Genomic DNA, 72,089 nt, shown 5'->3' on the forward strand with positions numbered 1-72,089 from the left:
AACGCAAGTGTGGTACATATGTAGACACACGGATACTTTAGTGTGACGCACAGACAGTTGCCAGTCAGGCTGACAGAATGCAAGGTGATTCAGGAGCCAGCTACTGGACAAGTTACATAATCAGTGGTCTGACTGAGACTGTTTGGAGGACAAACTAGACAGTTGACAAGTCAATCTGTGTACGTCCTGTGTTTTTGAAGGTGACAAATGAACCCAAGGGCTGTGTTACACGGCTTAATTAGTATCAATGGTTGACGGTGTATTTGACATAATGGCAACTCCTATGCTGTTCCAGGCATCATCAGGGGCAGTGCTTTTTGAAATGGGTGGTGTGCATGGAGGTGATCACAGGTGTGGGCTGCATCTGTTTCTCACCAGTCCTGTAGGTGAGACTTGCATTCTAAGGGCCAACAGACATTTTCACAAGGGGAAGCAATCTACATGTGCTAAAAGGGCTTTGAAACTAGAAGACAGTGTATAAATTGACCTGACGTCCATGAAGTCAGATGTTCTATGACAATGGCATACCTTAGGAAAGGGTGTAGCACACTGGTTTGCTAATGTTGGTCTGTGTGTGTAGAGGAGGGAATATCAGGGTACACATCTTAGTATTCCAGGGACCTCTTCCGACAGGTGGGTTGTGACCAGGTGCATGGGTGTGTCAGGAGTTAGGAAATGGGCTGACATGTGCATGGAATGTCATGTGCGCAATGCATGTCATATGTGTGGCACTTGTGCTGTCTATGTTCTGCTTCTATTGAACTCTAGTCACAGATATTCCTTGCAAATATTGGATGCAGTTGGACTAACTGCTGTCAAGGGTCTTGTCAGACATTCCTGTTACTGATGCAAAAGCACATCGACTGCCTCATGTATGAGGCTTGTTTTCCCCTTATTGAGTGATGGTGTCATAGTTGTGTGCCATATGCTGCGTTGGACCTTGCTTTCAACATGTATGTGTGAAATAGTTGTGGTCCTCTGCTATTGGCCTTCAAAGGAGAAAAGTACATGATATATGTCATTAAGAGTGTGTGTGTATGTGACCATTGTATGTTAGGCATCACATAAGCTCTGGGATGTTCTGTGTCCTACTCAGTATCTCAGCAATGCTCCATGAGGCAACACTCTTATTCTGATAAGTAGAGATGAAGGTGTGTAAAAAGGAATAGCCAGACCATGATATGGTGATTATAATAGGTGTTTATTTAAATTTGTTAACTAAAGTGGTGAAGGTGATCACATTCAGAAGAAATTATTTACAATCTGTTGCCGCCTGCATATACCAGCAGCTGTGTTCTGTAGTTCCCCCTCCTGTTGCAGGCCAGCATCCTCCTCTTCCTCCTCTTCAGGCATGTGTGGCTCTGATTCCAGGAGGGGAAAGTTTCTTCTGATGCAAATGTTGTGCAATATTGACATGTGAGGATGATCCTACAGACCATCTTGGGGGAATATAGGAGGCTACCACCAGTGATGTCGAGGCACCTGAACCTTGACTTGAGGATGCCGAAGGTCCTCTCGACAATGCTGCGTGTCCTCCTATGTGCGTCGTTGTAGGCACACTCTGCAGCAGTACTTGGGTTGCCAAATGGTGTCATAATCCATGGCTGGATGCCATACTCCTGATCAGCTGCAAGAGAAAATGAATGGGATCATGTTGATGTAGCTGGCACTATTGAAATGACCTTTCATGGCAGTAGTTGTCTTGTGTTGTCTGTGACTCTTTTGTGTACTAATGTGACATCCTATGCTTGTAGGCTATACCATCTGCATTGTGTTGTTTCCTTGGCTGAACGAGAGTTTGTCTGCTAACCGTTTGTCAGCAGTATGTTTTGGGATTTGCAGTACAGTGTGCCCTCCCTAGCATTGTCACTTGTGATACAGGTGTCCATGTGTCTTCACTGGGGGTGAGATGATAGTTCCATGCACAGTTAAAATTGAAAGTGTTGTTAACAAGTTCATATCCAAGTACCCTGGACATCCCATACCTTTAGACTTATGCAATGTATTAATGTAAAGGTCATTGGGACACTTACAATTTGCAAGGTGACATTTCGGCAACCACACTCATTGACGTCTTCACATTAGGCTGTACAGTAAATTCCGATGTGTGACAGGTTCAATGGTGACTTAATAAACATGGTTAGTGAAGTCACGACCTCAGTGTGTTCCTGTTGACATGTTGCTGTTGTGGTGTATGTGTTGTGTGTCCTAGAGGGTTGCTGTGCAGTGTATATATAAGTAGGTTTTTGTACTTACCAACAAGTAGTCCATTGCCATACCGTCCATCCTGGAAGTGTTCATTGATGGTGCAGTGACGGAAGATGTATGAGTCCTATACACTCCCAGGATATTTTGCCACGATGTTGGTGATCAATCACGGGTGATCGACAATGGCCTGCAAGTTGATGGAATGTGTGTGCTTCCTGTTGCGGTAGAGGTGTTCAGTTGCAGCAGGTGGCACAAGGCTTACATGTGTGCAGTCGATTGCACCAAGGACGTGTGGGAAGCCACTGAATGCGTAGAACCCCTGTTTAGTTTCCTGCTGCTTCTGCAGTGTGTTAGGGAAGCAGATGTGGCGGGGTGTCAGTCGAATGATGGCATCCAGTACTTTGGGCAAAAAGGCAGAGAATGATGGTTGTGATATTCCGCCAACCAGGGCACCAGTTGTTTGGAAAGAGCCAAGTGCCAGCATGTGAAGTACGGCAAGCAGCTTGGTTTCTGTTGGGATGGTGCGGGGTGTCACCAAAGTGGGGGCCAACTGCTGTTCAGTGTTTTGCAGCAGCTGCTGAATGGCCTGCCAGTTCAACCGGTACCTCTGTATGATGTCGTGTTCCCTGAGGCACTGAAGGGTTGTTCTTGGGCGGAATATCCTCTCCTGCCTTCTGCGCTGCCTTTGGGGACCCTGCTGGTGTTGTTGTAGCTGCTGTTGTTGCTGCTGGGCTCTGCGTCTGCGTGCACGCTGGATTAGAATCACCTCCATGGCTCCCTGTTGCTGCTCTGCTGCTCTTTCTGTATGTTCTGATTAAATACAGGTGTGTTTGCCCCATTTTAACGCCTGCCCTGACCCAGGCGTTAATTTTTGACGCAAATCGGGCTGTGCGTAATTTTCGGGCTCCGCCTCCCAGCCGTACGTCATTTTTGCCCGAAAGCATAAATACGACGCACGGCCCTTTAAGCCATTTTTTGGACGGGAACGCCTACCTTGCATATAATTAACGCAAGGCGGGTTGCCGCATCCAAAAAATGACGCACACGGCGGAATTTTGACGTCCGCGGGCTCGGGCGTCAAAGTTTAAATACGGGGCAACATTTGCGCTGATTGTGCGTCAAAATATTTGACGCACAATCGCCGCAGACGGAGTATAAATATGCCCCTTAAAGCTTTGTGCTGAATGTACATCATTGAGCAAGGTGCGGCGTTGGGAGTACAGTGCACAGCCTAAACCTATGACATTATGAATTATGCATTGACAAATGTGTATGCCAAACAGAGCAATAGATTTGCATTTGGGGTGAGATTGAGTCACAGCTACCACAGTCCAATATGACGGATCAGAAGTCAGAAAAAAATCACAAAAGAATTAGAAGGCCAATCATCTAAGAACATGACATTCTAAATCTATCGTTACCAGAGTTCTTGTGAATTATCTTGAACAGAAATCGTTCTCTTTCTTTTCAGAAAATGCATCTTTCATCATTTACTCCACTGAAGCGGTGCAGCTATCACTGGGGCAGCAGGTGCAGTGGTACGAGAGTACATTCCTTTCAAAATAGAGCTGTGTTTACTGCGGAAATAAGGCGGCAGAGGCATATTCCTTCCCTTCCATGCAGTAGAGCCATGGCACCTGTCCAACGCCACCTGTGTGTAGTTTATTGCTTTTCACTCCTGTCACCCCAAGAAGAGAGGAGAGGCTCTAGTGGCTTTAATGCATCTGTCCGAGCTTAAGACCTGGTGCTGGAGATTGCAGTGATTGGTCTCCTACTCCTAGTGCCTAGGCCTCTTCCCTGGGATAGAAATCTCAGTCTAATGTGATAACTACAAGGGTCCCATCGGCCCAGCCTGACTATCTCACTGATTGAGGCATTGTATGCCCCCTCACGCCATCTGAATATTGGCGTTTCACGTAAGACCGCAGCACAGTCAGAATAATGAAAATGAGGCTGCTTGTCTCCATACATGGGGTTTGTGTGATGCGTAAAGCAACTATCCAACAGCAGACCAAAGTGGACTGAAGAACCCCATTTTCATTAAGACGTCACTGCATACAGTGCGACCTTCTAACCACATAGGGACGGGAAAGAGCAACAACATGTAATGAGACACTGTAACTGTCCACAACGACAGAGTGTACTCACATGCACTATATCACAACTCACTGTCAAACATAATATGCTAAATGCACAGGAAAGTGTCAGCAAAGCATTACATGTATTAAGACATTAAACAACCCACCATTCAAGGGTCTAGCTTTACCTTTTGCTGCATCTCTAATAACCATGAAGAATAGGGGTTCTAGACTAGAATGTTTCATTGTTGATGATTTCTTTTTGAAGTTGGCTCCAACAGCATGTCTCCTTTTGAAGGGAAGAGACAAATCAGCCTACTGTGCTTCGCTGTCACTTAAATAGTCTAACTGCACAGTGAGGGGGGCAGAACTGTATTGGGTGCATTATCACATCATATAATCAAACATTCTAACGGCATTTGGCAAGGAGTAAAGGAACCTCAAGTGCCTTATGATGTCTCTCAGTGAAAGGCACTTTATACACAAGTATTAGGAGAGGAGGACTTCATTTAGAGAAAGTTGGGAAACGATTTCCATCAAATAAACAGTTTGTACAGAGCGATTCTGATGACTGCTTTGAGTTCAGACAATTTTTTGTACAGTATGACAGCTGACATGATGATATTGGAGCATGCCTTGTTGGTGTTTGTGTTGTAGGAACTATTGAGGAAAATTCTGAATGTGGGGATAGGTGAATGAATGAATAAACGAAGAATCTTCTGTGGCACAGCACCGCAGACCCAAAGAACTCTGAATTATTGTCCATTGAGATAGAAATTTAACTTCGAATCGTATAGATATCTAGCAAAGCAGGAGTCCTGAAGGAGTACCAAGGGGAAGAGGACCTCTAACGGGGGAACTCCCCCTTTGCATACATTATGCCTAGCGCAGGCATAATGTAGCACAAAGGATTACAAAGTGGCGCAATGCATGAATTGTACCACCTTGTAAATTTGGAGTGGCAATTTTGGCCTCGATGAGCCACATTAGCATTAAAAAAATTACGCTAATGTGGCACAAGGAGGCGTAGGGGCTCTTAAATCTGCCCACTAATTCTCTATTGCATTGTAACAATTTCAGCTCTAAAACCAGCAAATGATCATTTTGCTAGTGGTGTATTCTGCTGACAATGACAATAAACCTATACATTAAGTATAGTAAGAGTTTCAATGCAGCTACTTGCTTCTAGTTCAACTCCACTTCACTTATGGACAAAGCAAGATGTAAAGGCATGGAGTCAGCAGATATGTAAGGAGGGGAGGATTATCAGTACTAGGACACGCAATGCAGGTTAAAGTGTTCTGATTAATCATTCTAAATATCTGCATCCAAAAGTACCAATACCTCCGGGATCAGTAATTCCAGGAGATAGGAATACGGGGACATTACGGGCCGTATTTATACTCCGTTTGCGCCGAATTTGCGTCGTTTTTTTCGACGCAAATTCGACGCTAAACTAACGCCAACTAACGCCATATTTATACTATGGCGTTAGAGGCGTATAGCGCCAAAGTTCCCGGAATGTGCGTCATTTTTTAGCGTGAACCCCTTCCTTGCGTTAATGATATGCAAGGGAGGCGTTCCCGTCTTAAAAAATGACTCCCAGGCCTTTACGTGGTATTTATACTCCCGGGCAAAAGAGACGCCCGGGAGTGGGCGTGGCTAAAAACGGCGCATTTGCGCCGCTTTTTAACGCCTGGGTCAGGCATGGCGTTAAGGGACAAGTGGGCTCAAAATGAGCCCAGAGTGCCCTCCCCTGCCCCCAGGGACCCCCCCTGCCACCCTTGCCCACCCCAGGAGGACACCCAAGGCTGGAGGGACCCACCCCAGGGACATTCAGGTAAGTTCAGGTAAGTATTTTTTTTTTTTTTTTAATAATTTTTTTGGGCATAGGGGGGCCTGATTTGTGCCCCCCTACATGCCACTATGCCCAATGACCATGCCCAGGGGACAGAAGTCCCCTGGGCATGGCCATTGGGCAAGGGGGCATGACTCCTATCTTTACAATGATAGGAGTCATGTTGATGGGGGATGGGCGTCGTTAAAAAATGGCGCAAGTCGGGTTAAGACGATTTTTTTGCCTCAACCTGACTTGCCCCATTTTAAGACGCCCTAACGTCATTTTTGCCCAACGCCGGCGCTGCCTGGTCTACGTGGTTTTTTTCCACGCACACCAGGCAGCGCCGGTCTGCTTGCGCCGGCTAACGCCATTCCATAAATACGGCGCCCGCATGGCGCTTCAGAATGGCGTTAGACGGCGCAAAATTTATTGACGCTAAACTGCGTTAGCGCAGTTTAGCGTCAAAAAGTATAAATATGGGCCTACATGTTTTGCACTTTGTAGAGGAGGAATAAACTTGCCAATCGGTGCTTCGACACACATTCACATAAGTTTTTCCTCATTAACTGATCTTTTTTTCACCTGCATGTTTAGAAAGGTTTTATTGGTGAAATATATGGATAAAAAAACGGAAAATTAATATTTTCCATGACACTTATTTTTCCTGATTTGGCTGGAACTTCATTATCATTTGAATCCGAAATTACTTAACACTTAGAATGAGGGACTAATTGAGCTACGGCACAGAGATCCGCAGGAATCAGATCTAATGGAGGATTTCTGACCACATTCGAAAGGCTGTCACATATCCTTCAGAAAATAGTCCCTCAACACTGCAGGCAGATCTTTCATCCTTCTAACCTTCCCTACCTGCTTTTGTCCATCATTGTCTAGTTCCTGTCGGGGTTCTCTTTCTTGATCCATGGGTCAGGCAGGCTGAGAGCTACAGCTAGATGTTACCACAGACGATGGTGGCTACATGTGACCAATGATCTTGTATCACTTGAATAGTTAACTGACAGAGCGTGTTCATCCTCATGAGGTGAGTAGTAATTCGCAACGAGGAGTGATATCTTTATTTCTTCTCTTTTGTCCATATTTCTATGTGTGCTGCAATCTGAAGGAGAAAAATGAATCCCAGGATAGTTTTTTTGTTTTTTGTAGGAAGATGTCCCTTCCGGCACAATAACAATCCTGCCTACAGCGCAGATATCCATGGTGCAAGGGAGTCTGTGTTGGTGCTAGGCAGTCTAAATGGCACCAGTGCAGTGAAAAAGGACAGGACTGTGCTGTATTGCATAGATATGGTGATTTCCTGCCCTTTCCCTTTGATACAGGGCAGAGTAGCAAGGTGACTTTCTGTGCTGCACTGTGTCAAAAGCCGATAAATCTGGGCCCAATCATGCCTCGCTCATGAATGAGGAGGTTTGCAGTGTAATTTGGAGAAACAGAGTAATGAGTGACCACTTACATGTGTTTTCCCATGCAGTGAGTGCATTAGAGAGATGTACTCCACTGTGCATTGTGGAGGCTCCTTGCAGAAGATAATAATGAGTCAAGCGAGCTGCTGAAGTGGCGTTAAAGGAGTAGATCACATATTCACACTTTCTATCTACGCTCTAGTAGTAAGTGAAGCAGAGTCTGTCCAAGGGTAATGGAAGGAATGGCAACAAGACCTTATGGACTGTGTCTGAAGGACATGTAGCTATGGACATCGCAAGAATTTTCAGGGCCCTGGGCCAAAATTATTTAGGGGGCCCCTGCTCAGAACAGCTTTAAATATATGATCCAATTTCAGCTCTTCCATGCCCTCCTCAGCCAGTTTACTGAACGTGCACAGGCATATTCTAAATGTTTTCACATCTAATATTCAGGTTTAGTGACTTGTGTTTTCAATATTGTAGCACAGCAGCAGCTCACTAATATTACTACAAATAATCTTGCTGCAAATAATCTCTGTGACACCCCCCCAAGCCCCCATTTCTCATAGGTGAGGTCCCGGTATTGACCTAAAAGATACTTTTTATGGATGTTGCATGAGACATGACCACAACACTTTTCTGCAAAATGTCTGGAAAAGACTCTCACATCACCCACACTAAAAATAAATGAAACGTCTCTGCGGGGAGCAGCAAGGAGACATAACAAGGGGTTCAGCATGCTCAGGATGAGTCCTTGAATTTTAAGTGGGTAAATGCCGGCATGCCTTACTTTATCAACATGAGTGCTGTGTAAGATTTATGAGGAGGCTCCATAGGATTGTTCCTTGCCAGATTTGTGGGGTAAGGCCATTTCCAGGTAACTATTGTAGAAGCCTATGATGTTACCCTATTAGATAAATTAATGTGAAGTTTATTGCTTTTTGTGTTGGTTGTAGCGACTGCAGTATGTGCAGCAACCTTTGTTCTTGTCAGAAGGAGAGCCACTGTTCCCTGAAATGGCGCAATGACTCCTATTTAATTCCCATGGGTGGGTAGAAAGTCAAGCCTCTACGAAAACAGTTGCATCTTGTATGATGGAGGCATAAAAATGTACAAAAGCGTTCCGGAAATTACTGTGGTGTAGGATGAGCCGGATGCCAGGAAAATCTTTGATATGTCTTCGAGAGTGTTGGAGCATGACTTTGCACTTTCACAAAGGATGAGTCACAGGGTTTGCGTGAGAGTGCAAGGGAAAAGTTAGAATATGGATCTACTAGGATTAGGGCTAGGAATCAACTTAATACCTGTGATTTTGGGGAGTTTACAGAATATCTCATAAAATACACATTGGAAAGGTGCACTCAAAATCACAGAATTTAGGCAAAGCTTCTCAAGAAAATCAGTTTTGAAAGACGTAATAAATATATTGTGTGTCTGTGGTTCTGATTGCCTGTGCCTATGTGTGTGCATAGATCAGTTTGTAGGCAATAGAAGTGAGTTTTTTTAAGACGAGACCAAAAACGGATGTATGCTGACCTCCACTCCTTCCAACACTTCAAAGGTAATTTCCATTCGCTACCCATTAGACTGTTCATCTGTTTATCTATTCTTTCATTCACCCTTGTCTGTGTATTGTTTATCATAAACCTGTGGCGTGTAAAAGTGTTAGTGGTCACAAACTTTGGGATTAAAAAAAACACAGGGATTGCGACTGCAAAACACTCTTTTTTTAAAAAAATGGCGTATCAACTGCAAAACAACTTTTTCAATTTCATCAAGTCCCTTTTGAAATTTTGATAAATGTAAATGAATACTAGGGCTTTGGCAGTCTCTTGCGAATCTTAAATAAGAGCATGAAACATGTGTCTCCCTATTCTTTGGAATTTGAAACGGAATGTAGCATTGGGTTGTGATCACAACCTTAGTTGCAAATCATTGATCAGTTCCTAGTCCCCATGTTGGGGTGGTAACTGGTTCGCAAGGGAGAAGCTGTCCACTCTGGTAATCATGTCAGTTGCTTCAGGGGAAGCAGACAGAGGTCCAGGGGGCCGAAACAGTCCCATACTAGAAATATGTATATACTTAAATAACAGGGCTTATCCCTTTAATGGACACGGGCTGCTTTTTAAAAAAATGTTTCCTGTTTGGGACTGCAACTGCATGGGTGGATGTCTGCTGTGTCTTGCATGCTTTCACCCCTGCATTTACAGCCAAAGACAGTGGGCAAGTCTTTTCGAAACTACTCATAAATGAACAATTTGTGCTGTGACCTATTTGTACATAGGTTGCATTCACATTTGCACACCAGTTGGTGTGCAAATTTCACATCACTGGTTTTCAAGTGTGAAATCTTACATCAGGCTCATAGTAACAATAGCAGATAACCCACAGAGCCACCTTGTTACATGGGGGATACAAACAAGGCAGTTCTCACATGACAATTGACAATCACACAGGGGGATATTTATCAAGGTTTTTGTGTTAATCTTGAGAATCCCAAAGAGGAGTTCCAGTTCATCCACCCATGGATTCTGACACATTCCCAGGTTTACCAACATTGGTAGACCTGGAAATGCGTCAGAACTATATTCCTCTCCACCATAGGTGCAACAAGGAGAAATATCTTAATTTCTCCTCATTCTTTCTTCTTTCTATGTGTGCTGCATTCTTAACACACTTAGAAAGAGGAAAATGCCTCTGAGGATTGGTATTGTGCAGAAAGGTGTCCCTTCCTGCACAAAACAATCCTGCCTGCAATGCATGCACCCTTGCAACATGATGCAAGCGTCCCTGCTTTAGCTCTAGCAGCCAAAACTGCACCAGCGCTTCGAAAGGACGGGAATGCGCTGCATAATTGTAAAGATGGGGCATTCCTGCCCTGTCATGCAGCTCAGCAAGGTGGCTTGCTGCGTTGCATAACGTTTTGATAAGTAGTTCACATTTTTAATGTCTGATGTTACAAATAAGGCCAGATTAATCTTAAAAGTACCTAAAGAAAAAATATCCGATGATAAAACACATCTGCAACGGTTAGGGAATATAAAAATGACAATTCTGTCACGGCTTCTATAGACATTAGAAAATTTGGCAACACAGTGGCTTGCCACGTTTTGAAGAGCTTGTGTCCTATTGTGCTATTCTTGATTCTGAGTCTATGATGAAAATGCATTGTATTACTTGATCCCCCGAATAGAAGAGATTTGGGATACAGGAAGTACATGCTACTGTTCTACCAAGATTAATGTGGGACAACACAAACCGGAAAACATTTCCTTAGGAGGTGTGGCATAAGCGCACAACCTTCCTTTGAAAGAGCCAATGCTGCGGACAACCAATGCTGCGGGAGGGTCACCAAACGTACACTAATAAGAAGCAACAAGGATCCAATGTTTGTATCTCAATGTTTATAAAAAACACTTGAAGTAACTTGGCCAGCTTGGATCGAAAAGTGGCTATTGTACTTTAACTTAAATACGAGTGTTCCTTGCATCAAGCAAAAGAAGAGTCTGCCTTACTGTGAACTATGGAGGTGCGGTGGTCAGATACTTGTTATGTCAGCATTTGTGAACACAGGTAAGTCCTGAAGCCAAGCTCCAGGGCTATCTTAGATAAACCCAACAGCAAATGGTGAACCATCGCCAATCAGTGATCGACATTCTAGTGAGGCATTGAATAAAAGCATCGAAAAAAATATTTTCTCTTCAAAAGCTCAAGGCCAGACAAGCAACTTCATTTATTGCAACTAACTTAAAATCTTTTTTCAGAGCCTCTTGTACTACCCTAAAAAAATATCCAATCTTGGATTAAAATAAGTAGTTTTCGCTTTAGTAGCCAGCTACCATGTATGATCATGGATTCATCAATTGTACCCTCTCACCTCACTGGTGGAAGAATGTCTTAAATGGAAGAAACATTCCAAGTATGGCTGCATTTCCATACTTGAATAAGCTTTTATTAGTTATGGATGTTGGCCTTTTGAAACCACCTTGTCTGTGAAAGGTTTGTAAACGTCACAGATTGTAAAACTAGATTAACTAAGGAAGCATATTTGGAATATATTATACTGTTTTAAAATAATCTAATCAACGTTTCAAAAAATCTACAGAAAGTATCCCGAACCTTTTGATTAGTCTGCATTTTACTTGTACCTATGATAACCCCTGGTAATCAGTGATTTTGCTTTTGTTGTATCCAAGTTTATGCATTTCAGCCTGGGTTGTCTGGTCCAAACCTGCTTTGCCTGCTGCTGATTTCCTTTTGTCGTCAGTTGCACTTGTTCTTGCACTGGTTATTGAGCTCGTACCATGATGTAATGTATTATTAATCTATTGTTGCTGCAGTTATGTGGGGAACGTTGTGCTATGCATTTGTATTCCTCTATAGTGTAGTAAAAATGAATAAATGTATTAATGGATGCCGGTCGCTTGTTTCAATAGTATGTATCATTTCCTTCAAATCTCAGGTAATGAGGTCTGTTAGATATTTCGCATGCACCCTATATCACATTCAAAGTGGAATACCTTTGCTTACCTCTTTACAATTAAAAAACACGTAGAAAAAAACAGGTTGATGGAAATATGTTCAGGTGATTCGGAGCCAGGTAGGTAATTACATAGAAACACAAATGCAAGAAATGGACCAACACTGACCCAACGTGTGGGAAAGGATGTTTCTTTAAATACTCTCTCGTCTGCAGCACTTAGCACTCATCTCATTATCTTAACAGCAGCCCAGTCCTAAGGGGAGGGGACACGCTAGCCCCGGGGGAGGGGGGGGGGGGGGTTCATGTAGATTGCAAATCTAAGTCATCTCTTTACTTTAATTAATCCTCTGTGCTTTTCTCGAATCCCAAAGCTTTGATCCATGATAAATGAGTGATGATGTATCTTTCTGATGAGATTGGACCAGTTAACTCTGCAGCTGAGTTAAGTTAAGCAGTTCAGTCAGTGCCACAACAAAGAGCAACTTATAGGAGAATGGGTCTTGGTTTGAGGAATCTTGGTTACAATTTGGGTTTTCCTGTACATCGCCTTGTTATAGTTATCAGCCTTAAACGGGCTGAGTCTTTCTTGCCCAACGCCCCACTCTTACAGTGGTCTCCAGCATCAGCAGGAATCTGCTGTTATATGATGTGCTGTTTCCACTCATGTGGCTTACTGTGTATCATCCGTTCACTGAATCCCTGTGTTGGCCTGCAGGGATCACGAGGAAGACATTGGATTGAATGAATGTATCTTCTATTGCCGTTTCAATGTTGGTCCTATGTACGAATCACATTAGTGAACTGTTACATGCTTCTTTATACCCTAACTCTAGGCCCTTTGACACAGTTATTACACATACGTGTTCATTGCGTTTGTGTATGAGCAGAGTTTATAAACGTTTAGTATTCTATGAAATATGTCTTCCGTATCATAGCACAGCACGTCAGAAGGAGCGTACCTGCTGTTAGTACATTGACATAATAGTGTGTATCAATGCCTTTAGTCTAGTGCATGTTTTTGCAGGCATTTTCTCACCATCTTTGTGAGTGGAGAAGCGCTTTGGAGCCCCATATCCGTCAGCAAAAATGCTCAATTTGCTTTCTCAACAGATAAAAAAAAAAAATCACTAATGGCAATGAATGCTAATGTAGCTTCCTTCCTGTGTGGCCATAAGCAGCAGCTGACAGAAAAAAACTCCATATATGTTTGTTGATGAGCTTATTTTTTATATCGGCATCAGTGTTCCACATTCATAAAAGAAACACAACCTCATACAGCAAATAGGCGTCTACAAGTGTTGTTTTCTCCAGTGTTGAGCTCCCTGTAGAATAATCATTCACACATAAACAGTTCCTTTATTAGCAATGTCTGTGCCATACAATTACAAAAAGCAATTGATTCCCTGCAGGACTTTCAGTACCATACTATTAACTAGAATGTACTGGTGTTCTAATTCCAGTAAGAGGTATCTCGATGCATAAGCACCACACATATTCATCGTATATAAAAATAAAAAGACTAATGCCGAAGATGTGTTTCGATGCAAAATTAAATCCGATTCATTGAAGGCAATGAATTCCTGACGGATGTTGATTGTTCCCCACATTCTCATTAATCTCCTAACCAGTTGCACTCCCTTTCTCTGTCTTCTTCCACCAAGTTTCTCTCCAACACTCCGTTCTCAGACCTATGGGCATGTTTATACTCGGTTTGCGCTGAATTAACGTCAAAATAAATGCCGTTAATTCAGCACAAACTTAACTCCATACTTATACTTTTGCGCTAGACCCGTCTAGCGCCGAAGTTATGGAGTTAACGTAATTTTCTGGGCGTGGAAACCTACCTTGTGTCAATGAGATGCAAGGTAGGCGTTCCCATGCAGAAAATGACGATATGGCCTTAACGCCATATTTATCCCCGTGCTAAAATCAAGCACAGGGGGATTTGGGCCTTAAATAATGGCTCTAAGCTTGCTTAGAGCCATTATTTAATGGCTGATTATGGGCAGGCTTTGGGGGATCTGTGGGCATGTTTCCATGGTCAGAGACCATGGAAAGAGCCAGAGGTGCCCTTCCCTGGGCCTATGGACACCCTGATCCACACTAGAGAGACATCACAGGATGGGGGACCCATCCCAGGTAAGTCCCAGTGAGTATTTTATCTTTTTTTCCCCCTCTTGGGGGCCCTAACTCAGGGCCTGCTGCTTGGCCCCAATGGCCATGACTCCTGTCTTTACTAAGACAGGAGCCATGCCATGTCCATGGGGGTTGTGCACCAGAAAATGGCGTTACTCTGCTTAAAGGCATTTTTAGCCTCTAAACAGTGTTGTGCCATAATTCGGTGCAAACCTTCAGTTCCCCCTACTCCTCCCCCAGCCGATTAGCATAATTTCCAATAACGCTAACTGGGCATAACTGCCACCACCATTCCATTAATATGACACCCGGCCGGTGTCCAGGAATGACGCTAGCCGGCGGTATACTTTTACACGCAAAACTGCACTAATGCCGTTTTGCGTGTAAAAGTATATATCAGGGCCCAAATTTCTACCCCACTTCAAAAATCACCACCATGTACCTCTCTACCATCTTCCCATTGTGCCAAACTACATTCTCCATCATCATCATATAATCATTGTAAGATAACATCTTGCACTCTCGTCCACATCTCATTAATACTTCCCTAACAAAACATATGAAGCAAATCTGGTCAAATGTCATATCTTACCCATTGTAATCGAGCCTGTAGAAATCGGTGGACCTGCCTTTGAGTTTGGCGGACAGAGGTAAGTTATTCGGGATGGTACAGGACTTTAACTCCACCATCCTAAGGAACTCCCACCTGCCAAATTATGATATGTCTGCTGGCCCTGCGGACAACTCTATATATTAACAGGAATCACTGTCATGTCAGGACCTGTTGATGCAGAAAACGTTAGATGGACTGCACCAACAAGTATGATACCATCTGTTAAACTTTTCCTATGTTTTTTATTTTTCAAAAACAAACTCCCAAAGCAGGAGTTTGTTTTTGTTAAAAAACAACTGATGGCAACCACACCATGGGAGTTTTCTAATACTACTTCCTCAGGTCTCAAGAAGAAGGTTTTGCAGACAGAGTAAGGCCCAAATTTAAGAAAAGTGGCGCTGCATTGCATGCAGCGTCACTTTTTGTTCACCCCTTGGCGCCACCATGTGTGTGCCATATTTAAAATACAGCGCACCATGGCGCAGGTTAGGGACAATAGCGCCAACATGTTTTACACTATTGTAGTACGTTACAAGATTAGCACCAAAAATCTTGTTGCTAATCCTGCAATGTACATAGGGGCCCATTAAAAATAACGGTGTGCCCTCTTTTAACACTTGCTCTGATCTAGAAAACGTTAGATGGACTGCACCATCAAGTATGATACCATCTGTTAAACTTTTCCTATGTTTTTTATTTTTCAAAAACAAACTCCCAAAGCAGGAGTTTGTTTTTGTTAAAAACCACTGATGGCAACCACACCATGGGAGTTTTCTAATACTACTTCCTCAGGTCTCAAGAAGAAGGTTTTTGCAGACAGAGTAAGGCCCAAATTAAAAAAAAGTGGCGCTGCATTGCATGCAGCGTCACTTTTTGTGCACCCCTTGGCGCCACCATGTGTGTGCCATATTTAAAATACAGCGCACCATGGCGCAGGTTAGGGACAATAGCACCAACATGTTTTACACTATTGTAGTACGTTACAAGATTAGCACCAAAAATCTTGTTGCTAATCCTGCAATGTACATAGGGGCCCATTAAAAATAATGGTGTGCCCTCTTTTAACACTTGCTCTGAGCAGACGTTAAAAATGGCCGCTAAAAATGACACAGTGGAATCGCATAGACCAATCTGTAAATCACGATCATCTGTTTGCTAACGCGTCCCAATCTAGATAATTTTTTCACTCTGGGACTCGTTTTAGGCCGATTAATCTTTTGACCCTGATTGAAGTCTCCTTAAGACGAGATAACTAGTCAACATGTCAATTAATGATCAATAATCCCGTCAATAATCACATTAGCAATTCAATCAAATTAATCAATGACATTAATAATACTCGAACACCACCATGACCTTTCAGTCATGAATAACCACACAAGATTTTAGCAAGTTTGTGATGTTTATTCCCTATTGATCACACTCTACTAGCAAGTTTATTAGTCTCAAAACCAAGAAGCACATCAACATTGTCATAATATGGCAACTCGAATAAGATTTCATCAAAGCAAAGATTATGAATATTAGAACATAGCACAACGTCAACATGGATTAACTTTAACAGAGTATCATTAGCGCATTGTTCAACAAAGCATTGATTCAGTCATTTGTCTATTTGCGTCCGTCTAGTGAACCCCCTTAACTAACCTCGAATTAGCATTGGCAAGTTGGGCTTCATGCAAAACAATTTTAGTAACACAAATTTAGAAAACATCTAACTAAGGTCTCTGTCAAAAGAAGCAGTTGGTACCTAGAAAGGAAAGGCAAACAGACAATTACAGTTTAATCATCATATAGTTACCCTCCGTAATGGGTCACCATACAGAGTCAGTCTCCGTCCTCAGGACATCAGTTGATTCGCCATCAACCAGGAAACACAGCAAAGTTCAGCAAGACAAGGTAAGAAGGGACACTTCACTCATAATGAGGAGAAGTATAGAACGGGCAAGGTAAGGGTGAGAATGGGTTGAAGAGTCAAACAACAAAGTCTTTAGGCAGAGTGACAAAATGGCCGGGTAACAGCAAGAATAGTTTGCAACGGCATCTCTAATGACTCCTCGTGTCAAAGGGTTTTATCCCTTTTCTGTTGTACAGTCCCCTAATTTCCAATTGGGCAGGTTTGGCACACCACTATCTCTGTCCAATAGTTTACTGATCGTCCCATCAAAATTGTCTCCTCATAACAGTTCTCACGTAGTTTATTGGCTCCTGTGATTGACGTCTCCAACGGGTAGAATGTCCGGTATGATTTCATATTCTCGTGGTCCTCTCACATCCCCAGTCAGTAGTTCCATTGTCTATACTGGTTTAGGCGACCTTGTACCTGTTGCAAGTTTACACTGTTGCAGTCAGCAAGAATGTTTCCTTGAGCAAGTTGAGTTTCATGAGAACGGATCTACTACAGTTACACTCATCTTCTAGCTTCTGGAAAAATACGACTACATGTCCTTCAGCAAGTCAGCACACTGCACGTTAGAAAATCACATTTAAGATGCAACCGGGCAGCTAGGCCTCGACTCATGCTAACTACGGCCTAGTGATTAATTAGCAAAGCCTTAACATATAATTCTTAATACTCAATGCAAAATCATACATTAGTACTTCAATGATTTATTATTAGTCAATTTTATTAGTCACCGTATATATTGGCGGCCACTCCACGTGGGCACATTTTGAACGCACGTTTAATAAAACACAGCAATATCTTTCTATGCAGCATTAATATGCATTAACTCACAAACATTTTTATGTTAATTTTGATTATAAGAGCTACGCTCCAACATGTTCAATTCTTGAAATCATTGCCATTAAGTATAATGCTAAGGGTGGTGCTAGCCAAGATTGTGGTGCTTCCTAAGATGCTTTATTATTACACTAATATACCATATAAATTACGCCTGAGCCATTTCAGAGGGCAAAATACATTGGTCATCTTTTTAATACGGAATGATAGCAAGTGTAGAGAGTCACTTAAAACGTTGAACTTGCCACAAGAGAAAGGAGCACTGGGAGTCCCAAATTCTGAGCACTATCACATGCAGCTCAATTTCATTGGTTGGCAAAATGTTTGGTGGATGGGGCTTTTCAGGATGCCTCCTTGATTTGGTCTCAGAAGTGAACCGAAGAGATACTGCACCCATTTCCTTCTCCACAAGCATTCACAATGGCTTATTAGTTTTAGAAACGTCAAAGCGTCGGGCGTCAAAGTTTAAACATGGTGCACGGTTTGCAAACAGAGTATAAATATGCCCCTTAGTGTTTAGGATGTAGCTAGCTGTCTCACCAGGGATGGTCATAACATCCACAACCCTGAAAGATGACTGACTGCCATATTTAGAGATCTCAACTTGCGTCGAGAAGATCTCTGTACATTCAGAGGAGCCCTTGCAATGCCACACTGTAAGTTTGTGGAGCGGCTGCAGTTTTACAGCCACCCAGCAATCATTTTTGTTTTTCAAACACAAACTCCCAACGCGGTAGTTTGTCTTCGAAAAACAAAAAAACGAATGCCCCTGGGAGTTTTCTCCCAGAGTTTCGGAATAAGTTTTATTTTGTTCTTTTTAGAATGCATAGCTTTTCATATCAGTCCAAAAGTGGAAAAAATGTACGCTAGAAGGTCCACCCTACGAAGGATGGACATTCTGAGGTACTTAGATCAAATGACCCGTTGTCTGTGGAAATGTTGGTCTAATATATTTGCTAGCAGCACCAGCGATGCTGTGCTGCCGGAAGTATTGCTTGTTGAATCTTTAAAAAAACAGGTGAACCAACAGTTTGGTGGACAGGGTACTCCGCCACACCCTGTCTGCCAAATCCTAAATAACTCCTTAATTTATTGATGCCCTCAAAGAGACCATGTCTGCAGTGACATCCTGTTATGACGATGCTGGTGGCAGAAAACTGCTGACCAGTCCCAAGACGCACTGTAACAGGTAGGCACACAGGCTCAATCCATTTAACTTTAAACAAACTGGATCACCAAATTCTGCACATACTGTACTTATCGGTCCTTAACTTTACTGTAGTGACATCCTCACATTCACCATCATGAAATCCATCTGTGGAAAAGCATTTTACACCATTCAACATAGTTAATGTCTCCGTTGAGCATGTCATATAATTTGAGGCAGACAAAAGACAGAGGGTCTAAGAACTAGCACTACAGAATTAAAACACGGCCTTAAATCATGCTATCGGAGATCATATTACTCATTTACTGTTCCTAAGGAAGGTAATTAAAAAATCGGTTGCCATCCAGTAAAATCATCAATATCTTGGCTGCATTCAATAGATGAGTCGTTCCATTTCTCAGTGGCTATCAGTGACTCCTGGAACATTTTAAGGATCTATGGGGCATATTTACAAGCCCCTAGCACCACCGGAGCGAGACTTTTTGTGGCACTGTGCACTGCGCCATATTTGCAAGTCGGCGATAAGCCACTTTTTGTTTGCTTAATAGTGCCTTGGAAGTAAGGGCCCCTCCAATGCTGTTTTCCTCGGCAGAGGGGCGTGCAGTGGGTGTTGCTGTGGGCGTTCCACTACAACACCTATTGCTTTTGACGCTGCCCAAGATTTACAAGTATTCAATCTGTGGCAGCACCAAAAACTAATGCAACCCCACAGGTGGCGTTAGCATAGCGCAACAAGGAGAAATACTTTTATTTCTCCTCGTTTTCGTTTTTTCCATGTGTGCTGCATTCTGCAGCACACTTAAAAAGAGCAAAACCTCATGAATGATTGTTTATGTGCAGGAAAGTGTCTGCACATAACCAATAATTCAATAATGACGATTTGATACTTCTATGTGTGCTGCGTTCTACAGTACACATAAAAGTGCCAAATTGCCATTGTAGAAGGTTTATGTGCAGGAAGGGATACCTTCCTGCACATTAACAATCATTCCCTTTAACGCAGACACTCTTGCACTTTAGTGCAAGGATTCCATGTGTTGGCACTGGCAGCTAAATATAGCGCCAACGCTAGAGGAAACATAGGGATGCGTCGTGTTTTTGTAAATATGGCGCATCCCTGCGTTTCAGAACTGACACAGTGCTGCCAATTTTGGCACATCGCCGCGCCAGTTGCTTGTAAGTGTGGCCCTATGTTTTTCTCAGTTATCTTTGACATGTAGATGGAGCCTCATGGAATCATGTTTGTCAACCATGCTCTTAGTATATACCAATATTACATTGATACACTAATCTGCAAGGCTCCATAATCAAAGCATTCATTCACTCAGAGCCTGCTTTAGGGCGGTCTGATGGGTGCTTCTGCAGTGGGCGCCAATCTCAGGGGTGCTGTGTTTTGAAATATTTTATAGATTTGAAAGCACTTGCTGTAGAGTTCCTGGTGTGTCCAGCGATTTTCAGGTAACAATAATAATCTAAATATAACTCTGGTGATTCCTTTATCTGCTGGAGGGAGATCTGTTTTGTCTAGAAGCGCAGAGGGTTGATATGTCTGCTGCATGCACAAGTGAAAGGCAGATCATAGAGTTGTGTTTTATGTAGATGGCTGAGTAGGTTACTGTTTTTGTAAGAGCAATCCTTTTGTTGTTTGCAGGTCATAAGTAGGAATCATAGCGTAGCGCACTGAGCTTGAGCTATTATTGGGGAACTCCATGCAAACTGCAAGGTATAGGTTGAAACATTAGCCCATATTTATGCTTTTTGCCACAAAACTGTGCTAACGCAGTTTTGCAGCAAAAAGTTTAGCACCAGCTCGTGTCATTTAACAACGCCAGCCAGACGCTGTATTTATTGAATGGTGCAAGCTGGTGCAAAACCTGGGCTTACGTCTTAGAAGAAAACGCTAGCCGGGTGGGGTGGTGGTAGGAAAGGAGGAGGTTGTGAGTCAGAAAATGACGCTAGCCTGGTTAGAGGCAAAAAAATGCCTCAAACCAGACTAGTGCCATTTCTTGGTGCACAACCACCAAAAACATGACTCCTGTCTTAGGAAAGACAGGAGTCATACCCACCACCCCAGTGGCCAGCACAGGGGACAAGCTATGCAAGGGGCCCAAAGTTAGTGCCCCGATGGCACAAAAAAAAACATACCTACCAATACTCACCCTACTTACCTGGGACAGGGTCCCCCATTCGCTGGTGTCCCTCTGGTGTAGGTGGGGGTGTTCCTTCACTTGTGGACCCATTCCATGGTGTTTAACCATGGAAATAGGTCCACGGGTCCCCTAACGCCTGGTCTGACCCAAGTATTAAATAATGGTGCAAAGCAAGCTTTGCACCATTATTTAGCCCCTCCTCCCACCACTGCATCATTTTAGCATGGGGGATAAATATGGGGCTATGGGGATAGCAACATTTTTTAGATGGGAACGCCTACCTTGCATCTTATTGACGCAAGGTAGGTGCACGCATCCAAAAAATGGTGCAAACTCCTATATTTTGGCATTAGACATGTCTAACGTCAAAATATAAATGTGCAGTTAGGTTTGCTCTGAATTTGCAGAAAACAAATTATGCAATTTGGTGCAAATGAAGTATAAATATGGGCCATTGTATTTTCCCTGGTCTTTTGTTATCCTGATGAGGCTAGGGGGTGGAAATAAATACTTACTGGTGTGGTCAACCTCAGTTTCTGTATTGCGTTTCAGATCCTGAATTTATGTTCCTCCAGATCAAGCACTCTTGAAATGTACTGCCTCTCTGTGTGGATGGCATAAGGCTCCTGCATTTTGTGGTCCTCTTTGTCTTGTGTAGCATTTTCCGTTCTGTAATCTGCACACGTGTGTTCATTGTCTCTGTGTAGCGTGTGTGATGTGGGGTTCTTTGACATCCTACACTGATATGAGTGATGCTATGGATCAAATTAAATACATGTGAGCGAAGGCCTGTGGATGGATGGGGCTACTTTTGGAGAGTGGGGGTGCAGAAGTCTGTGGAAAGGGAAGTTGTTGGGGGATGCGAGTAGGGTATGCCGCACCAGGCATCATCAGCGCTAAAGCCAGTTTTGCATTTACTTATAAATGACCTGGCCTTCATCCAAGCCTAGCTGTCAAGTGAATCACTCACATTGAATCTTATAGAGGCTAACATTGTCCTCATCCCTGAGATTACCAGAAATATCCTTTTCATTGGTACAATTCCAGGTGGTGACCTATTTATGTACAATATACTGCCTCGTTGCTTCCAGAAAACACTTTTGTATGTCTGTTATTAGGCTTCAATTTTAAATGTTTATTAAATAAAGTTGGAATGCACCAGTGAGAAGAACAAGAGTTAATGCCGATTGAGCTCATCACCAGTGTTCCAACAAAGAAAACCACGTTTCTGCATAGGAAGGAAACATAGGATAACATTTCCAAAGTTTGGGGCATATTTAAGAGCCCTTAGCGCCTCCTTACACCACATTAGCGTCATTTTTATACGCTAATGTGGCCCAACGAGGTCAAAATCTCTGTGCCAAATTTTCAAAGTGATGCACTGCATGCATTGCACCACTTTGTAACCCCTTGCACCAAATTATGGCTGTGCCAGGCAAAATGTATGGAAGGGGGTGTTCCCCCGTTAGGGGGCAGACATAAAAATGGCGCCAAGAAATCTAAAAGATTTATTTGCGTCCTTTTTTTGGCATTTTTAACATCTGCTCAGAGCAGACGTTAAAAGGGGGCATGCTATTGTTTTCAATTGGTCCCTATGTATTGTTCCGGGTTAGAACCCTGACCAGTACATCAATAGCGTCAGAAATTCTGATGCTATTGCCCCCTACCCTGCACCATATTTTAAGTATGGCGCACACATAGTGGAGGTGGGGTTTGCGCAAGGGTTCGCAAGAAAAGTGGTGCTTCATGTAATGTAGCCCCACTTTTCTTAAATCTGGCCCTTAGTTTTGAAAACGTGGAAATGGCATAGTGTGCAACAAGCACACCTAAGGTTTTTCATTATGTTTAGAAACAAAAATAAAGAAAAAAGTAAACAACCACAAGTTTCTCCTTAATTGACTACAACACTTTTTTTCTTAACAGATCTGGTGTTACATTAAAAATTTAATTCTCTGCGCACCCTTATTGGTGTTATTTTGTTTTCTTTGAACAAACTATTTCTTTGAGCATATTATGAAATCATCTTATGACCTCAATGGGTACTCGGGACAGCTAATTGAGCATGACAATCTTTTTCAATTCCTTTGATTATTACTTAACAGTTTTAGCAGTTAAATGTATTTATTTGGAGTATTCCATTAAAATAACATACACATTACAAATGAAATTCATTGAAATACATTGTTGTCTGTATTTACTAACGTTTGATGCAACGTAATGCAGCAAGGCAAGTTGCTGTGCTGCTTTGCATCAAAGGGAGAGAACAGAAATGTGCCACATCTACTGATATAAGATGAACATCTGGTATGACCTCGCTTTGTCATACTTGTTCTGCCTCTGCCTCCTGCCAACACAGACACCCTTGAAACCCAATGAAAGGGTGCCCGCACTGTAGTAAGAATAGTTGTTGTGTAGGAAGGAGTACCATCCCGCACAAAAACTATTCTTAGGGGCGTGTTCCTCTTTGCATATGTGCTGCACAGAGTAGCACCCATGTAAAGAGAAAGTAATGAGGAGAAATTACGCTATTTCTCCTCCTTAACCAATGTCTATTGGCACACCATTTGGTTGCAAACCCAGGTTTACTGTATTTAGTAAATCTGCGTTTGCGTGACAATGCCTGGATGAATGCGCAGGAACCCACATGCTCCACCCATTATGCTTTTCCGACACAGGGTAACAGTACGAAACAATGGGGGTCATTCCTACCCTGGCGGTCCGAGACCGCCAGGGTAGGGGACGGAGGAAGCACCGCCAACAGGCTGGTGGTGCTTCTGGGGCTATTCTGACCGCGGCGGTGAAGCTGCGGTCAGAAAAGGGAAGCCGGCGGTTTCCCGCCGGTTTCCCGCCGGTTTCCCGCTGCCCCAGGGAATCCTCCACGGCGGCGCTGCAAGCAGCGCCGCCATGGGGATTCCGACCCCCTTCCCGCCAGCCTGGTCCTGGCGGTTTTCACCGCCAGAACCAGGCTGGCGGGAACGGGTGTCGTGGGGCCCCTGGGGGCCCCTGCAGTGCCCATGCCAATGGCATGGGCACTGCAGGGGCCCCCTAACAGGGCCCCACATTGATTTTCAGTGTCTGCTTGGCAGACACTGAAAATCACAACGGGTGCAACTGCACCCGTCGCACACCAGCAACTCCGCCGGCTCCATTCGTAGCTGGCTTCCTTGTTGCTGGTGCTTTCCCGCTGGGCGGGCGGGCGGCCTTTTGGCGTTCGCCCGCCCAGCGGGAAAGTCAGAATTACCGCGGCGGTCATTTGACCGCGCTGCGGTATTCTGGCGGGTGAACTTTGGCGGGCGGCCTCCGCCGCCTGCCGAAGTTAGAATGACCCCCAATATCGCTAAGCAAAAAAAATCGATACTGCTGTTTGCCCCCAATAACTGTACATTTAAACATAAAATTATGTTAATTTCAATACATGTTTCTTATGTGGTCCTAGTTCATTTTCCATATTTCTAGGCCAGGCACTCTCAGCTGTAAAATAGGAACATAGGGCCTGATTCACAAGGGGGTTCCACACTCGTGGTGGAGGCCCCGCAGTCATGGGGGAGACTCCGCACTCGGGGTGGTATCCTTGTAGTGTGAATTCTCATTGCGGAGATTCCGCCCGAGTGCGGAGACTCCCCCCCCGAGTGCGGAGACTCCCCCACGACTGCACTTTAGGCCTTTTGTGAATCAGGCCCAGAGTATTTATTTAGGAGTGCGTGACTAATGGCTTCCATCTTTTTACTGGACCAGAGGGGCTTGTCTTACAATCTGTCACATTATATACAAATCGTCTTTTGTCACATTTTATGCTAATAGGAATGCATAGCTCCCATCTAGAAACGGTGTTAAGTATGGATTTTAGCACTTTGTTTTCTTTTTCAAAATGTCTGCGGAAAAAAACGACATACATCACAGTCTCCATTTCTACATTATAAATACAAATAAACTAGGTATTCCTTAAACTCTGACATTTATGTTTTCTGGCCCACAGCAGGAAAGAAGTAAACGTGAGCCACCAGAGATTATCATGCCTGGGGATTGTTTTCATGAATGCAGATATGTTTACTTTGCTAATTGCACAAAGGAGACTGGTACACTCTGATTTCAAGAATCTTTTAACCCAAATAGTAATCGAGGGCTTAGGGGACGTCTTATCCTTGTAGGATCTATGTAGCATGTAGCAGCTAAGAATACAAATGCAAACCTAGGCTCACAAACTTATATTTTGTGTGTTTGTATTGCATTAAAAGCCATTGTCTCTTTAACCAGGATCAAAGTTAGAGGCAGTTTTGTTCCCAGGGTCACTTGCATTGTAGATCAACCAAACCATGCCCGGGGAAGTACCCTAAATTTCACACTCATAAAATAGAGTTGCCCAGACTTTATTATCAAACAATTTACATTTTATGGGTTGCACCCACCAGATTTCTATACAAACCATTAGTCCGGCAGTGCTAGCCATAGTTTCTTCATTATGGATTTCAACATGGATATTCAAACTACCACCTACTTGGAAAACCACCCATCCCTACCCCAGCCCAGCAAAGTCCCTTTTGTGTAGCACTACAGTCGCAGAGACTACGGGCCATATTTATACTTTTTGACGCACAACTGCGCCAACGCAGTTGTGCGTCAAAAATGTTAATGCCAGCTAACGCCATTCCAAAGCGCCATGCGGGCGCCTTATTTATGGAATGACGTTAGCCGGCGGAGCTGACTGGTGTGCGTCAAAAAAAATGACCCACACCAGGCAGCGCCGGCGTACGGGAAAATGGACCTTGAGCGTCAAAAAATGGGGCAAGTCGGTCTGAGGCAAAAAATCTGCCTCAACCCGAGTTGCGCCATTTTTTGTGACTCCCACCCTCCATTGACATGACTCCTGTCTTAGCAAAGACAGGAGTCATGCCCCCTTGCCCAATGGCCATGCCCAGGGGACTTCTGTCCCCTGGGCATGGTCATTGGGCATAGTGGCATGTAGGGGGGCACAAATCAGGCCCCCCATGCCACAAGAAAATAAAAAAAAAAATACTTACCTGAACTTACCTTAAGTTCCCTGGGATGGGTCCCTCCATACTTGGGCGTCCTCCTGGGGTGGGCAAGGGTGGCAGGGGGTGTCCCTGGGGGCATGGGAGGGCACCTCTGGGCTCCTTCCGAGCCCACAGGTCCCTTAACGCCTGCCCTGACCAGGCGTTAGGAAATGACGCAAAATCGGCAGGACGTCATTTTTTTTGACCCGCCCACTCCTGTGCGCCATTTTTGCACGGGAGTTTAAATAAGGCGCACATGCCTTGGAGTCATTTTTTAGACGGGAACGCCTACCTTGCATATCATTAACGCAAGGTAGGTGTCCACGCTAAAAAATGACGCAAACTCCAAGATCTTTGGCGCTAGACGGGTCTAACGCCAAAGTATAAATATGGAGTTAGCTTTGCGTCGGATTTGCGTACAAAAAAAAACGACGCAATTCCGGCGCAAACAGAGTATAAATATGCCCCTACATCAAATGACTCCGTGGACCCTCGAAAAGCGTGACCACCGACCGTAGGGAATGATTCTGTGCATGCAGCGTTCAGGTTTCCAGGCTTCAGGTTTTACCCATTACCTCTCCAGGCTGCCCTTAGCCCTGAGCAGAAGAGAGTAAAACGCTCAGCTGCCTGCCACTGGGAGTCTTCTAACCTTGGAGAGTGGGATTCTAATAGCTCAGACTTTCAAGTGCACAGCGGTAGAGTTGAGGCACCCAGTAGTGGTCTTGAGTGGTAGCTGAAACATTTTCTTTGTATTGTGCAGTATCTCTAAAGCTAACCTTTCTCCCTTTTTTAAACTTCACAAACATAGCACTTCACGAAGCTTGCAAAGTCTAAAATAAAATTGTAAACTTGCAAGACAAAATGTTTTGATCCTTTCACACCAATTGTCACAGAGGCCCAGATTTTCTAAGAAGTAACTCAGCACAGTAAGTAAAGTTTCTGCCCTAAGTTATGTGAAAGGGAGAGAACAGAACAGTGCCATATCTAATAAAATGTGACACTGTTCTTTCTCCCTGGGCTTGTGCACTTTTCGTTCCCATGGCCCATATTTATACTTTTTTAGCGCCACATTTGCATCGTTTTTTTATGCAAAATCAGCAGAAACGTACAAAATACAATCGTGTTTAGGAAGTTTGCGCTGCTTTTGAGTACAAAATGACGCAAATGCAGTGCTAAAAAAGTATAAATATGGACCCATGTGCCAACACAAATACCCTATTCTTTCTTGATAGGGATTTGCGTCAAAAACCTTGGGTGGTTTTATGGGAACACCCATGCACCACCAGTGGAACGTTCCCTTGATGTAAAATAATGCAAGGTAGCACATTGCACAGCTTTGCATTACTTTGGCACTCTATCCAATGCAAATCTACATCTGTGTTAGATAGTTAATCCCACCTGAACACTTAGGGCCTCATAACAAGTTTGACAGTCCCAGGACTGCCATGTTGGCAGTGGCGGTCGTACCACCAACAGGCTGGCGGAGAAGACCATTATATTATGACCATTGCGGTCTTCACAACAGAATACAGCGAAAGAACTGCAGGCACCACCACTCCGGTCTGGACGCCACGGATGACAGTAGCCACCTGCTGGCCACCAGGGACCATGTTTCTGCAGGACAGATTACGAAGTTGCACACCATCAAGGTTTCCACTGTGGTCGCACCACCAAGGAAACCCAGGCGGAAACCAAATGCTTAAAAGGAGACACCCACCTTCAGAAAGCCATACACGTCCGGAACCGCCATGGAACTAGAACTACACATCTTCCCGCTGCTCCTGCTTGCACAAAGACTTCGGAATCTGCAACGACAACGACGCCAGCAACCGTAAGCATACAAACTTTCCGGGTATTGTTGTACATTGTCCTTTTTTGTACACACACACAACATACATTCTGGAAGGGGGTGCGAGGGTGACACTCACACCTAACAGCACACTAACACGCACACTCACAGACAGCCACACACACACACACAAATCACAAACACATACAGGTACGCGTGGTAACAATGCACAGGTCCACACTCACACAGTACCACATAACACCACAACATGTCACAAAAACAACACAACCTCACCATCTCCAATCACTTGGCAGGGACCCACAGGGTACTCTACACAGGGACACATCACACAGACTTCTCCACCAACAGACCAAAACACACATACAAATTCACAAACATACTACTTACCGAACCACCTACAAAGAACTCTGGGGGTTATTCTAACTTTGGAGGAGGTGTTAATCCGTCCCAAAAGTGACGGAAAAGTGACGGATTTACCACCAGCCGTATTACGAGTCCATTATATCCTTTGGAACTCGTAATACGGCTGGTGGTATATCCGTCACTTTACCGTCACTTTTGGGACGGATTAACACTCCTCCAAAGTTAGAATAACCCCCTCTGTGTCCAACATTCATGCCCATATCGCTCACACAGTCAATGCACACAAAGCCATTCAAACAACTAACACACACATCACAACACCAAACAATACCAGCCCAACTAAACCACTTGAACACAAAAATGTACATCACATCACAAAACACATACCCTACCACTTTCGTGCAAAATCACTGGACACAACCTCACATACAGCCTAAACAACACACGTAGCCCAAGCAGAACACACATACACACACACACATACAGACACACAACAACTTTCAGCCAGGAACAACTATATACTAAGGAAAGAAATGCATTACAAAGATGTAACCAGAAAACCAACAACTGGTTGGTTTATATTATTATTTGTATCCTCAAATTTGAAAAACAAAGGCCATAGGCCAGTCCCTTTGTAAAAGTACACAATGCACACAGTGCACATACGTGTGCCCTGAACATAAGCCAACCATCTGACCACTACATCACCATCCCATCACCATCCCATCAATTCAGCAGTAACTCATAAAGGCCATGCACAAGATTAATTGACTACATCTAAAGTATCTCCCCATACAGATCATCACTGTGTATCAACAAATCATTCCTAGGAAATGCAGTTAATTAACAACACAATATCATGCCTTCCCCTACTCCACACTTGCCCAGTCCAACACCTGTAGTCATGTTCCATGAAAGTAAACTCATCTCACTGCAAATGCAACACAGCATGTTGCTTTGCAATCACATACCTAAATTGTGAATCTGTCCATATCTTTCACAATGACAAATACCTCAGATAAAGACACTACATATGGCATACCCAAATAGTGCGTCTCACAAAACAACATAGCATGTCATTGAAACATCTATAAATACTATAAAAAGTTTTCTAAAGAGTATCTGTACCCACTTATCTAACTCACTGACACATAGACAACATTTCAGTTTCCTGCAATAGGGCCGTACTTAGCACACAGGATACAACACAGACAACCGCACGGAGCATACCAACGCCTCCAATACAATGGACACCAAACAATGTGCATGAATGCCACATACCATTGCACTATACATGCTGATTAGAAACCTCTACATGACAACATCTAAACACCTACATCACTAACAACTGTACAGACATGTGAATCCCATTACCTAAGTCCAGAACTAATACTTAAAAAACTATTTACTGATGTAACCATGAATGACACATTCACCTAGAGTTAAGCAAATTGAATGACAACATATACCATAAGAACAACATGTGTATGTCAAATGAAAACCCTGCTACACTATTATATCAGGAAGAAATGATCAGATCCATTAAGAGAACTGTCCAAACAGCCTCCGATTAGCAAAGGTTAGTCTGGCCAAGATGAGGTCTAAATATAACAATATGCATGCAGTATCAATTGACACATGGTGTAAGCACATAATAGTTTATTTTACACCTGCTAGAAATGGGGTCTTTGGTTGACAGTCAGGTTACCTCCTGTTCAAGCAAAGACCCTCACTCTAGTCAGGGTAAAAGAGAATCACCCTCAGCTAACCCATGCTTACGCCCTTGGTAACTTGGCAGAGCAGTAGGCTTAACTTCAGAGTGCTAGGTGTAAAGTATTTGTACCAACACACACAGTAACTTAATAAAACCACTACAAAATGACACAACACAGGTTTAGAAAAATAGGAAATATTTATCTAAACAAAACAAGACCAAAACGACAAAAATCAAGAATACACAAGTCAAGTTATCAATAAAAATGCAAAAAGAGTCTTTACGTAGTTTTAATCACACACTAACGCAGTCAGCGTGAAAAAGTACCTTGGGCGCGTCAAAAATAACCCCGCAAGGGCGAGTGCACATCAAAAAGGGCTTGCGATGCGTTGATTCCACTCACGAGTGGAACCGTGCATCGTTTCTCATTTTGCCGGGCTGGGGCGTGTCATTTCTTCTGTCCGCAGGAGAGCGATGCGTCGATCCGGTCAGCACTCTCGGGTCCAGGCAGGCCTTGCATTGTTTTTCCACACACAGCGGTACTTGAGTCGGAAATCCAGCCTCACGATGATCCAAATACCCTGCAGCGTGGGCGATTCTGCACGCCGTTTCTCCTGCTCTGTACGTCGATTCTTCTGTCGCGTTTCCTGCGAGCGCCGTTTCTCAGCTGCGGAGCCGGCGGCGCATCGTCCCTTCAGCCGCAGATCGGAATGGCATCGATCTTTTCCCCACACGGCACTCTGTGCATGGATTTCCTTGTCTTTAGGCTGCCAGCTTCTCCTTTCAGGGTCCCAGGAACTGGATTGACACAACAGGGCAGAGTAGGAGTCTCTCCAGGGACGCCAGGTGCTGGCAGTGAGAAGTCTTTGCTGTCCCTGAGACTTCAAACAACAGGAGGAAAGCTCTAAATCAAGCCCCTGGAGATTTCTTCTTAAGATGGAAGGCACACAAAGTCCAGTCTTTGCCCTCTTACTCTGGCAGAAGCAGCAACTGCAGGATAGCTCCACAAAGCACAGTCACAGGCAGGGCAGCTCTTCTTCCTCAGCTCTTCAGCTCTTCTCCAGGCAGAGGTTCCTCTTGTTCCAGAAGTGTTTCTAAAGTCTGTGGTTTTGGGTGACCTTCTTATAACCAATTTCTCATTTGAAGTAGGCCTACTTCTAAGTAAAGTCTCTTTGGAATGTGAAATCCTGCCTTGCCCAGGCCAGGCCCCAGACACTCACCAGGGGGTTGGAGACTGCATTGTGGAAGGGCAGGCACAGCCCTTTCAGCTGTGAGTGACCACTCCTCCCCTCCCTCCTAGCATAGATGGCTCATCAGGATATGCAGGCTACACCCCAGTCACTGCCTAGTGTGAGGTGCAACCAGCCCAACTGTCAACCTGACCCAGACAGGGAATCCACAAACAGGCAGAGTCACAGAAATGGTATAAGCAAGAAAATGCCCACTTTCTAAAAGTGACATTTTCAAACACACAATCTTAAAATTAACTTTACTGAAAGATGTATTTTTAAATTGTGAGCTCAGAGACCCGAAACTCCACATGTCCATCCACTCCCAAAGGGAATCTACACTTTAATCAGATTTAAAGGTAGCCCCCAGGTTAACCTATGAGAGGCACAGGCCTTGCAACAGTGAAAAACGAATTTTGCTTTATTTCGCTGTCAGGACATATGAAACACATTACTATACAGGGAGTGCAGAATTATTAGGCAAATGAGTATTTTGACCACATCATCCTCTTTATGCATGTTGTCTTACTCCAAGCTGTATAGGCTCGAAAGCCTACTACCAATTAAGCATATTAGGTGATGTGCATCTCTGTAATGAGAAGGGGTGTGGTCTAATGACATCAACACCCTATATCAGGTGTGCATAATTATTAGGCAACTTCCTTTCCTTTGGCAAAATGGGTCAAAAGAAGGACTTGACAGGCTCAGAAAAGTCAAAAATAGTGAGATATCTTGCAGAGGGATGCAGCACTCTTAAAATTGCAAAGCTTCTGAAGCGTGATCATCGAACAATCAAGCGTTTCATTCAAAATAGTCAACAGGGTCGCAAGAAGCGTGTGGAAAAACCAAGGCGCAAAATAACTGCCCATGAACTGAGAAAAGTCAAGCGTGCAGCTGCCACGATGCCACTTGCCACCAGTTTGGCCATATTTCAGAGCTGCAACATCACTGGAGTGCCCAAAAGCACAAGGTGTGCAATACTCAGAGACATGGCCAAGGTAAGAAAGGCTGAAAGACGACCACCACTGAACAAGACACACAAGCTGAAACGTCAGGACTGGGCCAAGAAATATCTCAAGACTGATTTTTCTAAGGTTTTATGGACTGATGAAATGAGAGTGAGTCTTGATGGGCCAGATGGATGGGCCCGTGGCTGGATTGGTAAAGGGCAGAGAGCTCCAGTCCGACTCAGACGCCAGCAAGGTGGAGGTGGAGTACTGGTTTGGGCTGGTATCATCAAAGATGAGCTTGTGGGGCCTTTTCCGGTTGAGGATGGAGTCAAGCTCAACTCCCAGTCCTACTGCCAGTTCCTGGAAGACACCTTCTTCAAGCAGTGGTACAGGAAGAAGTCTGCATCCTTCAAGAAAAACATGATTTTCATGCAGGACAATGCTCCATCACACGCGTCCAAGTACTCCACAGCGTGGCTGGCAAGAAAGGGTATAAAAGAAGGAAATCTAATGACATGGCCTCCTTGTTCACCTGATCTGAACCCCATTGAGAACCTGTGGTCCATCATCAAATGTGAGATTTACAAGGAGGGAAAACAGTACACCTCTCTGAACAGTGTCTGGGAGGCTGTGGTTGCTGCTGCACGCAATGTTGATGGTGAACAGATCAAAACACTGACAGAATCCATGGATGGCAGGCTTTTGAGGGTCCTTGCAAAGAAAGGTGGCTATATTGGTCACTGATTTGTTTTTGTTTTGTTTTTGAATGTCAGAAATGTATATTTGTGAATGTTGAGATGTTATATTGGTTTCACTGGTAATAATAAATAATTGAAATGGGTATATATATTTTTTTGTTAAGTTGCCTAATAATTATGCACAGTAATAGTCACCTGCACACACAGATATCCCCCTAACATAGCTAAAACTAAAAACAAACTAAAAACTACTTCCAAAAATATTCAGCTTTGATATTAATGAGTTTTTTGGGTTCATTGAGAACATGGTTGTTGTTCAATAATAAAATTAATCCTCAAAAATACAACTTGCCTAATAATTCTGCACTCCCTGTAGTTTGTGTTCCTAGCTAGAAAGTTAATGCATTCGATGCACACCCACCCTGCTGTATCCTTTAGCACTTGTCTGTGCCATTTCTGGCCAAATTACTGTAAGCTAGAGCTAACAATGATTTTCCCCTTTCCCTGATCTTTTGTTGGGAGACTTTCTCTCTATGCTGATCATAGCCACTGCTGTGATAATTTAATTTAACCTGACTTAACAGTTGCTACTTTGTTCAGCTTTGATATTAATGAGTTTTTTGGGTTCATTGAGAACATGGTTGTTGTTCAATAATAAAATTAATCCTCAAAAATACAACTTGCCTAATAATTCTGCACTCCCTGTATGTCCTACCTTAACCATACAATGCACCCTGTCCTTGGGACTACCTAGGGCCTACCTTAGGGGTGTCTGACATGTAAGAAAAGGGAAGGTTTAGGCCTGGCAAGTGGGTACACTTGCCAAGTCGAACTTACAGTTAAAACTGCACACACAGACACTGCAGTGGCAGGTCTGAGACATGATTACAGAGCTACTTATGTGGGTGGCACAACCAGTGCTGCAGGCCCACTAGTAGCATTTGATTTACAGGCCCTGGCACCTCTAGTGCACCTTACTAGGGACTTACTAGCAAACCAAATATGCCAATCATGGATAAACCAATTACGTACACATTTTGTAAAGGAGTACTTGCACTTTAGCACTGGTTAGCAGTGGTAAAGTGCCCAGAGTAACAAAAACAGTAAAATCAGAGTCCAGTACACATCAACAACTTGGGGAGCAGAGGCAAAAAGTTAAAGGAGACCATGCCAAGAATGAAAAGTCTAACAACACCCATATAGGTATGTTTAGGCTGTATGTGTAGCATAGACAATATACATGGGCTAAGGGATTAGCAGCCTACCCACTTACCAGCTTAACACCAAATACATTCAAATAAAAGGTATTTGGACACATGTCAAGGTTATGTCTTGAAATGTCAATGTATTGTTACCACCATGATTTTCAGTATGTAGGATGTCCACCCTGATCAAACTGCACATTTCCCAATGTTTGAATCTGACATGACAATATGGTCACTTGCTCAAACTTCATAGGGAGTGTGGTAAGTTTGCCATAACAAAATCCTGATTGGAGTGGCAGCCTCACATGAAGTTACCATCTATATCATGGCACACGATAACTTGGCCCCGTTACTCATCTGTCAGACCCAATGTTGCACATAGAGCAAAAGCCTGTAGATTAGGACTGGTCAGAGACAATAGAGCAATAGAACTTACCATTTGGGTAAATGGACTTGGGAACACTAAGGGCCTCATTATGATCCTGGCGGGCGGCGGAGGCCGCCCGCCAGGATGCCGCCGTCCAAAATACCGCGCCGCGGTCAAAAGACCGCGGCGGGTATTACAAGTTTTCCCCTGGGCTGGCGGGCGGTTGCTGAAAAACCGCCCGCCAGCCCAGGGGAAAACGACCTTCCCACGAGGATGCCGGCTCGTAATCGAGCCGGCGGAGTGGGAAGGTGCGACGGGTGCAGTGGCACCCGTCGCGTATTTCAGTGTCTGCAAGGCAGACACTGAAATACTTTGCGGGGCCCCTAGGGGCCCGCGACCCCCCCTACCGCCATCCTGTTCATGGCGGCTTTCCCGCCATGAACAGGATGGCGGTAGGGGGGGTCAGAATCCTCATGGCTGCGGAGCGCGCTCCGCAGCCATGGAGGATTCAAACGAGCAGCGGAAAGTCAGCGGGAGACCGCTGACTTTCCGCTTCTGACCGCGGCTGAACCGCCGCGGTCAGAATGCTCGTTGGAACACCGCCAGCCTGTTGGCGGTGCTCCCGTGGTCGGTGGCCCTGGCGGCCACCGGCCGCCAGGGTCAGAATGACCCTCTAAGTGGGAAGGATGACACTGCTGGTTACACATATATAAGGCTCAGTAGAGTTACACATATGACACAGTCACATGTGCATCTCCACATGCAGTCATACTATTTGGTTGACATAGGTGAATAATATGTCCCTATACACAATACAATGGCCACATCTGTGTTTCAATATTGGCAACTGTAGTACTATATCTTCCTACGAGACACTTTAGCTGTAGCACTTACCACATTGTCACAGCTGTAATACTTAGACATCCCAAACTTAACTGGCAGAGGCTTGTACAGGGGTTCTGTCTGTACTTACCCCTTGTGGCTGCTGTGCTGCCCTCAAACGCCCATCCACCTCGGGGTAGGCCGCCGCCAATAGGCGGGCCATTAGGGGGTGTCAAGGTCCGACGCGCACCCCTCCCTCGTTGGGAGGACATCCCCAGCTAGGCTTCTGCGGTCTTCCAGGCCCAGCGTCTCAGGTCCTCCCACCGCTTCCTACAGTGGGTGCTCCACCAGCTGTGGACCGCACTTGCTTGGCGATGGCCCGTCAGATTCCCTTTTTTTCATGGACGTTGACCTGCATGGATGACACAGACAAAAGCAAAAAATCATGTCCTTATGCACCATACCAATAATAGTGGACAGAACACTTCAGTAACAGCAAGTAGGCAAACATTCTTATCCTCTCAGTTGGCACTCATGTACAAATCAGCATCTGCATGCATCAACAACTTCACTACTTTACATTTCAGGTACACCTTTCACACATTGGGAAAACATTGGACTCACCTGCTCCTCTGGTGCAATTTATAGATATTCATACAGGGGTAGGACCTCCTCCATGAGCTTCTCCAGCTCTTCAGGACTGAAGGCTGGGGCTCTATCACCTGCAGGATGTGGCATGATATCTTCCAGAGGCAGTACACAGCAGCTCAGGTAGTGGAGTTCTTGCTGGCAGCAGTGTCAGGAGTCAAGTGAGCAATACTGCAGAAGATAGCGGTCACGACTGCCACGTACAGGATCGTAACCGCCAGTGGACATCACCAGTGGCCCAAGTCCGCCAAAGGCAGCAATGTGTACCAATGGCAATTGGCACCATGGTTGTAACTGCCGACTGCCATGACGAGGTCCGCCGGCGGACTTCGGTCACTTTCACATGTCCAGTACAGTAGGTCAGCCGGCTGCCACTTTGAGCACATTTCATGTATGGAAGAGTTATATATTCAATGCCCAGAACAAAGCCCTATATTGTGCAGTATATCTGTAAGTACTGTCTTCATGTTTAGTTCTCTATTTGTGCATATGAGCAGTAAAGGCTGTGTAACTGAAAGACGTGTGGTAATGTCAATATACGCCTATTCTGAGGATCTTATGTGTGTTGTTCATGTAGATAATGTGCAACAATATGTGGACGACATGTCAAGTCGGTTGGACCAACAAACAAATATAGTCATAGATGATTATGCAAGTGTAGTTCATTAAGTAATTGAGGGAATGTGCACCAAGAAGTGTGTCATTGGATGCATAGCTATGTGCTGTAGTGTAGATGTCAGAGGTTGTAACTGATCTCGACAGCAGATATGTGCGACTTGTATATGGACATTTACATGATATGTGCATGCTTCATGTCACATATTATTTTAAATGTTTCCACATTGTTACCCTGCCATGAGGAGAGGAAGACAAGCACCAGTGTACCGTCCACTTGTAGACCTGTACACAATGGAGAAAAGACATACTATCCAGACATATAGGCTGAATCAACATACTATCATGGATCTTGGTGATCAGTTGGAGCCAGATTTGATGCCTGCCATACACAATCCCTATAGCATACCTTCCATCGTTCAAGTCATGTCAGTGCTACACTTCCAGGCCACAGGGGCCTTTCAGAATACAGTGGCCCTAACTGCAGGGATATCTCAACCCATGTTTAGTCTGGTTTTGAAGGATTTGTGTGCACTGTTGAAACACCTACATCAGGTTTCCCCAACGCGCGGATTTGGCCTATGTGAAGGCAGAGTTTTATGCTATGGGATACATTCCACATGTGGTTGGAGCCATAGATGGCACCGATGTAGCCTTGGTTCCCCCCCAGTGTCAATGAACAGGTATATAGGAACAGGAAAAACTACCACCCCATCAACGTTCAAGTGGTGTGTCTGGCAGACCAGTACATTTCACAAGTTAGTGCTAAGTATCCAGGGTCAGTCCATGATTCCTTCATCATGCGTAACAGCCATGTCCCACTGCTGATGACACAACTCAACACAGAGAGGGCCTGGCTGGTTGGTAAGTTACAATTGTAATGTGTGTTTCCAAAGTATGTGTCCTGCCATCACAATGTTTCATGTCCCACATATATGTTTGTTTTGTTCTACCTAAATACTTACAGGTGACTCTGGCTATCCTAACCGTCATTGGTTGTTGACACTAGTGAGGTACCCAACCACGCAGGGAAAGTCCGCTACAATGAGGCCCACGGATGACAAGGCGTGTCATGGAGAGGACTTTTGGGCTCCTGAAGGCAAGATTTTGGTGTTTGGACACTTCAGGAGGAGCCCTCCTTTAATCACCCAACAAGGTATATTAAATAATTGTTGCCTGCTGCATGTTCCACAATCTTTCCCCGAGACGTCAAATACCATTTCTACCAGATGAGGGAGAGCCTGCAGTGTGGGTGGAAATGCTGATTTGCCAAGTGATGATGAGCCAGATGAGGATGAAGCAGGAGACACCAAGGCAGATCTCATCAATAAGTACTTCAACTGACTCAAAGTATGTGATTTATTCATGATGCAAGGATTAAAGATATTAAACTAGTGTTGATGTGTAGCATGTTACCTCCTCTTTGCCATCAGCTGTGGGGTATTAGGGAGCTGAAATGCCTATGAGTGAGTTGTGCATGCAAACTGTAATGTGATATTGTAGAAATAACAGACTGGTATACAGTTTCATGTATTGTTAATGCACTTGCAATGACACTCTTGTGAACATGACTTGTCTGCGTTGAGGACTGTTTTCTGGCATGTCCTATCTGTCATCTGTGAATCACAGATTTGGCGAGTTTCAGTTTGGCTCATCATCGTTGGCAAGTCACAGTCCGTGTCAAAGGCAGATGGGAATTGCAGCCACACATGAGAAGTGGACATGGCTGAAACCAGGTGCTGAATGCAATGAGTCTGTGGGGAGTAAGTTACATGGATAGACTGTCAGGACAGGTTGGAACTGTGTCTAGCCCTCAAGTTTACCTGGAGGGTATTGGAGGTGGTGAAATGGTGCAATTGGTGTGTCAATATGTGTCTGGCACGTGAAAATGTGGAACCAAAGCCTCTACCATCACAATGTTTATTGTTGTATCTAACCTACCCTGGACCTAGTTGTCAGTGTGTCCCTACTTTGCAGAACAATGTGCATGTCTCTGTGGACTGACATAGGTGAGAGGCAACCCTACAGGTATGTGACCCTTGGAAGAGAATGATCACTGGACTGGGGACATCAGCACTGATATTTGTCTGCACCATGGGGTATGTACATTAGGGAGCAAAGGTATGGTCATGTGATAAGGCTTTAGCATGTGCTACAAAGGAACATTCTGTATGCTTTCTGGCTTGTAGGAAGACTGATATATCGTTAACTTCTGATTCCAGTGGATTAGTAGTGTCTGCCATCGTAGCAGACATCTTGATGTTACTGTCAGTTATACTCAATGTGCTGCTTGCATGTCTATCAATACATGTGTGTAGATGTAGCATACTGTTTTTAAATCTATCCATGTTTGAATCCTAATGTAATGAGTCTTATGTTGATAGTGTCCATGTGTGATGTTCATGACATAGGTTGTACAATACAGAGGAACACATTTATAGTAGAGTTGCTATGCATCACAGTTGTACATGGTAGATTCATATCACATACACAGGACCTGTGTTAAAGTGTGATTTATTGTGAACAGATAAATAATATGTGTGACTAGTAACTAACAAAAACACAAAATAAAGAGTGAAGGGTTCAGTCATGGTGGCTGGAATCAAGAGGGTAGCTGCTACACCATTTGGATGCACAAGTCCAGTGTCCTTGTACATGGAATAATTGAGTTTGCTTTAAGAACAGTCAACAGGATGGTCAGGAGAGGTTCACTTCCTGGCAGTGGGGTTTGTCTTGGCATCTGCTCCTCCCGGATATCTGGGTGGACTTCCAGGTTTGCGGGAGGGTCCCTCTGCTTCAAAGGGTGGGGTGCCTGAGGCATGTGCTTCCCATGGCAGGGCCCCCATTCCACTAGCAGCCGCAGTTGAAGAAGGGATTGTAGACTCGTTGCTAGAGGAAGAGGCCTGATGTGCTGCAGTCCTTCTCAGGGTAGTGTTGATGTCCCTCAGCACCCCAGTAATGGAAGCCAGGCAGGCATTTTGGGCCTGCCACATGACTTTCTGGTGACGGTCCCTCTGCAGCTGTTATATTTCTCTCATCATGGTGATTACCTGGCCCATCATACCTTGGGAATTTTGGTATGCTCCCAAGACTTGGGAGATGGTTTCCTGGTCAGTATTGTCCCTTGGAGCCCCATCTGCTTTCCCACAGCATCCCTCCCACGCACCCTACCGCCACATGCCTGTGCCCCTGGCACAGTGTGCCCTCTCCCACTAGTGGCAGACCATCAACTGCTGATACCATCTTATGTTGTCAGATGTTTTCCATGGATATTCATCTTTCTTGCCTTCTGAAGTGTCTTACATGATACATGGCACAACAGAGAGGTGTACAATGCACAATAGAGTCAGAGTAGTAATAGAGTATGGGAGAATGCCATAGACATTGACCTCCTACTGGTTGTACTGCATGTGCATCCACTTTTACATCAATACTTCCATCCCGGGTGAATACATTTTAGTCTTAGGTACCTTTATTCTATGGGCATTGTGATTGGACACTCAGCTATAGCTCTGTTTTCTTGGTGATGATAGTGGGAGTGTGCCATTTTATTGTTGTCATTGCCATTCACTGTTACACACTGGCACAATCAAGATGGCTTATCTTGGTAGTTAGTTTCAGATGCATGACATCTCACATTTTGTGCACTGTTCTGATTTTCCCAATGAGGGGTTATTGCATTCTGGGAATTATAGTATTATGAGTTGCCAGTACTTCACGTGCCCTTTTCAAAGCCTGTGGAGCCAGGTGAGTTTAGTGGACATGTCGCATGCCAGAGAGGGGTATTGGAACATTTGGACATAGGTGTGGTGGGTGGTATGTGAATTTGGGTGGGTTAAGGTGGTAAGGGAGCATGCAGGACATGACAAATGGGTGACATGTATTTTGTGGGGACTTACCAGACTCCACTCCCCCAAGTATTCTTGTCCGGCCCTCAGGATGCAGTATTTCCAAGACCTTCTCCTCCCAAAATGTGAAAGTAGGGGGAGGAGGGGGGGGTCCACCGCCAGTCTTGAGTACTGCCAGCTGGTGTCTGGAGGCCATGGAACTTACCTTTCCCCTATGGTCGTTCCACCTCTTCCTGATATCCTCCGTTGTGCGTGGATAGCTGCCAACAGAATCGACCCTGTTGACTATTCTTTGCCACAACTCAATGTTCCTGTCAATTGATGGTTGCTGGACCTGTGCTCCAACCAGGTGTGGCTCTACCCAAACAATTTTGTCCATTATGACCCTCAACTCCTCATCCGTGAAACATGGGTGTTTTTGTAAGCACATGGTAGTGGTGATGAAGACAGTGTGGTTGTGTTCAAAGGTGAAAGGCTGATGTAAAAGGTAAGTGGTGAGGTGTAGGTGCTGTGATGTGAGTGAGTGACACTTATAGTGAATTGTGTGTGGTAGAAAAATGTGTGTTGTTTATGTTGTGCAGGTGTGTGTGTAGTGAAATGTATGTGGATGCCTTATATTGGTTTTCCTACTTCGGTGTACAATTTCGCTTGTCTGTGGTGTTCAGGTTGCAAAGGATTGTGGGTTGTGTAGGGGTGTGTTATATAGTGCAGTGTGTAGGCGTGTTGTGTGTGTGTGTCAGGTGTGGGGTATTCAAACTATCCAATGTAGTGCTGTGTTTATTGTGCTGGGAGTTGAGACCGCTGCGGTTCGCACCGTCAGTGGATTTCCACCATGGACGTACCGCTGTTGTGATTTGTGAATCGTAATCTGATGGGGGATTTCTGTCGGGCTGGCTGGGCTGGTGGTCGGACCGCTTCTTTTCCGTCCTTCAATGTCTTGGCAGTTTCAGGAATTTGGCTGCTGTTTTTTGGCTGACTTTTCTGTGTGCCTCTTAATACGGCGGTCGGGTTGCCACCAACATGGTGGTCTTTTGGTGGCCGCCACTGCGTTGGTCTTACCGTCAGACCGCCAAAGTCATGATGGGACCCTTTGTCTCTGGTTTCAATTAGTAAAGCAACACAATCACAATGCAAAGTGTTTGGAAATCTAGGCCAGAGTGTTTAGAATATTTAGATCCAAAGAAATGAAGACCTTCTCTGAGATATGTGGAACGAAATCAAGACAGTGTCTCAATGTGTGAATTTCATAACTTTGTTTATTACTCTGCTTTGCCATCTGGTAAAGTACAAAGGGCAGGCCTTAGACTATCATTTAGTTTTGGAAGTAAGGCTTCTCTCTGTACAAAGACTGTTTTTTGTGTGAATGTGTGTTTTGCCACACCATAAATTTTCTTAATGGGGTGAATACTCTAGTGCTCTGGGTTAGGCTGGGAGTCATTCTGGTTGAGGTGGGGTTGTGACTGGCGAGGTGGACATAGTTACATCCTCATTGTTTGTCTAGATCAGTTATTCTGATTCAGGAGTTTGCTGGAAGAGCTTACGGCTTGCAGAACACCCCAAGTTGTGTTTTTCCTTTGTGAAGTCCCATCTGGGAACCACATTTGTATGTGACATCATAAGCATGGGGCTAAGTGGGCAATTCCTTAGGTCCTTTTCTTTTAGAGTCTTCCACATTAAGTGTGTGGAAACCAGTTCTCTGAATGAGCAGTGGAGAGGCGTCAGTCTCAGTTTTGTTTTTTGCAGTTTTTTTCTACTTTGCTGAGAGGTAATTTGCTGTTTGTGAGTTCTTGAGTAAATCCTGATGTTAAGAGCACTGCTTTGTTTAGAAAACACTTTCAGTGGGGTGTTAGTGTTTTTGTTGGCTGGTTGATGTGATTGACTAAGAAGATTTGGAGTCAAGTGCAAGTTCATTAGTGAGGAGTAAGTACCTTGATCTGATCGGTTTTGACTTATGATTGTGGGTGGCTGGTGTTGAAGGGATGATGATCATGATGGCGGCCTTGTCTGTATAGCATCATCAGGAAGGCTGCATGATTGTGAAACCAGACAGCAAATGTTAACTCTGGTCTGGATTAGTTAATGGGGCTGCTTGATGCTCATGGTGTCAAGTAGGTAGGATACTGCATCTTTTAAAATTTGTCTGGAGCTGCCTCTGAGTTTCAAGTTCGAGAAATATATTGTTGGGTTAGATGATGTATGAAATCTGGGATGTCATAGATAGGTTCCGGATGTTGGGATCCAGTCTGCAGATCCAATGGCTGAGATTGTGAACTGTCTGATGATTAGTTATAAATAACTATTGGTAGTGGGTTCCTAGAGAGTTCAAGGCCGCTGCGACATGTTGATAAGCAAGGTCACAATAATGTAAAATTTATAACAGCATTTTGATCTAAATGTTCCAACAGAGGACTCCAAAGTATGTCGGTGTTCAGGTCCCCAAAGACCCTTAAAATGAGTTTGTGTCGTATTTTCACAGCCTGGACTTCCCTAGAAACTGTCCTGAGAAAGCCCATACTCTAGGTTTAATGTCACCAATGCATAATCAGTCCAAAATAATGACTGTGTTCTGAATCCCATTAGTCTAGCATTCAAATTAAGAACCTGATTCAGGAGAGATCCTGTGCAGGAATGCCACTGTTTCTAATTCCTGGCTTGGAAGAAAAACGTCTATAGGATTCTCAGGTTAAGGACAACATTTTCTATAGTGAGCAAATTAAGGGCCAGATGTAGCAAAATTGTGCGAGTCGCAAATGGCCCGAATTGCTATTTGCGACCCCGCAAAATTGGAAATGGGATGCAAAAACCCCATTTCCGAATCGCAAATAGCGACGCGAGCCAATACCGACTCGCAAAATTTGCGACCCAATTGTGCGACCCGCAAATAGGAAGTCGCAATTTGTGAGTCGCAAACCATATGAAAAAGCCACTCGCAAATTGCGACTAGTCGCAAAAAGCCCATTTTGCACACCCAATTTACCACTAACTCAGAGCAGGTGGTAACCAGAACCAAAGTATAAAAGGAGACTCAGAAGGCACCTGGGTTACTCAAGATAGCGGAGATATATGTGATAGCAAGGAGGAGGAGAGTCCACGCCGCACAGCAGAGGAGGAGGAGCCAGAGACAGGAGATGATACACAGAACCAGGCAGACACTTTTCCAACAAACTGAGGAGGAGATTTATGATAAATACAGACTCAGCAATGCAGCAATATTAGAAATAATAGACCTACTCAATCCGCAGCTTCAACGCCAGACTGTGCGCGGCAGCGCCATCCCCACACATGTGCAAGTGCTATGCTCACTGCACCTCTTGGCCTCGGGTAGCTATCAGGGGGTCATTGCTGTGGCAGGTGGGGTATTCCAAAGTGCACTCTCACGGTTTTTCAGATGTTTCTTAGATGCCCTACTCACACACATGTCCAGATTCATTTACCTACCCAGGAATGAGGCAGAAATCAACAGCACCAAGTTGGAATTCTACAGGATTGCCAACTTCCCACATGTAATAGGGTGTGTGGACGGGACACATATACAAATATGTCCTCCTGCAAATCTGGAATATCTGTTCTGCAACCGGAAGTGTACCCACTCACTGAACATCCAGGTGGTATGTGACGCCCATTATGTCATCACTGACATGGTGGCCAAATTTCCAGGGAGTACACATGACTCTTACATTTTCAGGCACAGTGGGATACACCAACGCCTAGAACATGGGGAGTTTGGAGACAGATATCTCCTAGGTATAGCTGAATACACCTTGAAGACATACACACAGGTCAATGTGGATACCATCCATGCCCTGCTAACATTGCTTATTTTTGTCAAACAGGTGGCAGTGCATATGCTCTAAGACCATGGATACTTACCCCGTACTTAACACCCAGCAATGAGACTGAGAGGCGATACAACAGTGCACATAGGAGGACCCGAAATGTTATAGAGAGGACCTTTCGACTGTTGAAGGCCAGATTCAGATGCCTCCACAGAAGTGGAGGTGCCCTCCAGTATGCCCTAATAACAGCATTCAAGATCGTTGTAGCATGCGCTATACTGCACAACATTGCCACCAGACATAGGCCCTCATTCTGATTCTGGCGGGCGGCGGAGGCCGCCCGCCAGAATTCAGCCCTCCATAATACCGCTGAGGATATTATGAGTTTTTCCCTGGGCTGGCGGGCGGTCTCCAAAAGACCGCCCGCCAGCCCAGGGAAAAACTCCCTTCCCACGATGAAGCCGGCTCGTAATCGAGCCGGCGGAGTGGGAAGGTGCGACGGGTGCTGTTGCACCCGTCGCGTATTTCACTGTCTGCAAGGCAGACAGTGAAATACATTTTGGGGCCCTCTTACGGGGGCCCCTGCAGTGCCCATGCCGTTGGCATGGGCACTGCAGGGGCCCCCAGGGGCCCCGCGACTCCCCCTCCCGCCATCCGGTTCCCGGCGGGAGAACCGCCAGGAACTGGATGGCGGGAGGGGGAGTCGGAATCCCCAAGCCGGCGCAGCAAGCTGCGCCGGCTTGGAGGATTCCTTGGGGGCAGCGGGAAACCGGCGGGAAACCGGCGGGAAACCGGCGGGAAACCGGCGGGAAACCGGCGGGAGACCGCCGGTTTCCCTTCTCTGACCGCGGCTAAACCGCCGCGGTCAGAATGCCCCGCGGGGCACCGCCGGCCTGTCGGCGGTGCCTCCCCGTCCAGCGGCCCTGGCGGTTCTATACCGCCAGGGTCGTAATGAGGGCCATAGTCTACATCTCACCCCTGAAGACCCAGATTCGGAGGATGACGAGCAAGAGCTACCACATCGCCATCATGGGAATAGAAGCATTGCAAATCAAGGCAGACAGAGACGGGACCACATTGCAACCCAATACTTTGGAAGGTATGTGCTGCCTGTCTCCACACACACGAATGTCACACACAAAGAGCCCAGGTGTGAAGTGGAACAAACAAGAACTTTTTTTAAGTGAACTAAATAACTATAGAACTGAACTGTTGGTCAGGTGCTGTAAATGTCCACCTGCTATGAGGACACATTAACCTCATGTGCCTCAATTGTCCGTAAGTGCGTAGCTCAACTCCTACGCCAAGGACGCCCAGCATGGCTAGTGCCTGGAGAGTCAGCAGATCCCTGCCGTGCACTGCCACTCCTCAATACCCTGGTGTCCGTGGCAGATATACTACTGATAGTGGAGCCCTCCTCACTATCTTGAGGCGTGTCTGCCGTGCCCCTAGCCACCTGTCTTGCCTCCATCATGTCCACAGCGTGGCTTATCCATCCCAGGCCGCAAGCCACATCGCCTGGAAAGTGGCCCATGTCTACTTGCAAACTGACTGTCCGGCGTGACAGCCCTGTTGTGTTCACAGCCAGGCGGACGATGGAGGCAGCCATGCGGTCCAAACGGGGGATGAGTTGGCGTTCACGGCGCTTGCACTCTCTCTCTCTCTGTAACAAGTTCAGTCACTAGTTGCCTGATGGAGAGTGCAAGGTCACCCACATGACTGTTCAGGTTTTGGAAGTCTGTGTGGACCTGTGCCAGCCCTGTTGTGAAATTTCTCTCCATTCGCTGCATGGCCCCTGATATCACTCTCATCTGCCTTGTTTGCAGGCGCTGACCTCTGATGAGAGCTGCCTCGGCGGCGGACATGGAGGAGTCCCCTACATCTCCCTGTGACACTGCAGGGACATGGACACATCGTCTGCGACGCGGTGGAGCATCAGGGTCCTGTTGGCTGGCACTGTGGCTGGGACCGGGTGCTGGGTCAATCTCCACAATGTCAAATGGTGCATCTGGAGGGGACTGTGGTCGGGTGGTGCAGGGCCCTGTGGTGGCTGCTCCTGGGTCTTGTGCTGCCTGTCGGCTGACCTCTGCACCCTGGACGGACTGGCTGGTGGAGATGTCTTGTGGGAGACCTGTGGGACATAGGGAACACACTGTCAGTATCTAACATCTGTTGTATGCTTCCTAATAAACTGTTGCCTATCAGCTGCCTACTGGACTACATTGCCCATAATGCACCATTCTGGTGGTTGCTACTCTGAAATGGAGCTCATTTGGTTGTGCATGCTGCTGTGTACTGGGTGGGTGGGGGTATGGCAGATATGGGTGTACATGCATGTTTCATGGTACTCACTTGTTGATGGTCCTGGCGCTGACGTGTCTAGCTCTCCTATTCCAGCCACTGCCTCTGGCTCCAGGGTCTGTTGCACTCGTTCCTCCATGGGTGTGGGTGGTGGGACGGTAAATGGGCCTCCTCCTGTGCCCCTCATCTCCCGGAGGCGCTCTGCCACCCTCTCCTTGGTCCTGGAGCGCAGGTCCTACCATCGCTTTTTCAGCTCATCTATGCTCCTGTGGCTCACCCAGATTGCATTCACCTTCTCCTGGAAGTCTGTCCAAATCCTCCTTTTGTCAGACTCTGACACACTGAGGGCAGCCCTTCCAAATAGTTGGTCATGGTGCTGACAGCATTCATCTGTCAGCACCTCCAGTTCCTTCTCTGAGATTTTGAGTTTCATCTTCCTGCCTGAGTCCTCCATTGTTGATGCTGTTCCTCCTGGTGGTTGTTCAGCAGTTGGAAATGGTTGTGGTCCTCCCTTCTCCCAGGTGTATTTGTAAACTTCCTGGCTGTGATGTCATCATCAAGAGCCAGGAAGTGTTTTCCAGAGTGTTCTGCTGCACCTGCATGCAATTTGCGGCACAGTCGCAATTTGCGACACCCACTCGCAATTTGCGTGTTCGTTTTTAGCGAGGTCGTAAAAAGCGACCTTGCAAGCAGTGGACTCGCAATCTGCGGTGCGACTTCATTTGCGAGTCGCAAAATGAAGTTGCTTCTTCTTGTTGGATACCTGTTTGCGAGTCGGAAATTGCGAGTCGCAAAGACTCGCAATTTCCGACTCGCTATTTTTTTGGCTACCTACATCTGGCCCTAAATGCAGTACAATAATGTTAAAAGCGTGCAAGAAGCCGTAGTAGAAGTATTGTAGACAATGTCCACATCTTTCTTTTTGCAAGTTGCTTTTCCAGAAAATAAGCACAGAACAGTTACTCTAACCCTTACAAGAAATGAGTCAATAACTAATAATTTGACAATTTAAACCGCTGAGTCGATACTATAGTGTATCATGAAGTGCAGAGAGGAATTCAGATTTATGCATGGTCATCATTGTGGTTAGGCAATTTATTGGAAAGAAAGCAAACGTTAACACCATTTAGAGGCATTTTATACAATTTATTACAATTGGTACACTCAAAAAAGAATACCAGGTGGGGTGTGCTTAAATATGAAAAAACAAAATGAAAATTAGGTTTCTAGTTTCACATAATATTACACCAGACAAACAAATGAGTAAAGTAATTCATTTGTTTGAGATAAATGTGTTACTTCTATACAAATGGGCTTTTTGGCACCTCAAAACTGAAAATCAGTTATGTAAGTGTGTCCCTTCTGATACTGAATACCACACAAGAGCTGTACTAAGGGACTTCTAACAGGGTTTCATTCTTTTCTCCAATTTTGTATTCTACATCAATGCTACCATGGGGACATTACTAAATGTCACGTTATCTTTCCCAGTTTTCTCCAGTGAGTCTTAACTCTCGACCTGAATATTCTGCTGAGGATAAACAGGAGTAGTCAATAGAGAGCATAACTTGGCTGTGCCATTATGCATCACGGAAAGAGAAAATACAATGAATGTGACAACCTATATAATGTATATATAATACGTATCCATGTAAACGAAGAAAATGACCTTATGAAATGAACCGTAAATGCATTTATGAATAGGGAACTAGAAGGATCATATGCAAATTACATGTCTACTATATGATTCCGTGAATGAATATTATGATTTTCTACTTAGTCGACATTTTCATAGTTCTTTTTCATGTATACTGTTTAGATGGACTGCAGCATAATCATGTATTTGAATGTGTATCAAGAGTCAGGCCAAATTAAGCTGAGAGAGAGGGCTTGTGTTCAATCTTCAACGTGAAAGTCTGTTTTGCTGTGTATTTCTTTCGATGCAGGTGCATACACAGAAGTCTTCTTTTAATGAAAAGCTTATTGTTAGCAATATATAAGGAAGTATGTGGAATCAGGTCACCAATGAAGAAAGTGTTAACAAGGAGCACTGTAGGAGAACTCACCTTTGGATTCCTGAAGTCGAGAACAAATCCAAGATCGTCCTGATTGCTGAATCAAGATGTAAAAAGGCCTAATTAAAGGATACCATTCACTACTGTGCACCAACTATGGAAAGTTACTGGTAATGACGTCAAATATCTGAAGTTTGAGAACATAGGAGTGTTTTTGTTAGTTAAAGGTTCAGACCCTTCTTGACCCTTGACTTAAGCCCTGATTTAAGAAAAGTGGCACTGCGCCCAGTGCAGCGCCACTTTTCTTGCGGCCCTTAGCGCCTCCCTAACGTCACCATGTGTGTGCCATAGCTAGGATACGGTGCACCATGGCAGTAGTTAGGGGAACTAGCGTCAACATTTTTGACGCTAGTTCGGAAAATTGCAAGATTAGTGTAAAAATGTTTTACGCTAATCCTGCAAAGCCCATTGAGACTCATTGAAAACAATGGCATACCTCCATTTAACGCCTGCTCTGTGCAGGAACTAAAAATGCCGAAATAAATGACATTTTTTCACCCCCCCATGGGCAAATGCCCCCCTTTGCAAACATTGTGCCTAGCGCAGGCATAATGTTGTGCAAAGGGTTACAAAGGGGCGCAATGCATGCATTGCGCCACTTTGTGAATTTGGCACGGCGATTTTGGCCCTGTTGGGCCACATTAGCATTAAAAAAAAAATGGCACTATTGTGGCACAAGGAGGCGATAGGAGCTCTTAATTCAGCCCCTTAGAGAGGTGCAGACTTCTGTTTTCCTTATTGATTGACTGATGTGGCTTTATGATACACACATTTCTCTTGTTGAACCTTCTACTGAGGTTTCCACGGTGCTTCCACTTTGCTTTATTCCAAATATTGCAATGTACATCCTTTTAGAGTTCCCTGTAGATTATTACAGGAATTGGGTAGGTGCAGGTTAAATGGTTAGACAGGAGAACCAAGGCTTGAACTCAGAGCACCAACCGTTGTTTTTTATTGTCTGTATCATTGCTACTGAAGTCTTGGTTTGTTTGATGTTGCTGCATTTCAACTTTGTTTGACTGTTTAATGCACCGTTGGTCATTTTAATTTTTACAGTACATTTTTGAGGCTCATTTATTTAAGTCTGGCTTTTAATTTGTGATAAATCTTTAGAACTTAATTTTGCCTCTGAGATTCAATGTATGCCTGTAAGAAAGTGCCTCTTTTGACATGGTTAGCCCCCCCACTTTTTGCCTGGTAATTGATATTGTTTCAAAGTTGTTAGTGCCCAGGGCCCCTGCTAGCCAGGTTCCCTGGGCCAGATCTCTTTCCCAAAATTGTTGTGATGCATTGGCACATTTGGAAACACCTTTAGCTGTCACCTTAAGTCCCAAGTAAATGGTACTTAGGTACCCAGAGCATGGGATACTAAGGGTAGACCCCTGAGGGCAGCAGCACAGATTGTGCCACCCTCAGGGACCATGCATCGTGCAAAACTGACAGGGCACACAGCCTGTGACCTATCCAATACACACTGCATGCAATATAGGTAGGTCACCCCTCTGGCAGGCCTTTCAGCCCTAAGGCAGGGTGCACTATAATGCATGTGTGGGCATAGGTGCATGAGCAATATGCCCCTTCTGTTTCCTTGCCAAACCCGGGACATAGGAAGTATAAAGAGCAGCCATTTTAAGTCCATGTGCTGGACAGGGGTCAGTACGAGTTTCACAGGTACATGATGGCCCCTCTGACCCTGGGTTGTTTGGTATCAAACAACTCAAATCAATAAATCCAAACTGGTACCAGTATTGGATTTATTGCAAAATGTATACAGGGGGCACCTTAGAGTTGACCCCTGCAAAAGCTAACTAACCCTGGCATAGTTGCTGGCCGGTCACAACCAGCCTGCACCACGAGCAAGATTTTGGAACCCTGGAGTAAGACCCTTTGCGCTCAGAAAACAAAGCCCTTCCTAGGAAGAGGTGTTACATCTCCTCCCCCAGGAATGTGCACAGCCCTGCCTGCGAGCTTCAAAGGGCTTGCTGTCCTTGAAACTTGACCCCCAGCCCTGTTGCTAGTAGCAGATGACCGCCCTGTTGCTAGTAGCAGATGGCCGCCCTGTTGCAAACTCCCACTTTTGTTGGGAGCAATGGCAGGAAAATGCCCAAAGAATAGGAGGAGTACCCCCCACCCAGCTTGCATCATCCTAAGGTGTTGCATGCAAGGTGACCTCTCCATTTCATTTTCCTCTATCTTCCATGGAAGGACAATAGCCTATCAGGGATAAAGAAGTGACCTCTGAACACAGGAAGTGGTCACAAAGTGGATGTAGCCCTCCTAAGGTAGATGACTCATTAGTTACTACTAGGTACTCCCTTAAACACCCACTAAATGCAGTATTTAGTGGGCAACCCTAGACCTACAGATCAGATTCCAAGGAAACAAGAAGACAAGCAGCAAAGAAGACCCAATGCTCGAAAACTGCATTCCTGATGCACAAAGGAAAAGGTGCTAAAACCTCATTGCTGCACCCAGGACTCGACAATCGTAGCTGAGGGGTTACATGGACATCAGACAGACTCTGCAACACCCCAGAGGACCTCCACCCTTCTGAAAATTACCAAACATCTCCCTTCAGAGTGAAGGCATCACTCCCTGCAGCAAAGAATCAAAGACCAGTGAAGTCCAGTTCATTGACCAGCCTCTGACCAGGGAACCAAACACAGCAGCTGAACCAAATTCCACCCAATGGACTCAGATGAAAAACCCTGTAAGTGTGCCAAGTTTGGTGGCACTGCGACCTCCAGTGGCTGAACCGTGCAATAGCAGGGGTACTGGACCCTCAATGTCGGACACCAAGAAGAAAAGTCCACTCCGGACTCCCATAGGACCAGGAGCAAGCCTCAGTTGAAGGACTTTAGGACACATAAGAACCACCCTCCAGAGTAGCCCTGCTTGCCTGCAATCCACCCACAAAGTGACCTGCCTTTTGCTTCCAAGGGCACCTTTGCGCACAGCTCTTGGCACACCTATCTGCTCTGCACCCAGCCTCCCTGGGTCCTGCGTTGGAGAACCAGCTGTACTCTAAGGGTCCCCCACCCCTTGCAACCTCTACAATCCAAGAGGACTCAACGGACTCACCTTGTAGTTTGCCTGCATTGTTTTCCAAGTGGTCCCCCGGAGTGGTCCTGCACTAGCTCCAAGGACTCTTCGGCAGCTGCTCCTGCGAAAACCAGGAACCGCACAAACTTCTCCGGCTGGTTTACAGGACCTCTTGATGACCTCGACCTAAAAACAAAAGAAGACTCTGGCAAACACGTTGCCTGATTTTATATGCATCTTTAAAGTTTTCTCCCATTGATTCCTGTGGTGCGTAATTACACACAAAAACAAGACATTTTCTGAACTTTGAAAAATCAGAACTTAAAAAGTACTTACCTGATTTTAATGATCTTGGTCTTAAAAATGTTATAACAATCTGAAGTATTTTCGTAAATTGGTCTTGAGTTATTCCTTTGAGTATGTGTCCACTTTTATTGATACTGTGAGTACAGCAAATGTTTTGCACTTCTCCAAAATTGGCCTAACTGCTCATCCAAGCTACCATAAAAATTAGAGCATTAGGTGGTGTAGTTTTTACCTTTGTAAACCAAGGTGGGAGTTGCTCGGACTCTTTGCACAGTGCATATAATTTGTGTACACTGTATAGAGAGTCAGCCTCCTACAGTGCCCAAATGGGTTACACTGTAATTTAAGTTGGATGATTTAATGAATTTCTCTTCACCCCTCGGAACTCAGGAAAAGATTCAATGGGCCCAAGAAATTAGTAATAGTGCTAGACTCTGGATCAGTCTCTTCCTCAACCTTTCTTTTGATAAGTGGGAGCTCAATCATTCCTTTCCCTTTTTCAAAAGGTCATAAGTCCACAAAAGGCAAGGACACATGAGAAGCAGAAAGACAAGTTAGCCGTATCTCCCGCTTATGACGTACCTTTGAGCTTTACATAGCTTTTGCAGCAAATGGGAAGGCTGTCTTGGGTTGTTATTAGAGGCAGTTTTAGATGTTTTCATAGGTGCATTGACATGCAGTAACGAAATTTACTTAAACATTATCACTGAAGTGCCAACGCTTCTTAATTCATATACATTTGTTGAGAGGTATCCATAGTCCTTGAAAATGGACACCATTCCCCACAGGGCCTAAATGCATTGCGAGTCAATTGAGAGAGAATAAAACAACCCAAATTAGAGTTTTAAAGTGCTTAAATTTTGTTATCTCGCTCCTTAAGCCCCTATGGGATGTGTTGTATCATGGGATTTATTTTAAAGTATTTGTTATTTGTTACCAAAAGTGAAAGGTCCCAGAGTATCTCTGGGAACAACGTCCGCAGAAACTTCTCTCAGCAGGACACACAGTTTACAGACTTGCATAGATGTGTTACAGCATCTTTTCTCTTATTGTAGCGCTGTGTCCCTGAACGAAGCCCACAATGGGGATTTGGTTTGCTGCCTGGGTCCCAAGTGGAATGTTTTGGTTTAAAAAGGTCATTCAAGTTAGTGTGAGGAAAAGTCAGGGGACAGAACATCGCCTATACCATAACATTTCACATAGCAAGGCGTAATGCCTTTGCTGTTACATTGTGTAATTGCCAGTCGTGGCTTGCTGCCCTCACGCGAGGCGGGGCGGGTGCAGCGTGCAGGGGTGGTAAAAATTTAATTAAAAAATAAATAAAAACTACCTGTGCGCCGCACCGCGCATGCTACTCCTCCGTCTCCTCACAGGCACAGGCTCCCAGCCTGCCCTGCGGTCACTCCTGACGCTGCTCAGAGCAGCATCAGGATTGGCTGGGAGTGCCTAGACAGGGCACTCCCAGGCAGACTGGGAGTCTGTGCCTTCTCTCTCCAGCCCAGCAACTGCGTTGCTGGGCTGGGGAGAGCCTACTGCGCATGTGTGTTTGGTTTGCCCACGATGGCCGGCCAAAGGGGAGTGCACAATGCACTCACATCATATCCTCATCATGCCCAATGCCCCACCCCTTTAACAAACGAAACGATAATAAACATGGTTTATTATTGTTTCGTGTATTAAAGGATTTGCAGCTGCTGCTGCTGGTGGGGGCGGGGGGCAATGCTCCTCCACCCTAATAGAGGAGCCGCCACTGGTTATTGCACTAAAACAATGATATTAAACACTTTGGTGTGTTTACGCAGGGGCGTGGCTCTGTAAAAGCTACTAAAGGTGGGGCCAATAAATAGAATTCAGTTTAAGATAGCATCTCATCAACTGTCAATCAAATAGCAAAATGAATTAGGGCGGGGCTGGCACTCGTGTCTGTTTAGGTCTTCGTGAAATTCTGTAATAATTTGAGAAGCACCCAATGCTTATCTGTAATTTAAGGAAACGAAAAGTAGCATATTTACAAGTGATTCAATCCTGTGGAACCTGACACCCATGAGTTTTCAAACCATACCGTCTCAAAATAAACCACACATTATATCATTTTAAGCTAAAACAAATAAGATCAAAACATTATTTAAAATCTTTAGTACTGTCTCTAAATAAGCGATCGGATCCTCTATAGACAGCCATCTGTCCCTACAAAGATTCTCTATGGCAAGTTTAATCACTTGGTTCCACTAAGGATACAGGCTTATCACTTCTTTTGAAACCCTGTTAGTCATTTACATTAATCCTGTTGGGAATTATTGTCCAAAGAGAGGTTTAGGCGCTCTTCAGTTTAGGATATTATCTGTGTTGCATTTCGACTGCACTGTGGGCACTAGTGATCTTAATCAGGACTCTGATGCGAACTGCCTCCTTTTCTGCGTGCAAAGTTGGAAAGTCAGCACTTCTGCTCCCGCATTATTGCATAGCCTGAAAGCAATAAAGAACATATAGCATGGAGAGAGGGAACACTTTGGTACGCATCAAAATGAGGCACTTAACAAGGAACAAATGGACAAGGGAAAAACAACCCTGGGTTTTATTTTCATCTAAAAAAACGACAGGAAAAAGTCAGTCCCCTTTCTGACTCACAAGTTTCAATTTACACCCTGAAATGATGGTACTGCATAGGACCAAAGACCACAGCCGTAATTAAAATCTCTAACTTCAGTTTAATACTGATACGTAATCAAAGCTGCTATTAATAGGCCACCTCCTGTCGCGAAAGTATATGCATAAAGAAACAGGGTTTTGTTACTGTTTGCAATCCGAAATTCCCTTGAACCCTGCTAATTGAATTTTCAATCTAAGGCCCATATTTATACTTTTTTAGCACCGCATTTATGTCATTTTTTGACGCAAAAGCAGCGCAAACTTGCAAAATACAATTGTATTTTGCAGTTTTGCGCCGTTTTTGCATCAAAATGTGGCGCTAAAAAGTATAAATATGGGCCTAAGTAGTTAAAGTTGTCTACTATCTTTAATTTGAGGCTGTTGACTGTACATCATTTACTAGAGACTTGTGACCTTCGTAATTGGAGATCTTTCCATATACTTATTTATTCACATTAAGTTTTGGATTTTTTTTTAAGAGACCAGGATTTTCAAATGCTGCCAGATGTTTGTGCTACACTGTCAGTCAGTTTCATAACACTGCATCATTAGAGTACCGTGGACAAGGAGTGGACTCTTCATTGAGGACTGGGCCATCTATGGTAGTAGTAAAGATTGGGATGACTATTTGATTTATAAAGATATTAACTATGGGTAGAGTCAGGGAGCAACTAGGTCTAATACCTATGTTAACTGCAAAGTATCTCATTCGTTCACTTTGTGGACTGTGTCTGACACTTGTAGTGTTGCTAGAGTGCTGCATAATTGGTGTGACAGCCCAGCAAGTTGAGTTACCTATCTCTAGAAATGCCTTTCTTATTAGAGACTGATCCATAATATGTAAGGCTTGTTCTTAATCCAGAAATGTCAAAAGTCTTCATTTGTTTCAAATTTATATAGTTCAAAATCATTAGCGATAACCTGAATCCCTGTTCAATTGCGCCAATGGATTATCTAAATAAAGTTTGTCTGTGCACAGTGCCCCAAATACTTACTGATATTTCTCATTACTCCTAGTTCATATCTTCTTCGTCATGGTTCTAACTGTGTGAGAGTGAGGCAGGTAATGCATACTGAGTACGTCTTGGAATTATACTTCTCTAAAACCTGGGCTTACTTGTTTAACTTCACTGCTGGTGGTTCTTCCAACTCTTGCCCATAACTCTCATCCCTACTCCAAGGATAGCCTGTATCTAAGAAGCCTAGGATTGCAGAAGTCAAAGGAATGATTGAGGAGGGTTGCAGAACTGTGGTGAGGAAGACCTGAACTTGGAGCAATAACGATTACCTGTAAGTAATCAGGACAGTACCACCTTGTCTGGTCTTCCTCATCACAGTCCTCATTCTGTCACGCTACACCAAGCAGAAAAAAATCTACCCACAACCTGGCCAACTGAAAAATTAACAAAGGCAAGGCACCCAAAGCACACACTGGACAGCCTGCCAAGGCAGGAGATCTAGGAAGAAGACCCAAAATAATTGAGTGCCCCACTAGGGCAAACAATAACACAAAGCAAAATGAAGGACGAGGCAGAAAAGACACTAAGCACACAGCTGCACCCCAACACCCAAGTACACTATTTAGGACCAGCAGACAGCAATCTAGAAGGAAGAGCTGAAGAGGGCCTACCCTCTACACTATGAGCAAATCATTGACCAATCTACATGGAAACCAAAAGGATGTTTAGGCTCGTGGTTGGAAATCCCCTATCAGTAAATCAACACAGAGAGGAGAAGAGAGCGAGCTACAGCAAAAAGAAGACATGTGACTGACAGCAGGGCTGAAGGCATACACCAGAAACCATTGACAGCCCGGAACCCACTCCAGACCAAATGTACCTTGGTCAATGCAGCAAAGAATCAAAGAACAGGTAGCACATAAATCATCTGTACCTGTCAGCCGGGAGGACTATCAGGAAGACCTGGCCCAATCCTCTCCCACAGCAAACATCACAATCTAGCAAACCAGAACCCAGCAGGCTAACATCCAAAGCACTGAAGTAGAATCCTGCCAAGCCATGAACATAAATACGAGCCCTGTAGGTCCGAGCAAAGCCCACCTGCTAGCACACAGAACATAGCAGGACATGAAGCAAAGGAGACATCCCAAGAGAGAGAGTAAGATCAACAAAGAGTCTAGCATGCAGACCTTGTAAGGCATCCCACCAAGCTCAACTGCCAGAAATATTCTGCTGAGGCACAGATAGAAGGCATGGATCGAGAGGAGTGCCCACCATTCTCCAGGAGCACCACACTCACATGAGGACAGTATGTTCAGGACCCAGACAAACCAGAAAAGTCACAGAATGTAAACTGAGCAAGTGGAGGCATGTAGAGGGAAGTCACAACATAGCGAGACTAAGAAGCCTGAACTGTTGAGGACTATAACCTATAATGCCACAACCAATACACAAGGATCCCCAGACATTTCCTGAGGATCAACATCGGGTGAAAAGGGATTAGCAGAACAAGAACCGTCCAGGCCGGGGGAACCACCACCTCCCCAAGCCTACTTAATAAACAAAAAGCTGGGGGGTCTGCGCAGACTCTACCGGGCCCCAGGGACCACCACCTCCCTAGGACTACATATAAAAAAAAATTAGGAGGGGCCACGCAGACCCCCTCAGGTCCCTGGGACCACTACCTCCCTGGTACCACATAAAATAATATGGGGGGATAGCAGGGACACTCCGTGGACCACCACCTCCCTGGGGCTACATTTTAAAAACTGAGGCTTGTGCGGACACCCCCCATGCCCCTGTGATCACCGCCTCTCAGGAGCTATTTTAAATATATTTATGGTGGGCCACAAGGACCCCCCACCCCCAGGGCCATGGGGACCACCACCTCCCAAGGGTTAAACACTTTTCTTAAAAAGGGAAGGAGCATGTGGCCCTCATCCCTAGACTGATTTTGGTCCCGGGAACCTCATCCCCTAGGGTCCAACCATATGTTCCTGGGTGCCTAGGGCACCCATTAAAAGTTATGGGGACTGTGGACCCCGCAGTCCTAGCCATCTCCCATCTCCTGTAAGAGTCGGCACTTCTCCTGCACGCTGGGAGTTGCTGCAAATAGCAGTTCCATGCGCACGGGAGCAACTTTGCTATCTCTTTCCCTGCCTGCATGTTAGCATGTAGGGAAAGAGATGAAAACTCCACTTTCAGCAAGCAGGAGCATTTTTAAAGCTCCCACTTGCTGAAAGCAGACTGTTTGCTTTTGCTTGACAGGAGCTGTCAGCTCCCACCAAGCAAAAGCAAAAGGAAAAAGCTAGCTCCCAAGGGTAGGCACCTCAGAAGGTAGCAGGAGTTGGCCCTGAAGGTGGCAGCCATGTATGGCTCCAAAATTCTACTTGGCCCCAGAGAGGTGGTGGCCCTGGAGTCGAAGGACAATACAGACACACTCCTGAAAGCAATTTTGTAGCCCTGGGGAGTTGGCATTCCCCGGAACAAGGGAGGAGGGGGGTCCTGCAGGACTCCTCTTTTATTTTTTAGATATATTGCCCCAAAGAGGTTGTTGTCCCCAGACCACAGTGGCCATGCAGCCTCCCTCATATATTTGTGTCATCCAAAACGGCCAATTGGCTGGTGAAAGAGTCAAGGGCTGACCATCTCCTTCCAATATAATTACGAAAAACACGCTGCACTCCCAGGAGTCCGTTTTATATCTTTAATCAGCGCTTGACGCTCGCACCAGCCATTTGGAGTGCGCAATTTACCGTTTTGGATGACACAATTATGTAAGGACTGCGCACCCGGCAACAGATACAATTCTGAATAATGTCTGCGTGAAGCTGAAATGGATACTAATCTTGTCATGTGCACTTGTTACTGAAGGATTTGATTAGCTGGGAGAAGCAAATACGCCGTGCAGCAGCTCTGCAGAAAAAAGCCAATGTCACTTGTGGGAATTGGTGATTCAACATTGTCCTGTGCCGAAGTGGCCCTGTGGAGGGCCCAGAAGTCGGGGTGATTACAAATTATCACGATTGTAATCACTTCTAAATAAGAATGTGGACTAGGTTAACCACAATGCCTTTCATGGACGAGAAAGTTTAAATGGTAATGACACAGAAAAGACTTATTTCAGTTTAACATCCTCACCACGCTGAAGAAGACAGATGTTGATACGCGTCAGTGATGAGAGTAGAAATAATTTGCACTTTGAGTGCTTGAAAGAACTTGGGCAGCTAAAGCTATAAAACGGACTCCTGGGAGTACGGCATGTTTGTCGTAATTATACCGGAAGGAGATGGTCAGCCCTTGACGCTCGCACCAGCCAATTGGAGTGCGCAATCGATTGCCCGTTTTGGATGACACAATTATGTAAGGACTGCGCACACGGCAACAGGTACAATTTTGATTAATGTCTGTGGTGAAGCTGAAATGGATACTAAACCTGGCGTATGCACTTGTCACTGAAAGACTTAATTAGCTGGGAGAAGCACATACTTTCAAATACGCCGTGCAGCAGCTCTGCACCAAAAAGCCAACAACAACAACATTGTCCTGTGAGGAAGCGGCCCTAGGAAGGGCCCAGAAGTCTGGGTGATTACAAATTATCACGACTGAAATCACTTCTAAATGAGAATGTTGACTAGGTTAACCACAATGCCCGCCGTGGATGAGAAAGTATAAATGGTAATGACAAAGAAAGAACTTATTTCAGTTTAACATCTTCATCACTCTGAGGAAGACGGATGTTGAATCGCGTCAGCGATGAGAGTAGAAATAATTTGTACATTGAGTGCTTAAACGAACTTGGGCAATTAAAGCTATAAAACGGACCCCTGGGAGTGCGGCAGGTTTGTCATATATATATATATATATATATATATATGCATATATATAGGACCTAGTTTGTATACAATAAGCATTTTTTTTACTTGCACCAGTTGACAAATCTTGATGAAACTTTGCCCAAAAATTCTACGCTCACATCAGCTGCTATCTGGAAAGTTTCTGGGTGATCCGTCAAGAGGGGAGCAGAGAAAAAGAGGGGATCCCAAAACTCTTTTTCCTCATTCATTTCATGGGGATTTTGATCAGTGATAGCGCCAGAACCACTGAACAGAAATACACCAAATGTGTCCGAAAGCTAGGTCCTGGTCCAGAAAGCAACCTTTTGGTAATTTGGTGTGAATCTGATCAGTAGTTTTTGAGAAATAAATAAAATCCAAATTTGTGTATATATAGGGACCTGAAGGATCCGCAAAGCCTCCCAATCTCGTCCTGAGATCCGATTGGCTGCCAACACTTCAACAATGAAGTGTTGGCAGCCATGTTGGTACTTGGCTTCAGCTGAGTCCCAGAAAAAAAAAGATGTAAACAAAAAGGGTCCTGACCCTTTAGCTCTGGTGCTGGGGGCCCAGAGGAACCCTCCCCCCCCCCCACCCCCCAGACAAAAAAGCATTTTTTTCATTTTCGCCACAATTCACAGTGGATCAGGTGAAAATATTTTTTAAAAAACAGCTCCCCTGGTTGCTTTAATTGCAGTTCCCTGGGTGGGCCAAGTCCCGGGGGCATTCATATTTTGAATTTGGAAGGGCCTACCGCCCCCCCTGCAGCCTGAGGAACCGCCACCTCCCCAGGGCTTCAACTAAATGTAATGCAGGGGGCCGCCCGGTACTGCCTGCTGCCCTAGGGACCACCATCCCCCGCAGGTAATGATGAAGAAAATGCAGGGGGGGCACTCAACTCCCCCACAGCCCTGGGGACTGCCAACTCCCCAGTGCAGAAATTGTAAAACAGATGGGGGGCCTGTTTCAGACCCCGATCCCCAGGGACCACCATCTCCCCAGGGCTATTGATGTTGGAGAGGGGCCACTGATGGCCCTAGGTACCCCCAGTGTCGGCTTTTGCTATGTCCCCGGGTCCCCGGCTTGCTGTGGTATTGCGGCAGCCAAAGGACAGCAAACACTGCTCACAGCAAGGGAGAGTTGTCAAACAGCTCTCCCACGCTACGAGCGGAGGTTATCTCTGTCTCCCTGCCTGCGGAGATGCAGGCACAGAAACAGCAATTGCATTAGCAATGCCGGCTCCCACAGGAGATAAGGAGCCAGCTAGGACCGCAGGGCCTTCAGGCTCCCCCCACAGTCCCCAACATATCTCACTGGGTGCCCTGGGGAACAGCAAGGTCACATGGCCCAGCCCTGACCCCTCTCCCAAAAAATTTAATTGTTTAGGCCAGGCTCCAGGAGATCAGACTTGGGGGGGGGGAGCGAACAGCTCTGCTCCCCCAAAACAAATTATATATCCAGGCTTGGCCTTGGGTTATGGGGTCCCTGTAGCCAAGATTGGCCTGTAGAGGGGAGGCTGTGTGTGTTTCAGCTCACCTACATCTCCCCGGGGTTATTATTAAATTCAATGCGGGGCTGTTCTGCTCCCCCCCAGAGACCACCACCTCCCTGGGGCCTAAATGTAATTCCATGCAGGGGAGTTGTCATGCCTCCCACCCTGCAGCCCCAGGGACCAACACACCCCCAGCACTAATTATAAACAGTGCAGGGGCCTCTTGACCCCCCTCCCCACAGCCCCAAAAAACTGCCACCTCACTGAGCTAGTAATTATAAACAATGCGGCGGGCCACCTGGCACTCCCGCAGTCCCGGGGACGACCACCTACCCAGGGCTACAATAAAAGGGTGAAGGGGGCCCTTTTTAGACCCCCGCAGCCACAGGGACCACCACCTCTCCAGGGTTATACTCATTGGTGGGGGTACCACATGGCCCCCCTCGAAGAGCTACTGATGGCCCTCGGGACCACCACTCCCCCAGGGTTGGCTCTTGCTATGTCCCATGGTGCCCTCCCCGGGACATAGCTATTTGCTTTTGCTGGGTGGGAGCTGAGACGCTAGTTGGGAGCAAACACAGTCTGCTTTCTGACAGCAGGGGCTGTCAAACAGCTGCCGCTGAGTTTTTATCTGTCTTTGTGCAGAAGCAGCTCCCTGCTTGGGGAAGCAATGATGGCACTTAAAGGGCGTGCAGAGGTGGCTAGGGCCACGGGACCCTTGAAGCTCCCCCTGCGGTCTTGTCACACTCTCTCTCTCTTCCCTCCCATAATGGGATGGAAAAGAGAGCTAGAGGAATGGTCATTGCAATGGTCTCTCTATGCAATGATTTCAAATAGTGAAACCACAGTAAGCACTCACCTGTGAAATAATGTTTAAGGGCTCAGACTGAAAGTTGAGGGTTCTAGTCCAGTTGTGTCTGTGGTCAATTCCGTACTTTAATTTCTTTTAAACTTTAAAAGTTTAAGGTTAATACTAAAAGGTGATCTCACTCTTTTTAATGGACAAATACATGTTTCTTTTCAATTTGTCCAGAAATACCTCATTCATAAGTATATCATTCACCAGAGCCTAAAAAATCTCTCTCTCTCTCTCTACTTCTCTTTCTCTCTCAATTTCTCTTTTTCAATCTTTCTCCCACACCCACTCAGACCCCTACACACCCACTCAGAGACCCACTCAGACACACAAGCACCCACTCAGAACCTCATGCACCGACTTACAATCCCACTCCCATGCATCCACTCACAGACCCACTGAAACCCTCGCACATCCACACACAGACCCAGACGCACCCACTAAGACACTGATGCACCCACTATCACACCCAGAAACTCAGGCACCTACTCAGAGACCCACTCAGATTCCCACACATCCACTCTCAGACTCACTTAAACCCTCACACACCCACTCACAGACCACACAGACACTGACACACCCACTAAGACACTGATGCACCCACTCTCACACCAAGACACACACTCTCACAACCACTCTCACTCCCAGATACACCCTCTCACACCCAGAGAGAAAGGCCACACCCAACTTCTGTCATGCATGGCCAAAGGGCCATGTGCAACTTGGGGTTGAGTTGTTAGGGGGGTTGGCTGCAGGGTCTGGCCATAGGCCAGGCCCGGCCACCAACTGCTGCCACACTTGGCTAAAGGCCGTGCGCGGTGGTTGGATTAATGTATAGTAACGAAAATTACTTTATGTTAGAAAAACCATAGAAATTCACTGAAAAAACAAAGGTTACAGGGACTTTAGAGTTATGCTCACATTTCAAACATACAAAACCATAGAAATTCACCTGTTATAGTTATCTTAAGTAAATATAACTCATGCCCTAAGGTAACTATAAGTCGCTCCCTCGCCATGCACTGCTAATTACCCCACAAATTACGGCACTCATGACATCTTTGATAACATCACTAATATCAATGTAATATTTCTAGTAAAATGTTTGAGGGGAAAAAAAACTCTGCATGGTATAACACCCCTGTAACCGTAGGTTATATATATATATATATATATATATATATATATATATATATATATATATATATTCACTAAAAAAACAAAGGTTACAGTGACGTTATAGTTAGGTTCTGAATTTACTCATACAAAACCATAGAAATTCAGCAATTATAGTTAGTTATTTCAGGTAACTAGAACTTGTGCCCTAAGGTAACTAAAACTCGCGCACCCACCATGCACAGTTTTTCTTCATTAATTTGACTGCTAATGTTCCATTTATATTTTTAATGATGGTATAGAAGTTGTCGTGAATGCTGTAATATCTGGTGTAATTAGCAGTGAAACTTTCTGTGTGCAACACAAATGACCAGGGCATGTTGTTTGGAAGATTCTTCAAACAGTGGCAAAGATGTAGGCAAGTCAAAAAACACTTTTTCTGTGGAAACATGGTCCTAACTATAATTACCTACTATTATATATTCATTCTCTCTTTATTTCCTTTTCACTTTCTTTCAATGTTTCTTTCCTTTTTTCTTTGTTTCTTGCTTTACTTCTTCTTTTTTCTTTCTTTCTTGCCTTTCTTCTTCCCATCTTTCCTTCCTTCTTTTACTTCAGTGCTTTCCTGCTTTCTTCTTTCTTTCTTTCTTTCTTTCTTTCTTTCTTTCTTTCTTGTCTTTCTTCTTTCCATCTTTTATTTATTTTTCCCTTACTTGTTTCTTTCCTTCCTACCTTTCTTTCCTTCTCAGTTTCTTTCTTTCTCCTTTCTTTCCTTCCCTTTTGCTCTCCTTCTTTCTTTTTCAAAGGCAAGAGGCTTGCAGCCAATGCACAATTGATTTACTTTTTTTTTTTAGGTCTGTGCTATCCAAGACCTTTTGATTTGATCAAAATTATGTATATGACATACATATTTAGAGGGGCTCCAGCCAGACTTCATCTATTAGCCTGTGGTTGGCCCATTCACATTTTTCTTCCACCCACTCCTGCATGCATTAAAGGGGAATGTATCAGCCATCTTCAGCCATTGCTGACTTCACTTCAAGTTATAGCATGCCGCTCCTTCAAAAGGAACATATCCACACACATAGTAGTTCTCTACAGAGTCATGGAATACTATGGTAATGTGTGTGCTTTTGTCTGGACCAAAAAACTTGTTTTGTCTATAGCAAATTATGTTTTAGGTTGATGAGGGCCCAGCATATTCCCAAACAACAAATAATTGTCCAAAGGCTAGCTGCCATCGCCACACCTATTAGCTTGTTTTGATGTTGGGGGCAGGCAGTCCAGCAGCTCCCCAGCAACATCTAAAAAACAACAGTGCATCCCCCATTAAATCCATGACCTCATATATTTTTAAGTACTCCTAGCTGGAGCTGTATGCACTTCAGCTGGTGTGCAAGGTTCTCCTGTGGTTGTTTTTAAAATGTTAGAAGAAAGACTCAGAGACATGTTGGTTCCATTTTTTAAAAGAAAAACAATGTCTCCGTCTATTTATTTTAACAATTTTCACCCACAAAATGAAATAATAAAAGCTATCTAAAAAGAAAAAGTCATAGATGTTTTTATGAAAACCTTATTAAACATTTTATACTAATCGACATTAATAAGCATTGCATTGTGTGAATTATTAAAATATAACATTTATTACAAATATTGGTGATTATTGGACAAGGTTGATAGATAGCTTTATTTATAGATGTATAATAATATGCTCACCCCTTCATAAAAACAATAGGCTCGATTTTTATATTTTGTTGTTATGACTCTCTTTAACACAGTCAGTAACTCTGCCTGAATGTGGTGAGGTCCTCCGAGACCAATGGCACGATGTGTATGCCGAAGGCTATGTGCAGCAGGGTTTGGCTTTGATTATGGTAATAAAATATTATTTAACATTTAAAAAACCTAGACATTCACTGAAAAAAAACAGTGGTTAAAGTGCAGTTATAGTTAGGTGAAAATCTGTATGAAAACCTAATGTGTTAAACTAAAGAAACACTGAAATTCACCAGTTATTGTGATGTCTATAAGCTTGACCTCGTGTTCTAAGGAACCTATAGCTCACACACTCACAATGTATAGCTAATTACCCAACATATTACATCACTCACAACATGTTCTATAACACTAGTAATAATATCACTGCAACATTTAAAATTACATAATTAATGTACATCTTATGAGGCACAAAATATTGTGTGAAATATACTGAGATGTCAAGATTATCTTTGGACAAATTATCACAGGTAAGGATACTATTTTTTTAACTTTTTTATATTAGTTGCATATATTAAAGTTTGTTAATTATTTAATGTTTTATCACTTTTTGTGTTATAGCTTTATTGTTAATTATGTGCAGTTATTTTTAGTCTAGTTTATTTTATTTTGCTTTGGTAGTCGGTGAGTTGTTGTGATTGTTTTTTATATGTATTTTTGTAATTGCTTATGCTTATTAGATATTTTTATTTGATAATTTGATTATTAAGAATGCAATTTATTTTATGTAAATTATTTTATTTATAAATTACTTAATAGATATGTTTTAAAAGTGGTAATTGTTTTCACTGTTAATGGGTTAATTAGATTATGTGCATTTAGGGCCTCATTACGAGTTTGGTGGTCCCGTGATGCCAAGTTGGCAGTGGCGGTCCAACCGCCAAAGGTCTGACGAAGCAGACCGCCGTATTATGAGTTTGGCGGTCATACCCACAGAAGACCGCCAATGGTCCACCACCACCATCAGGCAGCACAGACCGCCACGGTCACCAGGAAGCATAAACAGGCCAGCGGAACCTGTTGACCAATGAGATGCAACATCACTACGTACATCTTGGACATGCCAAACATGGTAGCCATCTTTGGATGAATACATGGACCCAAACACGTGATGTCAACTGCAAAGCAAGACACACCGTGATGCATGCCAACAGTCAGGGAAGATTCCTCAATCAATACACGTGCAGTAAACTCTTCCACATGAGGCCACATCAAGGGCATAGATAAACACAGATTGGACCCACATTCTTGGGTCACCTGTCATATCCTTCATTACTACAGCAGTTCTACATGCCAAATGATATACCATCATGCTTGAAAGTATCTGTTAGACTATAACCAATGGCACCACTCTCCTGTTTGTGACACAACATGGGATCTAACACCATTGAAATGTACCATTCCACTAACACTTTGCATAGCACATGTATGTGAGTTGATACAAAATTCATACCATCAACATGGCTAGGATATCCCCGAAATTTAATATAATGAACGTTTCCTAAAGGGAAATGGACACATGCTGTTATGCAAACAATTATCCAGGTAAGTCATGTCACATATATGATGAGCACCAACACAGCACAGAGTGCAGTGAGGCACCAGTACCCATCATATATTGTGGCTAACTTGCTTTAGGGCGTCAGATGTCTACATTCACATATGTCCAGACACATGTCAGAGTACAGTGACCCATAACACAATCACCTTTTTTCTGTGACAGTCAGAGAAGTGATTATTGGCTCACAAATAACACTCACTACAACAACAAATAGTAAATGAACTAGGAGTGGACACAGCTATTTTTGGACCCTGCAGAGTAAGTGGTGTGTGAAATCCCATAAGGTTTGAACAAGGTCCCGGGTTTAGAAGGTAAGGTACACCAGTCAGATACACATGACATGTCAATACAAACAATCTCCCAAGTACTAAGTGACAATTGGTTCATCCTTAATTGTCAGGGGGAGCAGTCAGCACCCCACACAATCACCTGGCAATGGGATAATCAAGACCTCTCTGTATATTCAGCCAATTGTGCCTGCTGTGCTGCCCTCAAATGCCCATCCAGCTCCGGGAAGGCCACCGCCAGAATGCAGGCCTGTAGGGAGGTCATGGTCCAGGTGGCACCCCATCCATGTTGGGAGTACAGTCCCATCAGGGCCTCCGCGATCTTCCCGGCAGAGTGTCTCAGGTCCTCCTACCTCTTGCGACAGTGAGTGCCTCACTGGCTGTGGACCCCCAGGGTCCACACCTTTTTGGCGGTGGTTCTCCAAATTACCTTTCCTTTGTTGGGCGTTGACCTGTCTGGATGCACAAACACAAGACAGGAAATGATGTCCCCAGATTACATACAAAATGGCTGAGTCACATACATGTCAGTACACATTACAATGAACCACCTGTTTAGCCCAAAATGCCCAAGTATGGCACATACCAGTCACTGAGTACATGGACAACACTACAAACAATTTCACAATCTGCAGACCAAACCACCACCTTGCTCAGGCCCTCCACTTACTAGGTTGATCAACTGACATCTAGTGGCACATGCCCTGGCATCCTGACAGAGATTTCAGGAAGTATGGGGCACTCAACAACTCTGTGGCTCCCTAAACCACAGCAACTGCATCTCTATGGCCTTTACTACACATTTGGCATATATGGGTACAATCTAGCATGTGAGGAGGGAAAATATGGTGAACTACAGGGACAAAATGGACATGAAGCACCTACCTGCTTCTCTGGTTCACCATAGAGCTATTCATACAGGGGTAGGACCTCACACACCAGCGTCCCCAGCTCCACGGGGAGAAGGCAGGGACCCTAACCGATCACCTGCTGGACATGGCATGATTGCTCCCAGAGGCGGTACACAGCAGCTCAGGTCTTGCTGGCAGCAGTGTCAGGAGTGAGGGATTTTGCAGAACATGCAGTCACATCTGTCACGTACGCTGAGGTCAATGCCGGTGAACACAGCCATTGGCCCAAGACCACCACTGGCAACAATGTTACTATATAGCTGCGTCAGCCGTGGTAGCAACTGCATGACGACTTCCACTGGTGGAAGTGGGCGGTGCCTAGTGTCCTGTGTATTAGGTCAGGCACCCACCATTTAAAGAGCATTTGCAGTTATATTTGGCAAATAAGAACTGCGTCACAACCCCGAAAAATGGTCTAAACAACTGATAAGTATTGGTCTTGTCCTGTCATGTTTGTTCTTCTACTTTGACAATGTTTTTGTAAGTTTATTTTGGGCACCGACACTCCCCCACTGGTCATTTCAAATTAGGGAACTTTTGTCATATTATGAGTAGCATGTTTCATGTTAAAAATATTTGCTGTACAGATTGAATATGTATACACAATTGTAGCGAGGCAATAGGGAAACATGTTACATCTGTGTAATTGACCGTGGTAACGTGTACCGAGCACCATGTCATAAAATCATGGCATGCCTTGTCACAGTAGGTCAATAACATGTATTATGTATGTTGCAAGATAATTAATTGGATGATGGCTATACACATTTCTTGTCCTACATTGGTACCCAGGGAGGGCAAGGATCAGACATCCTCCTGTCTACCCTCCACTGCCACATCTTCAGGCCATGGAAGACAGACACATCATTCAGATCTACCTTCTGAATAGGGAAAGAATTGTATATCTCTGTTGTCAGTTGAAGCAGGATCTAGTGCCTGCCGTTTCTCATTCAAATAGCATACCACCCATTGTACAAGTCACGGCAGTGTTCCACTTCCTAGCCATAGGGTCATCCAAAATGCAGTGGCTCTATTTGCTAGAATGTCCCAGCCTATGTTCAGTCATATGTTGATGGATGTACTCTTAGCAATGTTGAAACACCTGGACAGCTATATCCGGTTTCCTCAACATGAGGATTTTGCACGTGAAGGCTGACTTCTATGGTCTGGCATACATCCCACATGTTGTGGGAGGCATTGATGGTACACATGTTGCCTTGGTTTCACCGCATGGCAATGAACAAGGATTTATGAACAGGAAGAACTTCCATTCCATCAATGTCCAAGTTGTTTGTTTGGCAGGCCTCTACATTTCACAGGTCTGTGCTTGTTATCCGGGTCCAGTCCATGAGGCCTTCATCAAGCAGAACAGCGCAATTCCACAGCTGATGTCACAACTGTACCCAGAGAGGTCTTGGTTGGTTGGTGAGTCCCATATGTCATGTGTGTTTGTAATCCCATGTATGCTGCAGAAGAACTAATGAGAGGGACTGATTGATAGAAATATGTCCCATTCCATTTCAGTGGACTCTGCATACCCAAACCATCCATGGTTGTTGACGCCGGTGAGGAACCCAACTACGCCAGGGTAGCCCAGTTCAGCAATGCCCGTGGAAGAACACAATGGCATGTTTGTGAGCCCCTAGTGCCACTGAAGCATCACTTTTTGTGACACTCCGGTGAAGCAATGCCCTGTGCCATATTTACAAGGTGGCGTTAGGCCACGTTTGTGGCTTAATGCCACCTTATAAATATGAGCCCTCCACATGCAGCCCTTTGCGTGGAAGGGGCATGCAATGGGTGTTGCTGTGGGCATACCACAGCAAAACTCATTGCATTTTTTGTAAACCTGAGGCAGCGCCAAAATCTAACGCCACACCAGAGTTGTCGTTAGCAAGGCACAACGAGCGGGAATACTTTTATTCCTCCTTGTTTTTTGCTTTTTCTATGTGTGCTTCATTCTGCAGCCCGCATAGAAAGAGCAAAATGCCAGACATGTTTCTGTGTGGGAAGGTGTCCTTTCCTGCACAAAAACAATAATTTCAAAATTAAGCTTTGGCACTTCTGTTTGTGCTGCATTCTGGCATACACAAGCACAAACAGAAGTGCCAAATCGCCATTAGAGATTGTGTGCAGGAAGGGTCACCTTCCCACACATAAACAATCAAACCCTTCAATGCAGACATCTCTGCACAATGGTGCAAGGATGCCTGTGCTCGCGCTAGGCAGCTCAATTTACCGGCAGCACAGGGGACAACACAGGGCTGCGCCATATTCAATTAAATACAGCGCATCCCTGCATTGTGAAAGTGATGGAGTGCGGCACTGCCAACTTTGGCGCAGCATTGCACTCTGTCATTTTTCTTTAAATATGAGCCACAGCATGTCATGGGATGGGCTTTTGGGCTCCTGAAAGACAGATTTGGAAGGATAGACAAGACTCTTAAAGCCTTCCTCTATTCACCCAAAAATGTATGATCATTGCGGACTGCTGCATGCTCCATAACATTGACCTGAGGAGTAACATCCCATATACCAGATGAGGCGGTGCTAGTAGTGCCACCGGGTGAGAATCCTAAAATGCCAAGTGATGATCACAGTGTTGAGGAGGAAGGTGAAGTCTTGCGGGCAGATCTCATCAATCAATACTTTACTTGAGTGTAAGTGTGTGATAATCTGTGATTCCTGTGATTGTATGGAAAACTGTAGTTGACAGGATGTGTTGAGTGTGAGTAGGGCATGTTTTTCACAAAGGACATGGGAGCGCACACCATGCAATGTACAGCCAAGGTGTCATAGCTAATTCTGAAAGCAATACCTTCATTATCTTCGTTGTTCGTGTCAGTCTCATGGAAATGTATATGGATCTACTGAACTCTGATGTAAGGTTTTGGTCAGATGTATGTGTTTATCCTGCCTGAACTCCTTGCATTGTGTTTTATTCCGGGCTCTTTTCCATGCCAACCTCATGTGGCTATTTCAGAGTTGTGACATTGGCATGTAGCTGTTGCTGTCCTGACATATGAATTAAACATGGATTTCCCCAGGTAATGATGCTCACAGATTTGTGGTGTATAAGTCATTTCCCAAAAGCAACTAGGACAGTGGGTTAGAGGAATTCTGAAGTGCACAATACACTTGTTTATTGTGGTGTGTTGATCCAATTGCCTTGTGCGTGATCATATGGCCATGATACATGCTGTCAGCCAGAGCAGGCCATGCATTCGTCCTTCACATTATGTAGACAATGATCCTATATGACCTGTATGTAGCTGTTGAAGTGTTACCTCATTGTAGGCCACAGTGCCTGTGCCCCAACACTGACATAGGTTGGTATCATACCACCAGATGCTTGTTCATTGTAATGGGATGGACCTATAATTAGGCACTGTGTACTGCCCACTGTCTGTGTCATGTCGTATGTCAAGTTGGTAGACCTGGTTTTGGTATGTGATGAGTTTCAAACTGGGGACAACCTCCACTAGTCTGTTAACCTATTCTTCGGGATAAGGTCTGACATTGCCCTTTCTTCTGTGGTCTGGGGGACGGTCCCTTGAGATGTCTTGCTTGACTCAAGATAGTTCTACAATTCTTGGCTATGATAATCCAGACCTTTTGGCAGTCTATGTGCTGTACAGTGCAATACAATGTTTGGTGTGACTAGTCACTTGTGCCATTGTGTTTGTAATAATCTTCTCCATGCCACTACTACCTGTGACATTTCCCTCTATCCATTCCCATCTTATGTATTCATTCTTTGCATCACATGGATTTCTTATTCAACATCACAAAATGAAGAAAATTAGTGGTAGGCACTGTTTTAGTGTTAGGTGTGTTTATTTACATGTGCATAGGAAATTAAGGTTACACTCCAAAAAATAAATTGACAGTGAATGCATCAGTCTTGGTGGATGTAATCATTAAAGTAGATCCCAAAATATTTGGAGTCCAAAGTCCAGTGTCTCACTAGCATGGAAAATGGTAAGTGGTTGGAGATCAGTCAACAGAGTGAATCAGTGGCACGCAAAGGAGTTCCATCAGGAAGGGCTCACTTCCTGGCAGTGGTTTGTGTCTTGCCATCTGCACCTCCTGGATGCTTGGGTGGATGTCCCTGCTTGCGGGGATTCCTCAGCTAAAAGGCCAGTGTGTCTTAGGCAGGTCCTTCCACTAGCATGGCATCCCTTCCAGTGGGTGCCACAGATGTAGAAGGGCTGGAATTGACTTGCCAATGGAAGGGGTCTGGTGTTGTTGACAAACCCTGCTCAGGATGGTGTTGATATCTCTCAGCACCCCTTTTAGGGAAGCCAAGCTGGTATTGTGTGCCCCCCACTATTCACGTATTTCCTGATGGAAGTCCCTCTGTAGCTCCTTCATCTTCCTGAGGTCAGGAAGTACCTGGCCCATCACACCTTGTGATTGTGGGTATGCTCCCTAGACTTGGCTTATGGTTTCCTGGCCAGCACCAACCCCAGCAGCTACATGCCGCTGGCCCACACCATCCCTCACATGCACCCAACCCCCACATGCCTGTGCACTTGGCACAGCTTACCCCCTGCTACTGGTTCCAGGACCATCATTGTCGCAAATGTCTTGCTGTGACTCAGGAACCTCTACTGGGCACAAGATTGTTGTCACTGTCCTTGGAACATAGGTTTGGGGGCAAATGGTTGGCTGAGATGTTGACACAACAGGACTTGGAGGAGTCGATGTGGTCACGGTGAGGCTGACAGGTGTCATCTGACCAGGTTGCCCAGATGGGCAGAACCATCCTCAATGTCCACACATCCAGGAGTGTTTTCCTCACAGAGGGCTTCATCCACAGGGACAGTGGCAGTTTCTGGAGCAGTCTCTGTGTCCAAGTGGCAGGTAGACCTTTCTGTGAGAAATAGAATATTACAGGTTATATTGTGACATCTACAGCCAATAATTGACTGTGAAATTTGTTTAAGGCCATTTACACATTGGATTTGCCAATTTGACTTATGTGAATGGCACACATCCTATCAACTATGTTGACTTGACATT

Source organism: Pleurodeles waltl, chromosome 6 (assembly GCF_031143425.1).
Source record: "Pleurodeles waltl isolate 20211129_DDA chromosome 6, aPleWal1.hap1.20221129, whole genome shotgun sequence".
NCBI classification, from domain to species: domain Eukaryota; kingdom Metazoa; phylum Chordata; class Amphibia; order Caudata; family Salamandridae; genus Pleurodeles; species Pleurodeles waltl.